The sequence below is a fragment of the Accipiter gentilis genome, chromosome Z, assembly GCF_929443795.1.
Source record: "Accipiter gentilis chromosome Z, bAccGen1.1, whole genome shotgun sequence".
Taxonomy (NCBI): Eukaryota; Metazoa; Chordata; class Aves; order Accipitriformes; family Accipitridae; genus Astur; species Astur gentilis.
In genome coordinates, this window is record NC_064919.1 from 22,147,635 (window position 1) to 22,219,650 (window position 72,016).

General features: G+C 38.6%; 1 protein-coding gene across 3 annotated transcripts; it reads right to left on the reverse strand.

Moving 5' to 3' along the window:
* Positions 1 to 15,414: 15,414 nt before the first annotated feature.
* Positions 15,415 to 56,824, reverse strand: CEP120 (centrosomal protein 120). 3 transcript variants are annotated; one of them, XM_049794824.1, is made up of 21 exons: positions 56,608 to 56,824; positions 54,321 to 54,477; positions 53,281 to 53,395; positions 52,248 to 52,389; positions 50,498 to 50,622; positions 49,076 to 49,273; positions 46,726 to 46,953; positions 46,263 to 46,470; positions 45,099 to 45,212; positions 43,658 to 43,835; positions 41,267 to 41,416; positions 40,216 to 40,398; positions 37,825 to 37,921; positions 37,583 to 37,735; positions 36,828 to 36,917; positions 36,261 to 36,353; positions 34,447 to 34,608; positions 30,743 to 30,865; positions 29,174 to 29,272; positions 18,207 to 18,352; positions 15,415 to 17,551 (listed from the first exon to the last, which is right to left on the reverse strand). In XM_049794824.1, the coding sequence occupies exons 1-21, from the start codon at positions 56,657 to 56,659 to the stop codon at positions 17,311 to 17,313; spliced, it is 3,054 nt and encodes a 1,017-aa protein (XP_049650781.1). In that variant the 5' UTR covers positions 56,660 to 56,824; the 3' UTR covers positions 15,415 to 17,310. The 3 variants fall into 3 exon arrangements, with proteins under 3 accessions (XP_049650781.1, XP_049650783.1, XP_049650780.1); XM_049794826.1 differs by having other exon boundaries at positions 46,263 to 46,431; positions 50,498 to 50,646; XM_049794823.1 differs by having other exon boundaries at positions 50,498 to 50,646.
* Positions 56,825 to 72,016: the final 15,192 nt, after the last annotated feature.

Below are 72,016 nucleotides of genomic sequence, written 5' to 3' on the forward strand. Positions count from 1 at the left end.
ACAGGTGACAAATCTTTCACCATTTGCCTCTTGCCTGGATTTTATTTTAAGGGCACAGGAAACCCCAATTGCTGAATTTGGTGCTAGTACACTCAGCAGCTTTGAAGGCTGGGAGCAAAGTGGTGGCCTCTTCATTGAAAGAAGGACAAAATGAAAAGTGAATGTCACTGTATAGTATGTCACTGTATGACAGAACACATGGAGGCACCTGAGGGAGGTGTCACATGGCGTCCAGAGATGATAAAATTATGTGACGATTCCTGTGTATTAAAACCAAAACTAAACTAAACTAAAACCCCATCTCACCAGGTTCTCTTGCTCCTGACAAGTACATCACAAGTTTTAAAAGAAAAACTGTCATGCCTCTTCGCTGCATTGATTAGGAGGAGTAGCTTCCTACGCTCCTTACTCTTTCCATCATTATCTGATTTAGGAGAATCTTAAAGTAGGTATCTACTGCTTTTTTTGTATGTAATCCTATTTCTTCATAACCATTGCACACTCTCAGTTTTTTCCATCACCTTTTACTCTATTTATATGAAATACTGATTTGCCATGAGACTGAGTGGGGGAGGTGGGTAGGGAATTACCTAAAAGCTCTGGAAATGTCAGTCTTAACAACAGTCAGAGCCACGTATGTCCATAATGACTCCAGAATTCAAAAGAAAGCAAAGCAGTTTAAAGGAACTGATTTTATTTCTTCTTCTGACAGAAAAAGAAGAAAAACTGCAAAGAGCCATTGAAAGACTGTTTTCACTGTAAATCAGTACAAACAGATTCAAGAACTGCTGTACTTGGATCAAGAGAGTATCTAACCCATAGTCAACCCAACAGTTTAATTTTCAAAACTTGGCTTCCAGTATTGGAAGCATGAGATCAAGCCAAGATACATCGCCAGTAAAAGGCTGGAGCTTAAAGCCAGTGTTGAATTACAGAGCCCAGAAGGTTTACGGAAGTGTTTAGAGAAAATTGTTTGCAAATGGGTTTAGAAAAATTCTCTGCCTCTTGCTGGCTGCTTCAGGATCTGACCCTGTCAGAAGAGCTGAAGCGCTCTCCTCCCGTCATCCTGGCAGAGATACAGAGGATCCGCATGTGGGCAGGCAGGATGCTTAGTGCCCAAACCTACATCCTCAAATTAAGCTTGAGAGTCTTTCTGGAAGATGTGCTTTAGCCAAGGCAAGTGTTCTCCAGCCAAAGAGGCTACTGGGCCCCATCCAGGCATAGCTGGATGAAATGTAAAGCCCTCTGATACACAAAAATGAGGTTGCATGATCTAATGGTCCCTTCTGGACTCAAATATTCCACCCAAACTGGCTTATTAAGTGCCCTTTTTTTTCCCCCTGTTTATCTGATGCACTGTTAAGTGGAATAGTTCTACAAGGAATAGGAGTAAACTATGAACAGAGGATTTTGTCCTGAGCAAGGCAGATTTGTATTTGATTTCTCAGCTTTGTTCTTGTATCTGATATCCATTTAAAAGAATTTCATGGGGCCTGCAGGAATTGTGCTAATCAATGGGCAGTAAATTTATGCTTTTAAACAGCTTTGTTGTCCCCATACCCAGTGCAGTCATCACTTACGTCAGGACTTGCAGAGGAGTGGTTTTGGCACTACCTCTGTTTCAGGAAAACCCTGGAAGTAGGTTGCTATTGTTAAATTGTCCCAGTTTATTTCAGAGCAGAACAGAAATACAGATACCCAGCAGCATAAGCAGCTCCTAGAGGTCACAGGGAAACATATTTGCATCTCGTTGAGACGCACTTATTTCTAGTCCCTCACTCAGGAATACAGGCAAGTGCTTTCTAGTGAAACTAATTATGTTTGGCTTGTAACAGTATCTGCTGGTTCGTGATTGTTGCTTTCTGTGTTTTTTGTCATTTGGAATCTTTTTGAGATTTCCTGCTCCTCTTTATACTCACTGAGCTCATGCATTTAGTTTAAATGGGGGAAACCGTACGTTTTCAAAACCTACTCCTCCCCTCTAATGAACGCCTCGAGTTTGGTGCTGTATCTAACATTCGTACAAGCACATTCACTGTGCTGTGAAGATAGAGACCTTATTAGCTGTGGATGAGGTATCTTCTGCCAAAAGTCCCTAGGCAGTCTCTCAGAAGTGCTGACATAGCTCAGATCAAGGGTTTTCTATGAGAATTTCTTAAAATAACTCTGGGGACTCTGTGAAATCATTCAGCTGGGTCCCTTTGTCCAAGACACTTACTGTATCAGGAGGTATTAATATGAATGGCTTATTTCTCTCCTCTGCATTTGTTCTGCTAGGCCTGTTTAGCACCCATTTGTTTCCCAATGTGGTATCCCTAGGCCCCAAATTAATAGAGGAGGACCTTGCTGTACTGACAAAAATGCAACAGGATTTCAATTTTTTTTTCTACTGAAAGACTGAATATTGCAGCTATGAAAGGCAGCTGCTGGTCCCAGCCATGCAAAATGAGGTCCTGTTTGTATCCTTAGATGTGTATAGGAACATGTGTCGCAAGCACCCTGCCAGTATGAGTTAACAGGGTCTTCCTCATTTTTTTTTCTTCCTGGAATTCTCTGCATGGCACCAAAACAGCAAGGAGAGTCTAAGGTGCAGATATTTGTACTTCTTAAACCAAGGCTACCTAGGCTGGTAGTGCTGAGCAAACAGCCTGGCATCTGTCATCAGCCTGGCCTGCATCACTTTGAGGGATGTAAACCACTGAACATTTTGTTTCATGCTCAGCTTGGTGTGCAAAACAGGTTCTGAATATGATACTGTATTCACCCAGGGTCTTACCAAAGTATCTTGGGCTTTTCCCACCGACCACAGTATAAAGGGACCTCCTAGGAACTCAGACAAGCATCTGGGAGGATAAGACATCAGCACTTGAGCTATAGACTTCTGCTGCACTCCGAGAAAAAGTCATTTAACCACTCTACCTCCACTTCTCTGTCATAAAAAGCTTACCCTCCTCTGGCCCTGGGCAAGATGCAAAAATACAGCGGAGAGGAACTTTGCACTATCAGCACAAAGCAACAGTAGTGGGCTTTGAAAACCAAACATCAGCTGGAGCCACGCTGCTGAATGCATCCCAGTGATTGCCATGTGGCAGCACCGGTGTCACAGCATCCCTCAGCTTGCCTGTGCAAAGCTCAGCTTCACTTTGGCAGGGGGGTCAGCCCCTGCTCTGAGTTTTTAAGAAGAAGATGCCAAGAAGTCAAAACTAATCACTTGCTCCCCAGCAAACTGTTCCTCACTGAAGAGGAAAACCCCAAGGCAAGAGCACCTTTCCACGTGAGTAATCAATGCTGAGCTGTGCCGGGCAATCTCTTAAAGCTGAAACCTTTTAGCATAACAAAGAATAAGTGAGACTATCTCAGCAGCACTCCATATGTTTAAAGCCAGCTGTGCACTGAAGTGCTTTCCTAAATAATGGTTTTAAGGAGGCTGGTAGTGGTTGCAGGATCTCGCTGATCACAAGCATGTTCTGCTAATGCAGTATTTCTTCTGTCCTTGAAAAGGCATGTCTAATATTACGTGAGAATTAGGTTTAAACTTCAATGATGGGCTGATCAGCTGCCTGCCTTTTTATACTGAAAAGCACATTGCATGCTTACCTGCAGTACTGTTCTCTCTAATTGATTCTTTCCTGAAGGTATTTCCCACTCCTCCACCTCCTTCCTTCGCTCTGATTAACAATCGTAGCATGATCTCATCAGACCTCGACAAGTATTGATGGGCCGCAGTATCATGAGGCTAATAAAGTGTGTTACCCAGTATTTTCTGGTGACACATAAAAACTCCCTTATGAAAGATGCAGGAGACAGAATATAATATAAATGCCTTTCTAGTAACAGCAGAGTACCGCGGCCCCCGTGGTGCCCGGTGTGAGTGCATTATTTAATGGAGTTCTGTGGGGCAGCAGTGCATGGTGAGGGAAGGCAGGGGAGGGGGGGGCAACGTGGGCTCTGGGGCTGGGTACCCTGCTGTGCTGCTGGCTGTGACAGAGGGGACAGGGTCAGGCAGGACCTGGAGCACTTTGTGGGAAAGCAAACCCTTAGGCATCCTCCCTGGGTGCTGTCCTAGCACCTAAGCAAAGCCCTCCGAGATGAGGAGACTTCTGCCACTCTGTGTGCGCTGCCTCCACTTGCTGTTGTCGTCTTTTTTTCCTTATTACCTCCACATTGCCCTGTTAATATGAGACATTATTAGAGTACGATATCAAACATTCACTAACTCCATTCCTTTAAAAAGGATGGGTGGAAACATACGCCAGGTGTTTTGCTCAATTAATCTTCCTCCTATTTACAATTATTCCCTGAGTGTGTGTCAAACTTTAAATGATAAGGGTAAAAAGGCCAAATCTTTTTCCCCTCTCTGCCATGTCGCAACACAAGTGTGAAGCCCAGCAAACCCACATGCTATGAGGGCAGCAGCATCAGGTCAAGGCCATGAGCGAAGCCATGGTCCCAGCTCTGCAATACTCTGCTGAGCCCTCTGGACCCTCAGCTGCACCAGGGCTGGTGGATGCTGGTCACCACCCCAGGGCAAGGTGATGGGGCAGCCCCTCCAGACTGGGCAAGCAGCCGGCACCTCCGCAGGTGCCTTGTTTGCACCAGCCTCCCTAGGGTGACGTGCTTCGGGGTTATGGGCTCATGGAGCCCTGAGGGAAGCGGGGCTGAGCCGCTCTCTCTGAACCCCCCTTTCAGGAGAAGCCTTGCAGCTCCGTCTTGAAGGTAACCCTGTCTCCCCTTCTTTCCTGTCCCCTCCCCACCCCTCCCCACCACTACCTTCATTCACCAGTGAACTGACAGCTCCTTATTTTAAAAAAAGTACAGATCCTGTTGCTGAGTGAAAGACAGAGGAGAGTCACAAGGTTAACATGCTGGGGGCTCACTGGGGCCACTCTTGTAAAGGAAGGAAAGAGAAAAAAAAAAAATCCAACAAGAGGTACAGTAACAAAGAAAATCCCTTTTCTATCTATCAAGTCCTCCTTCCCCAGCCTCTGTGAATGCGTCACCTCCTGCACAGTCTCCGAATATAAACTTTGCTCAGCACACTCAGGGTAATCTTTTCACATCATAAAACTTATAATCCTCCTAAAGTGGTTTCCTAGGGTTTGAGGTATGATGCACTTATCAAATAACTGAAACAAATAAATCAGCTTATTTAGGCTGTGGTCAGTGTGCGTGTAGCTCTGTGTACGCAGGGAGGAAGCCAGCGCCATACCAGCATTTGTATACATTAGCAACAAAGCTGTCTGTGACAAGCTGTCCTCTGCACAACTAAATATTTAGTTGCGTATCATAAGTAACTTCTTAAGCGATTAAAGCGAGAGGGTGCTTTTGGTGTGCTCTGGCGCAGCGAGCTGGGGCGTTGGGGCGAGCAGCATGGCAGGCTGGGGAGGAGAGCCCTTGGCACGGTGGTGTGGATGCACTGCCTGGGACTCGGTGGTGCAGCTATGCTGCTCAGGGACAACCCTGGCTCCAGCCAGGGGTGCGCGGTCTCGGGCACGCTATGCTGTCACCCATCTCTGCCTAGAAACTGGCTCCAACCATGGTCCACGTGGCTTTCTTGCATATTTGTACAGAGTTCAAGTTTTCAAATATTTGTTGCTAGCTTTTATTGGTGTTAGAGCAAGGTTTATTTTTAACCGGGCCTGTATTTATGGATTCCCGCGGTTGCATATTTTTTGCATGTGCAAAATTAAACAAATAAAGCAATTTCATGTTTAAGAATTATAGACTATATGCTTCCCATTCAATATAAACACATTGTTAATAAACTCAGAACCTATTAGCTTGTAAAAATTAACTTTAACAACAACAAGCTAGAAAAGCCATCCTAAACTTGCTCCCTGTATGTTTTTCTGCATGTACAATAAGTGCTTTCTTCAGTGTTCAAGCACCATCACAGCGGTGCTCATTTAAAATGTTGGGGTTGTTGGGATATAGATATGTGCAAGAACATCTTGAATTTGATATTTTACCTAGGGAAAAAGGGAAGGAAACCAGCCTGCCTTAGGGACGTGGGACCAGGTTTTGGATGTGGGGGTCCTGCCTCCTCCTGCTGCCTCCTGCCCCTTCCCTCAGGCTCTTGCTGCCTGGCTTTTGCTCTCCAGGAGGTATTTCAGCTTTTCCTTACTCTGAGGGGAAAACTCCAGAGGAAATTGACATATTTTAAAGAATATTGACATCATTTCTGTTTTAGTATGTGCCACGCGCAGGCAAAGGACAGAGCAGGATCGGGCCATTGCCCTCCATGGATGAACCACATGTGGGAAGAAGGTTGGAAGCGTCTGATGGCAGCGGCACCCAGGGAGCAGGGACGGGGCTCGCCTGCACCCTCCAGTGCCTGGCACATCGTTCTGTCTCCCAACTGCCCCTGGAGGGGAGCCCCTTCCCATCACAGCCCTCCCTCTGGTGCCTTGGATGCCAAGGATGCTCCAGCTGTTCCAGGGCTGTCCTGGGCACCCTGGGTTGCATTTTGCATTTTGCAAGGGCCAGTGCAGGGTTTGGGCAGCAGCTCCCACTGGGAGGGCAGAAACCTGGCCCTCCCTATTCCTTGTAGAGGTGTTTGATTACACCCAGATGCCAGACCGACAAAATGGCTTCAGCTACCAAAAAAAAAAAAAAAAAAAAAGCTAAGAGTTTGCTCTGGTGTTGATGGTGTGGAGAAATGATTAAGACCTTGCTTCCACAAAATGTTTCTCAGCAATTTTGTTATTTGCACCTGGGAGAATAGCGTAAGGAAGACAGTAGCACTGTCACCTTCTTTTCTAGAACATACTGGGTTAATAAGAAAATTAAAGCTCAAACAAATATTCACCAGAAAGTAATTTCAGTCTGTCATGGAAATAATCTACATTTATAAGTTATCTAAAGTAAAGTGAGCCATACTAGCCTCCAGCAGGTCTGAAACCATTATGAATTATTGAATAAGTCATCTTTTTTTTATCGTTATTGACATAATACATATATTTGCTTGAAAACATCCGGAGCTGCATAGCCATAGAAGTATTTATGAGCCTGTGCTCTTTACAGCACTGTTTTACAGGGTGCTGTCAACTGCAGAGAGGAAACAGAGAAGAAGGTTTCACCTCTGATGTTCTTTTCAGCAGATACAGTGCTTCAGTCAGCCCCATCTCTACAGTCCCTTGTCTTCATGGGCCACAAAGAAAAAATTTAAAAAAAAAAAAAAAAAAAAAAAGGGTGCAAACGGTGTGGCTGGATTTACTGTTTTTTTAATGGTTAATTCTTACACTACTAACAAATCTGCAGTCCTGCCAACTGAAACAATACTGCTTTTGGTAACACAGAGCAGTTTAGGCTTTAAGTTGCCACCAGATGAGCTCTGGAAGTCATAAAATATTAGAGAGCTTGGGACCTAAATACACTCTCAAAGTGATGGGAGATTTGTCAGGCAGCGTTGAAAATCTTTGCGTGCAGCAGCTGGGGAGAGGGGCAGCGCCTGCAGCCACAGCAGAAGCTGCCACTGCCAAAGACACCTTCCCAAGCGTTGGGTGGGATCTCCTGTGTCACAGTGCACACTTCCACAGGGGAAGATCTGCCTGAATGACACCAAAAAGCTAGGTAAAAAATATCCGGTGGGAACTGCTGTGTGCAAGAGTGTGCCCACACACAGCGAAAGTTGAATCAGTCCTACCACACTGGGCACATTTGTAATTGGGATGTCGTCACTAAACCCTGTCCTGGATGCTTGGGCACCCCTGGGGCCAAACACTGACATCTTCTGGAAGACTTCAGGCTCCCCTCTGGACACTCCAGGGTGCAAAGTACTTCTGCAGTAAAAGCTGCATTATGTTTTTTGCCTGTCTTGTTAGGCAGTAAATGTATCATCAGTGGCTCTTCAATTTCCCTAAGAGAAAAAATTAGCAATTACTAGCTATGAATTAACAGGAGTGCTTGCTATAAGTGTGAAAAAACAGCAGCATATTTTGAAGAGTTCTTCTCCCTGGAATGCAAGCCCAGATGAAGATTTAGCCTGTTTTTTTTTAATTTAAGTCTGGTGGAGCAACAGACATTGAGAACAAATCAGCCTTTATTCAAGTGTGAAAATTAAGGCATAAATTGCTGGCTGCTTAGCTCTCAAAACAATGTCACGTTACAAGAAATTCGATATTTTGAAGAGAAACAGGAAAAAATTTATCAAAGTTTTTGTTATTATTGCATTATCCTCCTGCTTGGTCTACTAGCTATAGATACTTGGTGTCTGCTTAAGTACTTTCCATTCTTCCCATAAGCAAATTCTGGTTGAAGACTATATATCATTTTACTCTTGATCACTGCTAGTATCAGTACCTCATTATGGCAGAGCACTTTTTGAAACTGAGCTATAGCCCAGATAAATGATTGTATAAAGTTTTAAATAAACATACAACATTTATGTTATGTTGTTTCACAGGGTTGATTTATAGTCATTTTCTTCTTCCAGTCCTGAGCTCTGGACATAAAAGACACTGAGCTCTCTGCTGTTTATCCAAGCTAAATCCTCTGTTTGTTCTGCATAAGCGTTCTTGATTCTTTAATATATTGCAGGCTTTAGCTTCAGGTTTATTCCCTCTGGGATGGTGGAATTAGATACATTAACTGACAAAGATAAGGTACGGACATTGTAGCTTAATAGCCATTAAAATAGATACTGAGATAACAAAAATGGAGCTAGAAAGGGGAGTCGAGGTTGTGATATTTTAAAAATACGTATTTATGAGACTCAGATGAATAAATGCAAGATTTCAGAAGTCTCCATAAGGAAACCCCCAAATGATGGTGGGATTTTGTTTGCTTGGGGTTTTTTTTGTAAGGATATGAGAATCAGAAATGGAAGATATGGTGAGACAGGTTACATATTGCCTCTGGTGTCCCCAAAGACAACGTTTCTTCTTACTAAAATGACATTATGTAATCTGGATGCTGAGCCACTGAAATACTGCTCTGTGCTACAGAAGAAAATCAAGAAAGTGCTCTGAGATAAAGCAAGTCTCTTTGCCTCAAGAAAACCCGGGTGGATTTTGTTTACCATGTTCCTTCTTTCATCAGTGTATTTAAATAAACACACACACATATATATGTTCAAACCACGTAGGGGTAGTCTATTTCCTTCATACTGCTATTCTTCATCATAGCGCTTGTTCTGCTATGAAAAAAGCAGACAACACTAAATGCCTGTTTTCTCTTCTTTTGTGAGCTTAAATAAAACAAATTTTGAGCAAAGCCCACTAGTTGCTCTGTAGTTTGACTCTGTATTCATTCTTAAATTTTTGTGTAAAAACAGTGCTGGCATTTAAAGACCTAATGGTTGACACAGAAAAAAGATTTTAAGAATCATAGTCCTTAATGTGACATACCCTAAATCATCTCTTAACCACAGTATAAAAGTTAAGCTACGATTTTAGAGGCCCTAAATGGACTTTCATTTTTTTCTAAGTCAGGATTAACTTAGTGTATAAGTAACAGACTAGGCGCTTTCACTGCCAAAAATTATCTAACTAAAAGTTTGAATCTGGCAGTATAAACAGCAGCCCTTGCCTGTACTCATACAAGCTTGTTATTTTGTGGTACACAAGTTGGTATGTTGTCCGTGCTCTGTAACAGATTGCATTCCGTAAAGCATGAAACACGTTTTTATCTGAAACTTGAGTGGTAAAATAAGCAGCAAGCAAAATAAAGACATGGGCAGCCTTTTTTTTTTTTTTTTTTTTTTTTTTTAATTCTACAAGCATTTATTTTAGCTAAGATACTTTCCTTTTATAGTGATGGGATATTTCCAGGAGTAATGGCACAGATGTTGTGAATGACTTACTCAATGAGCATGAAAGGAAGGGCAAAAAAGAAAACTCAAAACCCCCTCAGATCTTTGTGAAAGACTGCTTGAGTATGCACAACAACTATCTTTAAAAAAAAAACCAAACCAAAACCAAAACTTACTTTTCTGTAGTTGCTGCTTTTTTTAAAAAGAATTATCTGATCAAGAGTGCTTTCAATATAAAGTATAAAAAGTAACATGTGATTCTCTGCATATTTAATTACCAAAATTTTTATTATTTGTTGTAAACAAACTACTCCAATTTGTTTGCTGGTGAAATCTGCTGTTGTCTTCATCATGTGTACATGTGGTAACAGGAAAAAGAAAAAAAAAAAAAAGGGGTGGGGGCAAGAAACCACTCTGGCAAAAAACTGGGAATTTGTTGCTATACAGGGAGAGGTTTAGGTTTAGGTTTTGTGGGCAGCAGCAATAGCGTCTTTTCCCTGTGATGGCAAGTGCAGTGGAGCAAAGCCTCTGCTTCTCCTCCCACTGCCCTCTGTGGCCCAGCAGCCCCTGAGTTTTTGTGCTGAGCTCCAGACCTGGATGGAGAATTTGTGTCCATCTGGTGGGCACAGCCACATTTTGGCATGGGGCTGCGGCCTCCCACTACCTGCAACATTCATTTCCAACAGTATCTGTTGTGTTTGTTAGGATAATAGGGATTTGCTTTTATTAGTATTTCAATACTAATAAGTCATGAAATGATTTTCCTATAAAAGTTTCCACTAAAACCCTTGCAATTACTTATTTGCTCAATAGATGGGATATGGCAAACAATGCTTGACCTTTTCTTTTCCAAACAGCTGTAACAACCAAGCATTAACTAGCTATTCATCAAAGCATCAGTATAATGAGAAATCACCTTCATCTTACAAAGAGAGAGACATAAGTAAACAGTACTGCCCCATACTACACACCATGGGTCTTGTTCAGGGCAGGCCCAAAACTTCAGATACTTTGCAGATACTTTGCCTTTTTCCTGCTCTCACCAAGTAATTTTATTTAATTCATCTCTTAACAAGAAGATTAACCTAGCCTTTCTTGGAAGACTGCAGCCTTGGGCTCGCTTAATTTCCCTAGAAATTAGAGAGTTATACGTAAGGATTGAACTATTTTTGCTTTTTTCTAAAGCTTTTGGATGAATTGGTAATTAGCCAGAAGAATGAAAGAAGATACTGATTTATCTACTAAAAAAAGAGCTTGTAAAAAAGAGTAAATAGCTTGTACTCATTTGCTGAAGAAGCATCCCAGTAGAAGCTAGTAAGTACCCCTTTTAGGGCATTAAGATGACTGTATCCAGCACAGACTGAGTTTAAAGCATTTTGTGAATCACTTACACAGAAAAGCTTTTCCCACATTATTCTCATTTTGCTGATAGGAAGTGGAGGCCCAGAGCCCTGTTCAAGATCACTCAACACTCCTATAACCAAGATGGGCAAAGAAACCACAGACTTTGTGCCCAACCCTCAGCCTACCTGTGGGACCCCCTTCACCAGCAATTCAGGAGAAATTTGGCCATGTTGCACCAAGTACTGCAACACAAGCTTTTGGTCAGGACAGCAAAGCATTACTTTTCCCTTGCATGGTGTTAGAGAGAGAATGCCTCCCAAGATGTCCTCTTGCTAAGCCTACCTATTTCTACTTAGCCTGTTACAAGCCACTTGCATTGGTGACAATATATGTAAATTAAATAGGAACCAATAGCACAAAAATATTTATTCTCAGGTAAAACTTTAAGACCATTTTAATGATTTGCTGTATATATATAATAAGAAAATACAGTCATGGGGTGAATAAAAAAAAAAATCCATCTGTTCTGCAAGATGTAGTAGGATGGGACAGGTAAAACTTGCTGTAGAGGCACATAAGGATGTTGCTGAGGTACGCAAGTTTTTCCGCAAATAGCAGTGCCTTCTCATGGAGATATCCCTATGGAGATACACTTACCAATTCCTTGTGGTAGTCATATGGTCTTGCTTTTTTCACACTCTACTTAATTTTTTCATTTATTTTGGGTTATTAGCCCCATTTCTTCAGTGCAATAATCGGATTATTATCAGAAAAGCCAGGATAAATCAATAAGCTACAGTATTTATAACATCATATGCATCCACATCCAGGAAAATTGCAGTAAAAAACATTATTGCTATACAAGCATCAAAAATGTTATATACTCCAAACAACATTTCCTCTACATCACCTGAACCATTCCTGTAGAAGCAGGTAGGCTCTGTGGTTTACAGCAAACATGCACTGATATTCATGAAAACATACCCACAGTATTGGCTTAAAGTGCTGGCTATAATAAGAAACTAATAAGCTGTCTTATTTATTTGGATGAAAGGCATCACATCAGCTTCATGCCTGGTATGAATGGGACTCAATCTTCACATGTGCATGTCTGATTATAAAGCAACTAATAGCTTATGGTGACTTTCAGCCATGATCTGGATGACCTACTGTATTACAGTACTAAGCTTGTTGCCAAAACCAGCCTTCTCAGGTGAAAATACTGATGGTCTGGTGTCCTGTACAACCAATGCCTCTTAACACAAGATCAATAAAGTTATTTTCTGTACCTCCAGAGGTGAAAACCAAAACAAAAAATCCCCCTCACTTATGCCAAGCTATTAAGCAAATACAAAAATGTTCAAGACTTACCATTGCCACTTAAACCTAAATTCTACAAAACATTTATTAGCTTGATTGCCTGCTCAAGTCAAAATCCAATGATTTAATTTTGCTGCCCCATTTACATTTGTATTTGTAAACAAAACTTATAATAGTCATAGTAAATCATAGTTCTCTGACAACAATTTTTACAGGTTTTGTCATAGTACAGTTAAAGCTATGAGTGACATACAATAACTGTTGAAACAGTATTAGGATGTGGACTGTTCTATTAGACTCAATCTGTCCCAGTAAACCCAGTCTAAATTTTGATGCCATATTACTTTCTCAATGCAGTTATGTCTCGGTAACTGCATCAAAACCCGTTGGTCAAACATTCAGTAAAACTACACTTCCATAATCATCTACTCTGTGTATATTGTTAGAATGAGACTTTTTGTAGTAATACATAAATTGTTTAAAATGCTGTCAAGCTACTACAAGTATTTCACTCAGGGAAAAAAAAAAAAAGAGTACTGGACTACAAAGTAGTGGGTGTCACTTTTCCAGAAGCATTATTAATGGGGACTATTTTAGTCTTCAGTGATGGGGAACGACAGGCTGCAGCATTTCTTCAAGTTAAGAATAGAAAATAACTGTACTTGCAAGAATTCAATTACTCTGCATTAAAGCCGCCATGGGGTTACTGTACATTTATACATCAGAAAGTCAGTAAATTATTTTTCTATAAATTAGTCTCTCAAAGTTGACATTTTTTTCTTTCTGTTCTGAATGCCAAACTCCTGACTGCTTCTCCACTACAGAGACTTCATATCTGGATAGCCGACATCTGTAAAAACACGTCTAATGAAAACACTACTAATACAACCCCCTGGAGAAACAAATGAAATGAGATCTAAGTATGCAGCCGCCTTTCTACAGTTCTGTCTTTAACAATAGTGGGGCTAGTGCTTCCTATCCAAGCCTTGACACAGGTCATGATCATTTAGGCACAGTAGTAGCAAAATAAATAATTGTGTAAATACGTAATAACTGGTATAAATACTTCAGTAGCACTTAGAAGACATGATAAAGGACTTCCGTCTTCAGTTGTGCATTAAGGTTTATCTCAGTGGATGGAAGGGAGAAGCATTTAAACAGCAGTGAAGGAGAACTATGGATTGAATACTTGAAAGCTCAGTGCCAGATAAAACATTGCTGCTTTTCTGCAACAGCAGTTTTGAAAATGTATTAGTGTTAAAAGTGTTGGATAACTGCTAAAATATTATAGAAACAGTGGTTATAGCTTCACCCCAACAAAACAATGTTTTGGAAAGATCAATAATGTAACTATGTATTTTAAATAATCCAGATTCAAAGCAAAACAGTGCCATCTTATTTTTAAAATAATTTCTCATTTTTTTCCAGAATGCGTTCCACTGCTTAAGTAAAGAATTTAGAGACAATTTTTCTGATAAACAATCTAACACCATGGAAAAAACATTTCTTTGTAACAGTTCTCAAAATCTTAGCTAATGCTCCATATCAAGGTGTATAAAGATATTGCATCCAGATTTGCTGCCTCACTTTTAAACCTGTACTAAATTATTTGAGGTAACTCTTTGGTAGCAAGTACCCACCATTGTAAGAATAATTAGCACATACACAGACAGGAGGGGATCCTCTGCCTGAAGATTATCAGAAAAAAGAACAAGTGTTTCTAAATGCCCTCATTTTTATATGGGCTAATGCTTTTCCTCTAAAAGACCAATTGAACAAATACACAATATAGTCAAAGTTTCCTTATCCAAAGCCAACTGCAAAAGTTCTGGGCCTGAATCGTAAGGCAGATGAAAGCTGGAACTGATTTGGCATAGAACTGATATAGAACAGCCCCCCCCAACCCCCATGCCTCCCATTTCCTAATTTTTATGGGCATTTGGGTTCGTGGAAACATATTGGTAAGAGTACTTGTTTTGAAATAATTCCATCAACTTCCCTAGTGAAATCTGGGTGCACTAAAACGAATAGCAGCAGTTTGCCAGAATGCCAGGAAGGCCTAGCTGTTGTTTCTCTTCTCACCCCCTTTTCTAAGATGTACGGAATCAGGACTGAATCTGTAAACACAGGTTTCATTTTCAGCAGTTTTTATGCTGGGTAAATGAAAATAAGCTTGTTACCTCATGCATCTGTTTCAAATGGCATTTCTTTTGCCATGAAGAGAGATTAAGATAAAAATTTTAAGAGATTTTTTGATTGAAAACCAGTATTTGGTCTTTCCAATGAATAGCTATGAACTTTAAAATGGTATTGAGAGAATAAAAAGGCAAATGGAACCCAACAAAAATCTTTTTTTTAACAAAAGAGTAATATTGAGCTTATCTCTGCTATAGATATCTACTACACGTAGAGATTTTGTTTCTAGAGTACTTCAGACTGAAGCACATAGACAAATTGTGCTGGAAAAAAACAAAACTGAAATATCAAGCTTAAAGTACTATTCATTTTCTCATTCTAACACAAACAATGAACACTAAGACTAATGAGTATATAACAAAAAAATGCTAAATAAATTCTTCAATAATCACAAAATTAATGCTTCTCTCCTTGTAAGTAGCGATCTTTCAAGTGACAAAATGGAACCAAATAGCTTAAATTATCAGGCTTACAAATGTTTTGTTTAAAACATAAGTGTTTTGTTTAAAAAAATAAGTGTCCTACCTTTTATTTTACTCAATACTTTTATTTACTAGAAAGTTCATCCTAGTAGTTTCTTTTTAAACCCCGCAGCAACATCACTGCCATTTGCTTTACAACCCATGGAAGAGACTCAGTTAGAAATTAAAATGTGAAATTAACTTTGAAAGTGAACTTGCCAATTCTATGGATTCAAACACTAAAGACTGTCATATTACCACAAATAGGAAACAAAAATTTTTGTTCAAATACATAGTCAAAAAATAAACACAAAATCCTTAATACTTACTTAAAATTTGAATTTTATTTAATAAAGTAACACACCTGAAAAGTCACAGAATACCACTTCAAAAAATTCACCAGTTACGAAAATTTAGTCAACACAATCTTTGTGATCTTTAAGTGTAAGGCACCCTCCAGCGTTTGAAGAAGAAACTACACTTCTAGCAAGTGAGCAAGCATTTGAAGAAAAACAGCGTAAGTCTTCCTGTCAAGATAGAAGCTCCCTGATTAACTTACAATAATTGCATATGATCATGCACCAGTGGTATGACAAAGCCATGATGTAAAAAAAAATGTAATTACAATTACTTTTCATGGATTTGTATTGGATTTATGAAGGTGTCACTTGCATTGTTAGTAGAGAGGGATCTCTCAAAGCACACCAATTTGAGAAATACCATAGAGTCTGCAAATTATTACAAAAGCATTTCTTACAAAGTCTGGTATTGATAAGTGATAATTCCTCACAGAATATGATCTCTTTGTATATACAGTTTGTTTAAAACTTTTCTAAGGAGCCTAAACAAATAGTTTATTTAACAGGAGATACACCCATGGTAGAGAGGAAGAAAAACAATGTACCTAGAGGCAAAGCCAGATACAATATAGAAAAAAATTTATAATTAATACCATATAAAAACAGGAAGATCATATGTATACAGCCATGTCCATGGAAGTTCACAGACTTTATGTAAAGCAAAAAATAAAGGGAATTTTCGCATTGGTATCTTTGTTCATTCCAGAAGTAACAAATCCTAAGATGTTTTCAGTACTTGTCATTCAAATAGAGAAACATTTGTGCCTACAGGACAGACAAAAATGCCTGTTGAAAGGACAGCGTTGTAAGTTAATTGGCTAGATCCACACAAATTATTTTAAAAATACTGAAATAGAATGAAGACTGGAAACCAAAACTTTTTCAACTGTGATTACGCACAAACTAACATTTCTTGTAGATTTCTCTTCTGGCGTTTAATACCTTGAAACTGCACCCTGTTCATACTGCCACAAATAAATAAAACCTTACCTACAATTTAAGTGGAATGAGATAACATGCTTTAAAATACATGTTAAGTAACTGCAAAATGGTTAGATCTTGATTAAGGAAAACATCTTTAATTAAAAAAGCTCATGTTTTATGTATATGTTCAGAATTTAAAGTGTATAAGTTCACTGAGTTAGTGCTTCAAGCACCTTTCCTCATTAGGGATGGATGTAAGAATTGTGTATTTCTGAACTACGTCTTTAACCTCCTGTGTTCATCCTTAGAGGCCTAATGTGCAAAACTGCTAGGGCAACAAAGGGATTTTCATCCTGTACAATCAGGCTAGTTACTTAATTGATTCAGTTTCAGTTTCACAGGGTTTGAGAGTTTTGCCCCTCACCAAAACCCCCCTTAATTTACTACAGAACTTAGTTAACTACAGTTGGAGAAGCAAGAATTGATTACTTTGTAATTTAGTAAAAAAGTGCCATTTGGTTGGTGCTGCACAGAATTAAGAGTTCTGCCGGGGAAAACAGCTGAAGCCGCTTCTCCCACATATAGCTGAAGAGATCCTTTTAAAAACTGAAAGAAATGATAACAACATTGACCAAAAATATTAGAATAATAAAAATATTGCAAGTAAACCTAGCCAGGGTGATGCAAAAAGAGGTAGAAAACATTTCAGAAGAAAGTACACAAGATAAATATATTTACAAATATATCTACATATGAGTATAAAAACATTTAAAAACAGCCATTGCCTCCAGAAAACTTACAACTGTGCTTAACTTCACATGTTGCAAATATTTACATTGACTTCAAAAAGAGCTAACTATAGTGTGCAAAATTAAGCATGACCTACATATTTTGCAAAGTAGTATAGGTTTATAAAAATCACTTTTGGCTCTTTTTAACAACTTTTTGTATGCTTTTATTTAGCGATGTTCCTTTTTGCAATAGCTTCTCTGATTTGACGATCAAGTTCACTTACGATATGGTCTTCATGATTATATACTCCTGTTCTCAACAGGGTATCCCTCTCTTCTATCAGACGAGAGAGATAATCATCCGTGTTTTCATTTAATTTTCGAGAATGAAGACTATCCACTCTACCAGCAGAATTATCTCTAACATCTTGCAATTGCTTTCTCTCTTCTTCTTGTTGTTTTAGCCTGATGTTGATAAAAAGGAAAGAATCAGAGCATGAGCCATATTAAAAACTGCTCTGATTATTTTCATATTAAGTCCTTAGGTTATTTATCTACTGAAGTACTTAGTAAAATAAAGAAATCTATAAAAGGTAACAAATCCTCTCTCTAGGCAAAACCAACTGTAAGTAAAAGACATGTTAATATCATACTTAAATTCTGACAATACCTTTTCGACATGCATGTGTAACTATAATACTTCCTACAAAGGCCCCTATTTTAAATTAAAAGTGTTCAACACACAGAACTACTGCAGACAATTTTTGGAGGACAACATTAGGTAGATTCAAAATTTTAATGTATTGAAATATGAATAGTAGATGCCCCTTTCTTTTTTTAATGCAGCAGTTACCCTTAGAACTGAAAGTCTAAAATAGAAAAAAGCCTGGTACTGTACAACTATGACAAAAAAAACAGGGTACAGTGGCCTTAAACATAGATTTTCTGTACTGCAGTACTGTTGCATTTTATAAATGTGCAGTCTTTACCTAAGGGACACTAAACTGTGTTCTTTCACTGGAGTGACAGCCAATTATAATCTTGATTTAACTGAACCTTCTACTATTTTGAGACAGACAGCAAGAAAAGGGGGGGGGGAATCTTACAAATGCTTTTATACCTGTTCAGCTCATTTCTGATATCCTCCAGCTCTTGTCGGTCTGTTTTCCCCAGCTCTTTTTCTTCTGCTGCCAAATAGCGCAACCTCATGTGCTCCAGCTCTTGTTGCTGCTTTTTAAGGTGAGCCATTGCATTTTCTTGTTCACGCTAATGTGGAATGGGGTGAAGACAAAACTCAGTTGACTACATGATTACATGTAAAAGTGCTAATTATAGTGACATGACTAAAACTTCAGGAATGAAGTCATGACAATTAAGTCTCCAGCAGTATTAGAAATGCAGGAGTTAAGCAGAATAGCTTAGCTGTTGATAGTGATAATGCAGTAAGACCAGTGACTATCACAATTGCAGTAAACCTGTCCAGGCTGGATCAGCTGAAGCCCAGTCACAGGTATCTTCCCATTAACAAAATAGCAAAAACATTACTAACCCTTTTACAAACTCTGGCTTCAGCTGGTAAACATAAAACTTAGGCTTGTGGAACTGCTCAAAATACTGAGATTTATTCCTTTGCTACGTGGTATGTTACATTATAACCCTTTTTGAGAAATAAAGCCCAGAAAAATGCTAAATAGCTGCAAGAAACTTCCATCATCAGCCCCATAGGGCCTAGCGTCAAAGCTTCAAGAACTACTTTCTGAAATTGCAATTTGTGTTTTAAAAAATAAGCCTTGAAAACAAAACTCTGGTGACATTTCCTTTTACATTTGTCTGGCTCTATGCGAAACCTTAGAGAACTGATTCTGTGGATTTAATCCAATTAATCTATCCATTCTGTAAAGTTTACTTCGTTCTATTTTTTTTTAAAACTCTACACAGACCCTGTAACAAAACTATGGTTTGAGTCCACTACTACTTTGTGACATTAAAGTGTCTTTATGAGAAGTGTGGTCCTCTCTCCACTTGTTTTCCTCCCAGTCGTTTTCTGTATGACCTTGTGCACTAGAACTCAATACAGTCAGTCTTACACACTGAATGAGACAGAAGACTTGAGGTAAAATAGCATTCCTTCCTGTAGCTAAAAAATAAGGCAGGAGGTTACAGAAACAACCTGGATCTAGGCATATTGTGAAGTGCAAGGTTACCTTTGTAATTTTGACATTGCTTTCATCTTAATTATTCAATTGTTAATATAAGCAGTTTAATATTTATTATAGAGGTAAAAAAAGAGATAATTTTGTTTGATATGTGTGAGCTTATTCATTATACGGTCCACCTAATAATATTTGGAAGAGTCTAGTCAGACAGTTTCCTGAATCTCAGTTCCCAGCATCTTAAGCACTCCCTGTTGATAATCAATAAGTGATAAGAAAATCTGAATCTTACAGGGAATTGGTATAAACAAAGACTCTAATTGTTAATGTGAACAGGCAATGCAATAGAGAAGTACTTGACAAGAAATCTCAGCATGTATATAACCCCCAAATAATTTATTTTTATACTAAATCCAATACACCAGTCAGGCAAATTAAATGTTAGAACTGCAGCAAGACAGACCAGAAAGCCTGGAGAGCAACTTACTAAAGGGATACATACTAACAATAAACCCAGAAGCAGGAATCCTGCCAAAGAGTCTACAGCTGATAGGTGACTGAAGCATAAAAAAGGCACTCAGTGAAGATAAGGCCATAGTTCTTCCCTCCCCATCAAAAGTTCGTTGCAGAAGAACATTCCCATGTGAGAGGCACCCTTTATGTGGGACAGGTTTGGAAAACAATCTCAGACTGAAGTAGAATAGGTTTTAGAACAGCAATCTACAAATACATATAGAAAACATTAATAAGTCACTACAGCCAGCTGATATTTATACAAGACTTTTCATGAGTTCTAGAGAAATTAAAACACAAAGTTGCAAGACTAACTGGAGGTGTAATCAGTCACCAAAATTGGTGTTGACACCGCAGGAATAATTATTTCCCCATTTTTTATTTTATTCTTTCTTTAAACAGAGGCCTTAGGAATATCCAGGAACTACCAGCAGGACTTTCTTCCACAGTGTCCAAATTGGTTGAAATCATAACTAAAACCAAAACTAACAGGTTATATGGGTACACCAGGAAGAATTAATTCAGCTTTAGTGGAAAAGTCATAGTTCCAACTAGTCTTAAAAAAATGCCAAAAGCCAACAAAACACCACACCAAAGAAGCCACCTACAACCAAATACAAAACTAAGCTGCCACAGAGAAAGTCCTCTCAGATTACTCAGGGTTCAGAAGACCAGAGAAGGGATAGCAACTGATCATTTCCACAACAGCAAGAAAGTAACAGAGGACTCCAGAAGAATCTATCTACTCTTCGATATATTCATAAATGAGGAAGTAATTCTGGAATAAAGGTTGCTACCAATACAAAATTATTCAGTGGGGAAAAAAGTGGATGTGAAAGAGTGGGATATTATGCGGACACAAATATGAATTTGTCTGAAAAGGAAGCAGATAAATTAAGAATACATTCACTGATGTCTGTTAAACATGACAGCCTAAATGCAACTGCTGGCTTATAATGTACTTAATTAACTGACTCAGGGCAGCTGGAGGATATTCAAAAGATATCCAAGTCAGGTTTCTTGATCTTGTGCACCTACTGCTGGGCCTCTGTATGGGCTAGACTGGTATTTCACATCAGTTGGCTAGTTTGTTTTTTTTCAGCCAGTGCTTTTCATTGGGTGGAAGTCAAAACCAGGTAAATTCCAACTAGACACGATTCAAGTTATTAAAACAGTGGAAGTTAATCACTTACACAATATAACAAACATGTTAGGAGCTTCTTAAATCACAAAATGTTTTGAATTAAGATAGACTTTTTTTTTTTTCCTAAAATCCCAGCAAATATCACAATGGTATGGTCTGATTTCCAAATAACTGGATAGGCAACAGCATCCAGACAGTAAAGCCAAATTTCAAGTATACAATGGGCTATGAGGAGGAATGGAATTATTTTAACTATTTTGATAGTTGTACTTACCTTGGGTTGTTTGCTTTGCTAAATGCAGGTAGTAAGATAAAATGCTGAGCATGACCTAGTTTCAAGTAGGATGGTATAAAACCAGTACAACTTAAGTTATAGTACAAGTAAATAAATGGACAGCAAATCTATTTATCTGAATTATCCAAAATCTAGAAGTATGAGGACAGGCTAATATTTACTTCCACCACTATTCATGGTGATCTCATTTGACCTTTTAAGTTAAGTCCTTTTCAAAATGAAGTTAAGATATTGCTGCGTTTCAGAACAAAAAAAAAAAAAGAAAAAAGCTGAGAGCAATACCTTAAGGCAATCATGAGATCTAAAATTTTGAGTATGTTAAATCACCTTTGTAAGGTTCTATTTAGCCTCAGGAGAGGAGTAGTTGCCCTGTGCACGTAGAACAAGTCTAGAAATTTCTACTTGTCTTACCTGCAGGTAAAGAATCCAGTAATTCAGTGCGGTGACTAGCTACTTTTCCCAATTAGATAAGCCTAAAGAAACTTGGTAGATATATCCCTGTAGTAGTTCCAGTACAGCCTGCATATCCAAGTTCTCGTTTTGCAATTAATTTGCCTAGTACAACCTGGTTTTCCTGTTGACATTATCTAACAGCGGTGAGTCTTGGAAGCCACACAATAAATTATGTAAGAATGCAATTTACAAGCAACATGCCTCATCTGTAGGAAAAAACCCTCATTGTTGTGGAGGATGAGGCTGACATCTTCCTCTTAGGTGATGTCAAAAATCTAAATCTTTTACAGGAGAGGACTTCTAACTGCCATTATCTCCTTTTCTAGCCTTTCTACCTATGCTGATTTGTAGATACGATTAGCTTCAGTCCAATGCATTGTTGCAGATGGTGAGGAACCTTTTGAAAAAAAATCTCCTTGCTCTGCAGTTTGGTTTATTCATATTCTAATCGTCCCATTTCAAACTAGGACTACTGTCATGGGAAGCTGGGCTATTAACGTAAGTCTGTCAAATTTCTGTATCTTAGTAATTCTATAAGACAATTTTTTTGAAGGTATGTTGGGCAAACATCACCTAAAAACTAAGTACTGGAAAACTAATGGAAAACAGGGTAGCATGTAGTACTAGCACAGCAAGACTTTAACGTGCCAGCAGAAAATGACATCCCTGCTTACTAATGAAACGGATCATAATGTGACATGTAATAGACAGAAATCATCAAATAGGTGTGACTACACTGAATAGAAGTCTTCTAATCCAGTCCTTCAGTTTGTGGAGTGTATTACTGAGATCTATAAGGATTCTTACAGTTGCAGCTTCAGAGGAAAGACATAACTGTGTGCTGGCCATAAGCAACACGTGGGACTACAAATTTCATGACAAATTGATATGTTACTATTTGAGGCAGGAAAGTTCAATGATCCAGAGGTTTCTGCTGTTCAGCAACATGCTCACAATGGCAATCCAATGGCAAAAAAAGGCATTTTAAACAAACTCAGAGCAAAAGTATACATTAGAAGTACATACAGTGACGGTTAATAGAACAAAGTCTGAAGTTCAATCAGACCAGGAAGAACAATATTCCTAATGCTTTCCTATTGATCAGGATGGATCTCATTTAATACCTTAATTCCTTATGCCCTCACTAAACTAGTTAATCTCAGAGCCGTAAATTTGTTTGATTAAGAAACATCATTAGTGATGTTTAATAAAACCAAGAAAAGGACAAAAGAGAGAATGATGCAAAAGCCAAGGAGAAATGTAGGAAAAGCAAGGCTTTCCTGAAGAATCCTTTGTTCAGTTCCTGTTCCTTTTGATGTTTTTCTCTGGAAAAACATCCAAGAAAAGAAAAATAATCAGTGTCACTAATGAGCTTGCCTACTGCTCAGGATAATATCCCTAGATTTGTAGGGAAGTGAGTTTGAATAGAGAGTGCTAAATCCTTCTTTTCTCCACAGAAAAGAAAAACTCTTACCAGTAAATTTTTCCTCCAAGTTAACTTTGGGTAGGACTTCCTTTCAGAAAAATGTGATTAGAAATTTAATTTGATTACCAATACCATTGTGATGTAAACATGACAAATATTTTGCATTTCCTTGTTTGGGAGGGGTGAGGGAAAAGATGAATTTTAGTCCTATAACAGTTAAAGTCAATAATGTCTGTAGTGTGCCATGCCATGACCCCAAACAACGACATTTAAGCCCAATAATATTAAATTAAAAAAAATAAAAATCAACATTTTCCGAGGCAAGATTTCCCTAGCATTCAATTTAAGACAGTCCAACTTGAAAAAAAAAACCAAAAAGAAAAACATGAAAGCAAGTGAGAAGTGATTTTGCAGATTCATTTGTGATGGATCCCCTGTGTAATTTAAGTTACGAATTACATACTTCGTACTCTGTGATTTTCAAATGTCCTTCCCAACGTTAGTCTCTGACAATCTGTAGGGTGCAGAACAGCAAGCTTGCTCTATGTATACCATCCATAGCAGAGCAACAGAAACCCATTTCCTAATAATCCATCAATACAAGAAGATGGCAAAGAATTTACAACTGTTGTTTGATAAGAAGTGAGGTATGCTGATTTTGAATTCATTTATATACAGTTCTGTTATGATTTGTTGAGGGACCATAAAAAGACTGTCTTTTGTTACCGTTAGAGAAGGAAGGATTTCTTATTCATCACATTGATGAAACTGGTGCCACTTTATCAGAGACATTCAAGTATTAAATCCACTTTTTACTTCACAGTTTAGCAATGAGCACTATTTTTTAAATCAGAGAAGGAACCAAACTCTACTGCATAGTAGTACTTGAAATGTAGCAGAATTTACTGTAAGATCTTCCAAAATGAAAAAAAAATACTAATAAAACACTTCTGCACATTTAGGGTACTAATAAAGCAAAGTCCAGCATTTTAAAACCCACTTGTAACATCTTCATTTTATTCTGTGTATACTGAAAAACTAAGTTATAATTGAATACAGACGTTTTTTAAAGCGTACCTCAGTGCACACAGGTTTATACATACATACTTACATACTTAAAATTCTCAGTCAAGACTTTCTGACATACTTTACATTTCCAGAGAGAATATGCTCCTGTAATATATCTTGAAATAAGGAACATTTCAGATTTATCCCCAACTGCTTACTGTAGCCAGCCAGGCTGTTTTAAGACTCAGTAAGAACTATTAGAATTTTAAATTTTAAACTTATAGTATTTTGCATTTTAAAATTTCAGGTAAGGAAACACTCTGAAACCATCAGCTGCTGGACTAAAGGCAACTTTGTGGATAGAAAATAAGACCCACTAGAAACTCAGAACACTTGGAAACTTCACTTTTGCATCACCACCTAATTATCATCAGCCACTATCCCACAGTGAGGCAGCCACAGATGAACCAAGAGTATCATGTGCAATTACTCTGACAATTATTTTTGCAATATAGTCTCAGTTCGCCCAGGTACCTTTTCTCCACTGCTTTCTCAGCACTGCTAGTCATGCTATTCCTTTTGCTCATTTTCTTTCCATTTCCCCCTCAGTAAAACTTATAACCAATATTTCTTTTTCTTAATAATTTGTTATTTTACCATCTTTCTCTTACATCCCCATAAACAAAACAAATCCAATCCAAATAAAGAGACATACTAGTTATCAGATAATTTACTTCAATGATTTACTACTTTTCTTCATTAGTTTGCATCTCTAATGTAGTGCTTGAGACATGGAATACTGTTTTAGGAGCTCACATGGTGGGAACTTCAATCATGTTTTGAAACCTATGATACTACAGGAATACCAACACTAAAAAAATCAACCAGTAAAAAAACCCCTCAAAATTTCAATTATAATCAGATCATAAAAGAATCCCTGTATGACGCCAGGTGCTCTAGTTAAGAGGCTCTTCAATCAAGGAAGCACAATCTTTATTTTGCCATAGCTGCCTATAAATCCAAAAGGGAGATGTAAACATACATACACTAGACTAAACAATGGCTAAATAGCAGCCACTATTCACTCTCCCACTCACACATACCATGCAAGTCTGTGGGAAAAACTTACAATTGAAGCTAAGGAACTCAAGTAAAGTTTTCTGAAAATAACCCAGAGCTGACAAGTCAGTAGGAGGGCCTGGATGGTTTCAAGACACATTTTTTAACCAAGGCTTGGACCTCCAACTGGGTTTTTTGGGTTTTTTTTCCTGTGCCTGTTTTTTTTTTTTTTTTTTTTTTTTTTTTTTTTTTTTAAACAAAGATTTAGATCCCATCCTTGGCTAAATTACTTATAAATTAATCAAATTAATTACTGAGTGGATAAGCAAGACACTGGACATGACAGTGAATGTCAGCCAGCCGACATGGTCTATGTTGTTTTAAAGAAATGCACCATTGTGGGTTTTAATAGATCTGTAGGGCACAAACACATTAAAAGACTAAAAATATATTTCTCCCAGAACACTGAGTAATGTATGCATGTACATTTTGAGATTTTGGTTTTCTAGATTATAACAGATTATCAACTGCTGAAAATTACATTTCTGCCAGCTTTGATTTTTGTTTTGATACATTGTTTCTTGCACTCTGACAGGTAATGAATTTGGCATCTAAGATCTCTGTAAGCATATATGCAATTTTGTGTAAAAGGTTTGATTGCTCTCAAAAATAATGCTCACATACATAAAAACTATGGAAGTCTTATTTGTGTAGTATTGAGATCTTCCAGTCAGCAAACTTTGAATGACTGTTTTTGAAACCTCTGGAAATAAAATCTACCTGGGTGCATAGATACATAGCTAACTTGCTAACATTTTTGTCTTCCTAAAGCTGAACAGCGGTATTAATATAGACTTGCACTGAGTAACAAAGAGGGAAGAAAAGTAAGCTGGGTAAAGCCTATTTTCATGCTGCTTTACAAACTGTGTTTAAATTCATCTAACTTCTATATTTTGTTAAGCACAGGTAAGCATGATGTATACGTGTCCTCATGTACTTTTTTTGGTTACCACTGGCACTAAGTTTAGCATCCTAAATCCTAGACACTGAGAAGGTTAGAGCATTTTCTATTAACAGTCCCATACTTTTCTAAATTATATACTGCATATCTCATATTCTGCAAAATATAAAACCATCATAGATGTGTGCTAAGAACTAGTTCCAAAGTAAAAGGAAACTTTTTAATTAAGGAAACATTGACTTTTATGGTTGCAAATCAGAAGAGCATTTTACTAAATGCTTAGCCTGTAGATTATGCTTCTTTAATTCACAAATTGACTGTACTAGGTCACCTTTGAGTAATGGAAATCCCTGTTTAAACATTTTTTTGGCAATGGGCACAAAGCATTAGATCTCATTTCCAAGACTTACCAGCTGCGTTTTGTCATTAACATTTATTAACAATCTAAGATATGGCTTTCAGCGTCTAATCCTCACTACACAAATGTTTTGTATAGTTCTCTAGAGAGCACTGGTGTGACAAATTACTGGCACAGATTACAGCCCTGTGGCTATTCACCAGAGGCAATGCAAAATTAACATGGTACTAATCCAATTTAAACAAGAAATTGGTCAAACTATGCACAATTGCACAAATCATCTGAACTAAAGCAAATCTAGAATTCCTGAAGCAACAGTTTCCAAATTCATATTTAAACCACAGTAAATGGTTTTTGATCAGCTCTGCCTTAACTTTTATTTAGCTCTTTAAAGTCACTTAAATCCTTTATCAATAGACGAAGTATAAAATGAAGCACAGGAGTATAAAAACCACAAGAAACTAGTTTGATAGTGTTCTGTAGTAGAAAAGTTTTAGGTAGCATAGTTCACTGTACATGCCAACTTATTTTATGTTTCAGACTTTCAGCAAGAGGCTTAGCTGAAACCATCTACATATGTTACTAAATTCAGATAGTCAGGTCTATGGTGATGAAATCTATAATAAAAATCTGGTAGTGATATGAACCAGTGTTAATCTGGCAGGCAACAATCTTCTCTTTTATTCTACAGGAATTTTTAAATACAGCAATAAAGGAAAAAATGGCCTGGACATTTCATGGCTGCTGAAGAAAACTTAATCAGAGAGATAAGATTTATATTCCTCCTTCTATCATCTTGTCAAGCATAGATGTTTCAGAAATTGGGATGACAATTCTTGACTCCTTTTATCACTAGGCAAAAAAGGACCAATTTGAAGACAGCAAATAAAGATGAGTTTTTAATTATTAATAGTGATTATACAGCACATTCACTCTCTTCAAGGAGAAACACAGATTAAAAAAAGTAATTATCAGTTAGGAGAGGGTGGGCTTAGGTTCTTACTCTCCAAAGACTAAATGCTCTAGCAGTAAGAATGAAGTAGGAAATATAATCCTTAAAAAAAACCCCAAACCAAAACAAAGCCACTTTTTCCTCAGTCAGGAAGTAGGTGTAACTACAGATAATATTGAATTCTGAAGCTTTATATCTGTGTCAAGGTTTGTTCGGCAACAGGGATTAATGATTTACTAATTTGTTTGTCAAGGCCAATGGAAATGCTCGCCATTCTTAAGTACACTGTTTAGCTAATATTTACAGTAATTCATGAAAGACAGGCAATGACAGAAATCATAGAGGCATATGGATTCAGCGAGGGTGAAGCTGCTACTCCTGCAAGTTTGAACAGAGTATTTTCAAGTCATATGTTGTCTAAGACTGGGCCTGATTCTATCTCAAACCACTCAAGCAGAAAGCATCACAAGCAAGAAAGCTGTGGGAGGAAGACAGACCAAGCTCTGCAGAGGCAGAATGGTGGACTGTTTTTCAAACTTTGCTTTCCTCAGCGACTGCAACTGCCACTGCAACCACGAGAGGGGCCCCTGATTGACAGCACCCCCTCGAATTTTCTGGAACCCCTGACTGTGCAAACGTGAGGTAGTCGCCACCTCTTGGGTAGTCCCAGACTGACTGGACTCTATAAAAGGTGAGCATGTACGCACACCGTGGTCGACCCACCACCTGAGGACCTGAACTGCTGAACTCCGGGTGAAGACATCAATGTGGGATCCAAAGAGGGGTGAAATCCCCTCCTTTTTCTATCTCCGCTTTTCTTTTCTTTCCTTCTCTTTCCTCTCTCCTTCTTGTTCTAGGTTGTTTAAGATAAGGAATTGATATCGGTACTGCCTATTACTTAATAGCATCTTTACACCTATGTCTTAGCCATTGTCCTTGTTAAGGTAAGGAGTTGCCATTGATACCAAAGCCTCCATGCCTGCAGTGTATGTTCATTGTTGATGAGTGTTGGGTTATGAAGATTTAATAAACAATTTCTGTCTTGAACCATTCCTCTGAGTCACGTGTGCGACTCCACTGCCTTTTTGCAGCTCTGCCAAGCAGAGAGCACCCTCTTGGGGGATTCAAAAGATTCACCTTCCCCACCACCCACCACATGGGACAGGACATATGTGTATGACTATATATACATACCCACACAAGCTCTGTTAAAAAACAGCAGTAAAAAAGCATGCCACATTAGTATGAGATTAGGATTTCCAAAATCAGGAGAAAGTTTCACTTCCAGTTTAAATTTTCTGCAAGTTTACTTCATTTTACAGCATTCAGCAAACCTTAAACCATTGTTTCTAAAAGCTAAGATTTCTCATCTTTAATCTTCATTCATTTTACAATTAAAATACAGAACAGTTAGGACTGAAACTGACCAAGATGGTTGGGACAAGAACAAAATATTTTCTCTGGAAGTGCTGACTGACCATTATAGAGAATTAAATTAATAAAAAAGCTTTCCATTTTTAAATCATGCCTGCTTTTAGCTTTGCCAACCTTCTCTGCAGACCTGATCCTTGGTCTTTTCTGAGGTCAATGTCAAACTCAAATCAGTTTTGCTGTTCCATTTTTGTAAAGACCATAGCTCAGAGCTTTAATTTTGCAAAGACAAACACTAATAAAAAGACAATTGCCAGTAGTTAACAGTAATTATAAATAGATTCCAACACTACGTTAACTTGGTTTTCTCTGTGACAAAAGAAAACCTGCATACCTGTTTTAACCTTGCAAGTTCTTTCAAAGCCCTTGTCCATTGTTGTTTGTAGTGGAGCTTTGACTTGGTAGCTGACTCTAACTTTCTTTCAAGTTCAACCTAAAAGCAATTAAAATCATATCAGCTGAAGCAATAACAGCAGTAACAATCACTGAAAGATGTATATATACAAAGGGTCTGGTTTAAGAAAAGTGTTTATGTAGTGTAACATACAACATCATCTAAAGCTGTTATATAATATAACATAAATATTATGGCACATGAACATTTTCTTGTTTAAAATATAGCCTTATTTTTATTGGACAGCCATCTATACAAAAAGAAAAAGATTAGTTTTTAGCACTAAATCCGCTGACGTAACCTTTAAATTTAAGATTCTCAAATTAGCACACCCCCCCCTTTTTTTCTTCTTCAAAGTAAGATTATAAACACTAATTTAACAGAAACACTGATGGATAAATCTTGCCTTTAAAAAGCGTGTAGATTTTTTTTTTCTTTCCTTTCCTGCTGCTGATGGAAGATATGTGCTACATCCTTTTCTCTGAAATAGATATCTGTTCAAACCATTCCTTAAAATTTATGTATCTAGTATGAATCTTTGATCTTACAGCCTAAATATATCTTTGAAAAAATGTTACATACTAAAAAAATTAATTGTATTCTGTGCAAAAAAATTTAGTATTAAAAGGCAAATGAAAACAGTTATGAAGCACACAGAATACAGTAACCTGAAAAATGAAGCATTTTTAATTAACTGAGGCAGTGGTATTTTCTTTTAATCAGACAAAAATTATTTACCATTAAATTTGTGAAGGTCTTAATGCAATGATTTGTTTTTTAAATCAAACAAAAATAGCCAATCTAAAAATATTTAAGCTAAGAGCTTAAAAAGTCTGTAGAGATAGAAACATATTTTGAATCATTTGCTTGCATTATTAGAAGTCATTCAAACATACAGTAACATGCAAACGGGCCATATAACTGAGTGAATTTTATGCCAAGAAACCTGGTCCAATCCTTTTTCAGCTTATTCAGTCAACAATTTGACTTAAACCTCATAATAATTCTGAGCATAAAATGCCCATATCTGTGGTTTTAATTAAGCAAATATCCTCTACTGAAGGCCTGTATGGTTTCTAAGAAATCAACTTAAGACAGTGATTCCATTCCACTGATAAGTAACACAATCTCTTTTCAGGAATACTTAATAAAAAACAGTGCACATAATGGAATGCCAGTCTAAATTAATCCTCACAAGAAAATCTTCATCCTTATTTAGTTTTATAAACAGAATGCTCAGAGTCCCCAGCATAAATCATGATGGTAGCAATTTAAATATATATGTTAGTTTTTTTCCTGCCTTAGTCTCTAACACCGCTGCTTCCTCTATAGAAATAAGGCCACTCAGCCTTATTTGTGTCTGAGTATTTAAAGTCTGAAGAAATTCTTGGAAAAAGCCAAACAAAATGGACAAATTAACCAGTTTATAATGCAAGTTTATTCTGCACCTCCCTTATCAGTGAATGGACCACTGTGACAGCTTTTAAAGACTAGAAAAATCCAAGATACCTTTTCTAAAGTGAGAAGATTTATTTCTGATTGTAGCTGGATTTCTGGTTTGCTACTTTGCTGTTCTTTGTATTGCTGGAACTCCTTCTCCAAAATTTTATGCTTATTTTCTGCTTCATAAAGCTACATTAAAGATATCAAGATATAATGCAAGTTAGCAGAAAACCCCATTCACAGACAAAGAATTAGGTTACAGAACTTAAGTTACTCCTTAGTCCCTGGAACAAACATCTTACGGTCAATTATCCGACATAAAACAGACACTGAAAGCTACACATTCATAATTAATGTTTTCTTAATGATGGCATACAGTAATGTTTTAATAGGAAGAATTTTAAAGAGGATCTTTGCTCAGTACTAGAAAGAAAAAAACAGTCTGTCCTCATATACGGAAGATCAAGATTTATAAACATTGCTGTTCACATTTCTAAAATGTCTTGCAGAAGAAACACAGGAAACAAAACTATTTGGATTTACACACATCTTTTAAAGAAAGACAACAGTTTTATCTACTATATGAAGTTTTATTACTTACTCAATTTCACCAGCATGACTTGTTTAGGAACGTCTGGAAGAAGAAACAACTAATACTTTGTACAGCCAAATAATGATTTAGAAGAAAGGCTCAATGTGACTAATGACTTAATGTACCTCTGTCCTACTGTGTACTTCCACGGTTTCATGAAGATTTTGTAGAGAGCTTTGCTTTTCATCTTAAAATGGCCAATTTGAAAAATGATACTAATACACAATTACTTTGCTACAAAGAAAATAAGTCAAATGTTTAACAGCATTTTTTCATTACACTATATTAAAAATAAATTTTTTTTATGTTTTCTAAGAGTAGCTTACATACTTACTCTGTTAAATGTTATTCACCTATAAATACCTTAATACACCTGATTGAACTGATGCATTCCATCACACAATATGATCCCAAATGCTGTAGTTGTATTTACGACGAACTACTTAATGCAAGCATTTCCATGAATTGTATCCAACAATTTAAAATACTGGGTGAAAATGCTTCAGAAAATTAATTTCTGTTTCAAAGCCTACAACTTCTTCTATTAGTACATCAATATTTTAATTGTTTGGATCTCCTAATTGGGCTCCTCTATTTTTCTTCCAAAACTTCGCTTTTTGTGTCTATCATTTTTACAGCATTGATGTGAGAAAGTAAAGATGCTTCCTAATGAGCCACACAAAAACATGGTTCATTGCAGTTACTTTTCAGGTATAACTGCAACAGCCAACTTCGACAAAAGATAGTATTGTTCCTCACCTTTCCATTTTTACCAATAGCAGACATACAGACATGACACCTATAACAAAGACAGTAACTAATTTCTTTAGCTATAAAAAATGCCAGGTCTCCCTAGAACTTCTACAACAATGTATAATTTGTTGTTTGATTCTGAAAACACCTTCAAATTGAATTTCTCATGAGACCTCAGGTTGTGGACTGTTAGGGAACTGCACAGATCACACAAAGCACAACTTCCTTATTCAGGAAGTAAGAGTGATGTTCTTTAAGGTGGATGCTTCAAGGATATCCTCTTGCACATAGCGGGCCTTACCTCCAAACGAGTCAGACATTTAGAGAACTCTACAATTCAAGTGTGAAAATTATGTATTGACACATCTCCTTAAATGGTAAGGAATAAGTCAAAGCATACTGTTTAGAACTACTATAATTTACTCCAGAACATTCCTTGTTAAAAAAACCCAAAACACACAAACAAAAAACCCACATTCAAAAACGTAAAAAAAGAGGCCCATCAGAACCAGTACCAACAGGAATTTTCTGCTTGTGCACATTACAAAAGGGAACCATCCTACAGAGAGACTCCAAAGCAAACAAATAAAACCCCACCCCACACCCAGCAAAGCAAAACAAAAAAGATTGTCTTGTGCAAAATACGTGGTAACAACCACCTCATACTGAAGCATGAGGGAGATTCAGAATAGCAGGAACAGCACAAAGAAGGACAGACAGGATTATCAGCTGGAAGGAATGGCCTTCATACAAAGACAAGACATACCTGGGCTCGTGTTTGGAAGAGACAGTATGACAACTAAGCACCCACAAATGGTATGTAGCACAAGCACTAAAGGATTCTTCACAATTATTAAGCAACAAGCTTAATGTGAACAGAAAGAAGTTTTTAAGTATACAACACATAATTAAACTTTAGAACTCACTGCCACAGGATGTTGCAATGCTAAAAATAGAAATACTTTTAAAAAGGGATCAGATGAGTTCATGAAGAATACTTTCACTGATGGCTAGTAAATATGAAATGCTGCCTCTGGCTGAGGGTACCTGTAACTCTTGATGGTATTGCTGGATATACCAAAATTTTATTTTCTCATTGTCCCAGTTCTTATTTTCTTGCCCTCTAAATCCAACCATTGCTGCCACAGAACACTGAGCTAACTGGATCTTTGGTCTGATACAGTATATCTGTTCTGAACAGGAAAAATAAAGTGATAGTGATGGTATTGCAACCTAGCTAAGAAAAAAGTTACCGAGTCAAAAGAATTAATTTGGAAGATGTGGCCTAGGTGGTGGCATTTGGCCACTTGAGCCTGAAGAACTAACTATTGGCTATCTTGTCTGGACTGATACAGCATTGGTAGGTGCCCACAACACATCTACGATGCAGAAGTGATCCACTTACCTCTTTAAAGAGGATTGCATTCTGCATTTTGAAACTGCTCATCTCAATTTAATGATAGTTCAGTAGAACTGCCAAAATTAGCATCTTCTAGATTAGCAGCATTTTTTGTACTCATATTTTAAAAGTTCACTGTACTGTGGTTAACATATGCTGACTTGAAAAGAAGTAGGTTAATATCAGTGTTTAATATTAAACTAAAAATCCCCACAAAAACCCAGCACGACTCTTCCTAATACAAAAATATGCCTTTGGCTGATACAGTTCTTTAACTAGTCAAAGCTATTGTGGGATTACCACTATCACATATCAGAAATGAAAAGCACCAGAGCAAGCAATTCATCTACACATGCACATTACTAAGATTTAATCTACTTAACAACAAATTGTCTAACATTGTGACTGCTCAAAAAACCTAGTACTAACTTGTAAAATTTTACAGTATGCTTTAACAGTCAAGAAAAATAGCTAGACTAGCCTTGTCATTAGTGCAAAAGCTATCTTAAAGGACAGAAGAACGTGGTCTAGATTTTCTCAGTTTAATAAAACTACAACTTTCAGAATAGAAGGTCACAATAATAAGATAATTACCCCCCCCAACTCCCTCCTCAATAAGGATAATAGAAATACTCTTTTGCAATGGAAGAATAAAACGGACAGCATAGTCAAGCTACCTAGATGTTTTGCTAGATGTTAATTGCTAACAATTTATTAAGTTACTGAAATGTATACTACTGTTCAGGTTCCACATGTATGTTTGTAATTGCAGTTTGATCTTCAGTGTTAAAAGAAAAACCAAACAAACCAAAACCAAACCCACTGCATTGCAAACTGGCCCTACTACTGAGCAAGGCTGATGGAGATGGATCCCAGCACTTAGCTCACCAAACAATGAAGATAAAATGTTTATTACAAAGTTGCCAGAATGCACTTGGCTCAAACCCATTGCTCAACTTAGTGTACTTACTTTAAAAAATGCTTAAATAAGTAAATGGTTAAGACAGAACATTTAAGTGTACTTACCTGCTGCTGTGAGCGAAGCTTGTCTTCTTCCAGCTGTTTGATTTTTGACCTTTCTAGCTCAACCTGGTGTGCACATTCTTCTCTGGCTCGCCGCACAGAATCCTGTAGCTCCTGTAGAACTCGTTCATGCTCTGCTTGCAACTCCTTCTTTACTCTCTGAAGCTTAAAAATGAGACATATTTATATTAATCCATAGGTGCAAGACCTTTATTTTAAGAGCCTTTCTTACAACAGTTACTACTACTCATGACAGAAAAAATTGTTACACATTTTAGAAATTAAACAATAGAAATTCCATTGTTATCTCTATGTTTGCTATATACTCTTTTATTGGCTTTCAGTTTAACTAATGACCTGCAAATTACTGTATTTGGGCTACAAACATACTCTGGCTTGACTGTTTTAAAAAACGGTGCTATCTGTATCCCTACTGTACCTTCTATGTGGGATTGCTAAAAGCAAATTTTATATCCACCTTTCTCCTACAAACTAAAAAGCTAAATATACCCCTTAACTGCAGAAACAGTGAAGTCACGGCTACAGCTAAGATGCCTTCAGATCAGTAAGACTGCACTCTTCAAACTGAGCATGTTGAGAGAATTTGTCATTGAGCTAAACAGGAAAACAGTCCTTGACATGTTTGAACTTTCTAGAATGATGTTACTGGCCCAGATAACTGCTAGCTGAATAGAAAGCTCTCCAAATGGCCCATTTATCAAACTGTGTAATTGCTAAAAGAACCCTACATCATTTTGTCTAGACACTTTTGGAATCCACTGATTTTTATTATCTCTAAACCCTCAAGTCAGAATCCCACTAAATTTAGAGCAAGTTTTGAGACAAACACATATGAGATTCAAAATAAATACTTTTACTCAGACTGAAATGCACTCGGCCAAACCTAATCACCAGATTTTTAGCATAGATAGTATCTGACTTTACATTTAACATTTACAGCACAAACTGCATCCTGAGGGGTACAGATAGCCTGAGTACAGACAAGGACACAGGCTCAACGAGCCAGTCTCTGTGTTGGGAGCTTTCTTAACTTTGTTCACAAGCATTGGAGGGATTGCTATGGTAAAAAGATTAATTTGAGCTACAGGACAAAAGAGAGAGTTTGTTGGACTGCTAAATCACCACAGCTGTTTACCTATATAATTGTGAGTTTGTTCTGAAGTACAAAAATAGGCAGTTTATTTTCTTTCTTTCTCTTTTCATGAGTAGCTTCCCTGAGGACTTGCACCCCATTTCCTCATCTTGGGGGTGTTCAGTGGGATCTAGAAACAGTGGTAATTACTGGTTTCTCCCACATCTTCTTTGGCCCTGTCACTATAAAAAGAAAATACGAAATGGGAACTCTTATCACATTGCTGGATAACAATGGACAATTGCAGTTTCTCCCAGCTCTCCTTGTTACCTTCTCCTATTTCAATGGTTAATCTAGCAATTATTGTTTGAAGTAAGGCACTCTTACACACACGCACAATGTTCATGTGACAATACTAAACTTAAAATTGAGATAACGCTCATGTTATATAAATGTCTCCACTGACACTGATTCTGTTAAGAATAGAAAATATACAGTTCTAATTCAAGCAAACCACTTAAAAGTTCATTGTATTCCCATTTCAGTAAAAAAGTGTAGTTGTAATAGAACTTGGCTTAAATTATTAGTGCTTCTCTATATATCAGTAGGAATGCGGGTACTTCAGTTCTTATACACAGGTCACAATTGTCTCTACAGGAAACCTCAAACCTTAGAGAAATAGCTCACGTAATTGCATTGTTTAAAATCACCAAACACTATTTACCTCTGATTCAGCACTAAAAAGCTGTCGTTCTCGCTTATCTAGATCTCTCAGGGTTTTCTGAAGCTGTTCTTCCAAAACAGTATATTCTGCTACCTAAAAGAACAACAACAACGAAAGGCATTTTTTTTTCTTGCAATAATGTTTTAAGCGGGTGAAGAATGTACTCTTGCTATGGTATAAAGTATTGACAATTTTTGTTTGGAAGTTCACATATAAAACAAATCTCTAGCTCAATTAGGAAATCACAATGGAGCGCCTTTCTTTCTAATAAAATAAAATGCACAGCTGGGCTGTAGAAGTGCTTTTTGACCATGCAAGTGAAAGGCAATTAAAGTTAAAGAGCCCCCAGAGAAAGCAAGCTAACCAAAAGGATTTCTAACAAGTATTCTATGATTAAGGGCTGCTTTGAATTTTTTGCACTGTTGTAGACTAGATGCGTGCATACCAGTAGGTGTGAAGACTAACCACAGAACCTTTGTTCTACGTTATACTTACAAAACATCTTGTCAAATTTTATAGCGATGTGAGATTTATAATGAGACTTTCAGCAAGTATGAGTTTCCTTACCTTTTTCTTCACTACTGCTTCTCTCTCTCTATCTCTTTTCTTCCATTCTTCTGCAAGTACTTGCATATGGGCCACTTCCTTCTTTTTAAGCTTTAAGAGGAGAGAAAGAAAGAAAAAAAAAGAGGAACAAAACCATCAAACCAGAAAACCAAATCACAACTGTTGGAAGTGCAATTCCAAAGGAGAGAGTACTAGCAGAACTAAGCCTTGAAGCAAAAGAATTAAAAATTAAGTTTTGTACACTGACTTATATAACTCAAGGTATGATTCTGATAGTGAAAGATATTTCTTACCCTTAAGTATAAAATGCAAACTAAGCCCAAGTTTGAGAAAGTACCCTTAGTGTCTTTTCAAAAGAAGCATGCAACTCTAAGAACACCTAGAATGACTTCAAGAGTAGAAACACAGTGATAGATTTGGACTAACAATAAAGAAATGGAGTGTTAATACTTAACACCAATAATCTGAATCTTGAGTATCTACTGTACCTCATAAACAGTAAGGGGAAATTGTGAAGGGGGTATTGTGCATTTCACTACCTACTTCAGTCACTTAACAGAAAAGAATTAACCTTCTTCCTTAAGATTATGGAAGATATTTGTGTATAACTGAGTTTTAATATTCTATATGAACAAAATTTAGCTCTTATTTGAAACAGTGGCAATGTTTAAGAAAAATGCAGTTAGTATTCCTTTCACCAATTCTGTTAAAGCTTCTCTGGCAGTCATGCAGTTTAGAAAACAAAGAATAAAAACCTGATTTTCAAATATGTCCTCTTGCATTTCCTTCCACATTTCTAACTCCAGTGCTGCTTTGTATTCAAGAGTTTCCCGAGGTTCTGGATGATTTTCTGGGGTACGACGAGGCTGAGTACGAGGGACATGCTGTTGTTGACCAGCACCTACACACTGATACAATAACAGTAGATTTTTGACTGGAAACCCAACTTTTCAAAGACGTACTCAAGGAAATAGGATAAGATTTATGTAAAATTTACTTGAGATGAATCTGACACCAGAACTTCTTGCATTTTGACAAGCCCGTAGTCTTCCAAAGTGATAGCATACGAAAGTTCTGCTATTCTGTTGCCTGACCTATGAATAGCATTAGAATGTTATTTTAACGAAAACTGTCCTAAAAATACAGAAAGTGAATTATAAGACAACACACAAAACACCAAAACTGAAGTGCCAATAGGTTCCCTGTAAGCTCAGAAACTCTAAACAGTTGCCTACGTCAGAGCCCAAACACGCTCCCCCATGTATATTGTTTTAACTTAGGGACTGATTTATACACTTACAGTAAGCTTTCTGAATTTAACAGATAACTTGTCATTGGGAACCTATTTAACTAACAGCTTACTATAATCAACACATACCTGTAACAAGAGAATGATCAAAAATCTAACAAATATACCTGTTGACTACAGGCATTGCTGCTGACTTCATTCTAAGATACTCAATGAACTTCATTAGTCTTGCTTTTTTAAATGTTAACAGTAACTTTCTAGTTATCCACACTGTAGTAAGTCACTTAGCATATAATGTATGGTATGCCATCCTTTGATTACTAAAAAACACATTTCTGGAAGCTTCAGCACAGAGAACTGACAACTTTAAATCCACTTATAGGTTAAATAAACACCTGCTCTTGTACAGTGAAAAAATGTCTAGATAAGAAATATTTTAATTAACTAATTTGAAATTAGTTGCAGTTTCTCCTTAAGTAGAAAAGTTTGTCTCTGGCTGTCTCATCTCTAATCATAGACAAAATGTAGTAAACAACAGTGGTTTTCTACACAGATATTAAGAAATATGCACAAATCACGTAACTGAAAGTCATCACTAGTCTAACATGAAAGTACACTGCAGTGTAGACCTGTACTTGGTCTGGAACAAAACTATCATTTCAGTTATAACTACTCAGTGATGCAAAGGCAATTACACAATCACTTGAAGCCTGGAAGCTACAGAATTAGGTATAAAGCAATTTGCAACAAAAGGCTGTAGGAATTAACCATGGCTGTAGTTTTCACAGAAATTCTCTTCCAGCAAATATAAACAGACAACACTGAGATATTTTTACAAAGGTCCAATCTTCTATGCAGCTATTTGCAAAGGAAAAAAAAACAACCCAAACCCAAACATTTGTACTTCACATAATTTAAAATAAATTACTGCATTAAATTCTTACAACTTTCTATCAGTCACTGATTATAAAACAAAACAAGATTCAAGGTAGCGGACCTCAGAAATCTGAGCAAATGAAGTCAGTTTAACATATAAATGAAAAAAGAAAATTACACAAACAAGAGAAAAGCTAGAAAGGGATCAGCATAGCAAAATGCAGACCTAATTACATTTTGAGAATGCCATCTAGTGGTTATTTTGTGCAAAACCAGGTTTCATTTTAACGAACTTCCTATTCATGAAAATCTGAACATTAACATACATTGAGATCATAAAGTATAAGTCTCTACAGAATCAGGCCATAATGGCTTTCACACAAAAATTCAGAGATCAATTTTCTGTCAATTTGGGAGAAGGGGGGTATCCGTCTTTGTGTCAGTATGCTGACACATAGCTTCCTGTGTGTCAAATATAGCATATTTTAATTATCTGTAGGATTAGAAGTTTAAAACCGACCTCAGTCTTAATAGCAATTATATTTATTTCTAAAGGCATAATCAAGTTCCATTATCACAAATTAAAAGATGAGGGTCCAGACACTGATTGATAGCACAGTTCACATCTTCAGCAAGGACACAGGACAGAAGTAACTATAAATTTAAGTTTCTTCATACACTTAAAAAAGAACATCATTCCTCTGCGTAAATGAACATTTATCTTCAGACACAATATTAACCAATAACCCTGCTCCTTCTGATGTACACAAGGTCAAACACCTGCTACAGAGTACAAACCTGAAACAGGAAACCTCTCTATTCTCTGGATGTGTATGTCCTCCTAACTTTCACTGAAATCAGTTGCATCTAAAAGCACAGGAGGGACAAACAGTCTTAACTACTTCCTGGAATATCAGCAGCTTTTTGTAACTGTTAAGTAACTTACTCAGGAAAGTGAGTCAATAACATTTTTTCCCAATTATTTATTTCTTTAATCTGTCTGTGAAGCTTAGCCAATATCATGATTATATAAAGGTTTATTACTATGACTCTGGTAGTGGTGTCGGGTTGCACAATATGCCTGTGGCAATTTAACTTTTAATCTCTTGGATGCCTATTCCCACCCCATATTGCAGTACTCTGAAGTCTGTTTGCCTATTCAAAAAGGTAAACAGGAACAGCTTGCCCTTTTTCAGGGAAATACTAAACAAACAACTCTACAAAACTTGCTACGAAGTAAGTAACTTTTTAAAATGGTTTTACCCTTGTGCTGCTATGACACTGACTGTTTCATTACAAGTCTGACGCCAGCATTGTTCACCATTACCACCCAAGAAACGGGTTTTTTCCGAAGCCAAAACATTTGAAAGCTGAAGTCTTGCCACTCCTAGAAGTAAGTCTTTAGCTGTTTTATCTTTGTGCCACAATTCCACCAGCAGAGGTAATCTAAAACAAAGAAGTGATTTTAGTGTCAGGCATAACACAAAAGAGGAAGCATTCCTATTCATTTGGGAAAAGGACCTCCTGTTCTAAAAGTAACTTCTCATATCAGTGATGGTCACAATTGTCAAACAATGAGGTGGGTTTACTGTCTGTTTCACAGAGGAATGAGACTGAATGACTTTGTATCTTCTCCATCACTCACTTTGGTCAGATTATCGTTCCTTTCTCCAATTATTAGAAAGAACAATGCTGCAATGGAAGTGATTGACTGAATAATGTTAATGGACCTAGATCATCTTCATTTATAAATACCTATAAATAAATTTTAGTCAATGCCACTCATAGTACATCTCCATCACCTCTTCTTTCAAAACGGCACTACTTTGGTGATTCTTTATTCTACATCTTAATCAGTTATCAAAAGCTGGTGGAAGTGCTAAGAAAATTGTGCCACAGTCCTCAACACTGTACTCAAGTTTCCTAGGTACTTGCTGTATTTTCAAAGTTATCAGACAATCATTGTGTATTAAAAAGAAAAATAAAATACCTATTTCATTTGAAGTAATGCTTTGTTAAAACTATGCTATCGACCTTTAATTTAACAACTTACAGCAACAGCACTTGTTTCTGCAATCAATGATCCCTGCATAAGTACTCAAGAGATAAAAGCAAGAATTTTAGAGTCCCTGACTTTAAATATAAGTAACAAAGAAACTGGAAGAGCAGTGTATTAAATATTCACTGGCATTAGCACTTCGATTCTTTACTAAATTCTCAAACTGATGATCAAGCAAAAAATTTGAACTTGTGACTGCATTTACAAAAAAAATAGAAGAAGTGTAATTAAGATAAAAATAATGCGAGTTATCACCTAAAGAATGTATCTTGAAGCTGATGAGGTATAGTTGCAAAGTCAAATGCACAGTAGGACTGTGGAAGAAAGACTTCCATGTTCTTTCTGACTTCTACAGGTGGGCTGGTCATAATAGGCACTGCACTGCCAAAAAATGGGTAAGAGTACCTAATAAAAACAATTAAAAGAAAATCAAATAATAATTTAATAAGTATACTCTTTTCTTATACCTTCTGCAACAAGGAAGCCAGTTTAGACATCTTTTACTGAAGCATGACTTGTATTAAAGTTAGTAAAATTTGCACAAATACATTCAACTATAGAATTTAGTTCTCAAACATTCCTGTTTTCATTTACTTCAGCACTGATCCAGCTTCATTTATATTTGCTGTTATTTTGACAAAAAAGCTTTAATGACCTGTGTGTTCACAACCATATGAATTAATCTTTTATTAAAATTCTGCAATTATTATATAAAGTGAGGAGAGAAATAGAAAAAAGGAATATTATATTCAGATGTAGATTGCTGCTTGGGAACATTTGTAACTATATTTCAGCCAAGACTGGTCTAACACACAATAACTTATAACTAAGTAGACATATACACAGTGTCAGAACTATTTGAAAAATTCAGTCACATTTGAAGAATTTAGGTTTTAATTCCCACAGTTTTAACACTAAAAGGAAAGTCAAATCATTTTACAAATATGATTTACAATGTGGCCTGAAACTACTCTACTGGAACAATTCAGTGTATGATAAACTACAACAAAGGCGAAACCAATAACCTCTTGAACTTCACTTTGCTTGAATTGATGATGCCAGCTGTCAGCTAAGTAACTAATAAAATAAATGTGCATCAAATGCTGCCACTTATAGATGTTGATACTTCAACTGTTTTTGCAAAAACATTTAAAGAGCTTGATTAGACGTGAATGAAATAATGCTCCCAATATAGAGTGAAAAGGCAATTTTTTTACCCTGCAACTTTTCTTAGCATTTATGTGTTTGGATGTTTCTCCTCTTCAGTTTCTGCCATATTCATCACTGACTGTAAAAACTGAAGTGCCTGAAACAGCAAAACCTATTTGTTGTCACTGTTCTGAAACAAGTTAGTTTTTGGAGCGTTATGTGACAAAGCTTTTTATGTGACAAAATTCCATCCTTTGTACGTTGTTTTCCACATGCTATTTAATAATACAGCCTATACAGAAAAGCATTAATGATGCAATCTGTATTTGTTGTGTTTTAAACTATTCCAACCCTCTACCCCAAGCCCACCTTTTCATCCTAGGTCAGCGAAAGCTTAAACTCTAAGATTCATTAACATGAATAGACTTCCTGATGACTAGTTAAAAACATATTGAACCAAACTGTGTCAGAACAACAAATGCAAAGCAAATACAGATGCGCCTCCACAGCTACAAATATTCAACCCTTTCAAACAGAATCACCATTTAAAGATATGTTTCATCACAAACACCAAAAGGCCCCTAAAAGAAACTAGAAGGCAAACTGTGAAAACTGCTATGAACCAATGCCATCAATAACTAATATTCCATAAGTAAGAATTTTTTTTTTTTTTAAAAACAACAAAATCATCCCTCTCTCTACAAACTCTTGATCCTATACTCTAGGGAAAACCTAAAACAAAACAAACAAGTTGTCAAAAGAAACTTTCTCTCTTCACTGGCAATGTTAAAAAAACAACCAAACTCCTACCTTATACAGATACTGGTTTCCATACCCTTACTTTTAATTGGACCTTCACCTTTTTAGTTCTTATTCCTCCAAATTAGCATTCACCTCCCAGCTAACATCTGCTGATTCTCCAAAAGTGATCCCATACTTTTCTTTCATGTTGACATCAGTAACAAACTAATCTCTAAGCAATTGCTCCAGCCTAGCACTGGTAGTTTTCTACTTTTGCTTCAGACACAAACCTCACGTATCCAAAAAGCTTGTCTTTTTTTTAAGTCCACAAATTAATTTAACAAAAAAATGCTGTCTCTTATTAAAACACTACAAGGAGTTCTTGGTGGTGACATGGAAAGCTACAGAAATCACTCCTTCAATCAGCTGCAAGGGCAGCCAGAAAGTAAGGAGACGAGTAACCCTTTTCCTTTAAGGACTGAATGATGACCTATATTGTCCGAGGTCAGATATTCAAGTGAGATTTAATACAAATTACAGTGCAGGTTAAGTGTTACATACTATCTTTAATGCTGTAATGCTCAGAAGTTTAGTGATGAGCCAGATGAACATTCCGAAGTATTTCGCTACTGAAAGTCAGCTACATAAAAGGCATCAGACAGCATACTGCCAGCAACCATTCATATTATGAAGGCTTTGTATTCAAAAGAAAAATGCTGTTATTACTAAGAATAAGACCAACAAAATAAGCCATACCTTAAAATGCAATTTATTGGAAAACCAACTTTCAGACCACGTAGACTTCGTAAGTCTATTGAGAAGCAAAAATGGTGAGAGGCTGCTGGAATGACAATTTTCTGTGCTGACACTGGCTCAGAAGAACTGGATGCACCCACAGGGTTGGGCTGAGATGCAGCTACTGGACCATTATCAGCTGAAAACACAGAAGAGAATTTGTGCACATTTTTAATAATCTGTTCTGCCCAAATTAACAAAATATATTAAAGATGGGTCTCACATTTTAAATGCAAGTATAGATAGGTTGCTTCCCCAAGAGATTTCAATTCCTTGTAATATAAGCTAATACTATGAAAAATAGTCACTCTATTTGTAAGTTACTGCTTCCAAAGAAAAAACACCAAAACCCCAATAATCTTTAAATCTTCTTAAAAGATTCTGTAATATTTTTTCCTTATTTTATTACTCTTCAAAGGTATGTGTGTTTATCTCACTGAAGAAAAGTTTAGATTAAGATCCAAGATATTAAATTCTTCAGAAGGATGATATAAGACTTCAGTTTCAAGAGTTTACATAATTGTTCCTAGCCAACTTGAGGGCATACAGAAGAGGGGGGCTTACAAAAAAATATCATTTGTAGTAACTTAGCTTGCTTTGAATTAACTAACCTCTTTAGTCGGGGACTGAAAAAGACAGACCATCAGGTCAATTACAGTACTCATGTAAGGCAGCATCAACTATTGGTCCCAAGCTGAGGTTTGATTATTGAAATAAACAAAAAGGCTCTAGCTAGGTCTGTAAAGCACATCTGCTTATGCCCTTTGATCAGAACCCACCTACTGTGACATCCATTTTATAATTTAGAAAGCAGAAGCTACAGTGAGTGCCTGTCCAATTGCATCCAGGCTTCTCAAGTCCTTGCACTGGGACCCAGTACTGCCTTCAAAGAGTAAAAGGTCAAACTACGAGTTTTACAGACAGGGTCTTCAAAAGGTATCCTCCAAAAACGTTTAAGATAGTAAAGCAGAGAAAGAGGCAATGAAACTGTCAGAGAACTCAAATGCCTTTTGTAACTGCTAGTTGTTCTGATCCTCTTCATAATTATCTAAAATATTTCCATTTCTGTCATTTTTGAAGAAATACATCATTGCTAGCATTGACTTTATTTTTTTCCTGCTTGTTTTTGAGTGTTTTATTTGCATTAACAGTAACTGTACAAAAAGAAAAATTCAGTAATACTTCAACATCAGCTAGGTAGCACAACATATGAATGATAGTTTTCAGTGATTCAGGTAAAATGTCACTAGATTGTGTGGTGCAATGAAATGGCTGAATAGAAGCTTAAGGCTGTCACAGACAAGAAAACACAAGTTGCGTGCAGCCTACTGTTAAAATTCATTTAAGTTGTACTATATTCAGATTTCATTGACTATACTAAAGTTGATAAATTTTGCATTACTGGAATGTTGCAGATCTGACAATAAAGGTGACTTTGCTCTGCTCTGCATTTTGAAAACTGGAAGCTCTTCAGTATACTCTTTGTTAACGTCTTGGCAAGATTCAGCCACCAGCCCTGAAAAATGAACATGAAATGACATGTTTTACACCTCAAACCAGAGAGTTATAAAATTGTTATTACTATTAACAAAACCAGCACAACCCTGGATTTCTTAACCACAGATTCAAACTAGCTGCTGGGCTTACAATACTTTTTCTTGACACATTCCATATAAAGGACTTAATCCTTGCTTAGATAAGATCAGTTAGGATTAAAAGAAAATTTGGCTGAACTAGCAGGCAAATCCTGAAAGTATGTTCTAGGACACAGATTTTCCTCTACAGAACTGCATATCTTTAGGACCAATCTCAAAAGAACAGTTACACAAATATCATTCAAGAAATGATTATTTGGCTTTATTCATAAATCATCTTAGGAAGATGCCTGTTCAGTAACATTTAGCAAACTAATATTCTTTCTTCTGAGCTTTACTCTATCATTATAGCATTTCTTCCTCTCTCATCTCTGTTCCTCTTTGAGTTCTCCCCAACCCAGTCCTCAAATCAAAAACAAAACAAAGGAAACCTTAGAAGGTTACATGGGCTACCAAGTCCCTACAAAATGATAATGTAAAAACAAATAAACAAACCCAGTTGCTTGGTTTTGTTCAGGAATCTGCAGTGTGAACATCTGTTTTCTCAATTTATTACCCACAGAGTAAATTCCTTAGAAATCTTAAAAATCCCACATTTCCCCTGCCTTTCTATTTAATAAATGTGAATGTTAGACCATTTCATCTCCTCATTGAGCAAGTCAGTTTCTTCATGGGTATTGTACTGAACATTCCCATTCCCGAATTCAGGGAAATTCCAAACATTTCTGGTATCATTTTTCAAGCTGATGACCATCCACATCATTTGTAATCTACACACCACCAAATCCCCAATCTGGCTCATCACAGCATTTTCAAAAATGACTGTGTTCAAATTAAAACATCTATTCTCCTCCTGTTACTTGTTTTATGTAAAAAATTCTTAATTACCTGAAATTCATCACCACAAATGAGTAGTACGAGATCCAAGACTACACTTGACAACTGGGGAAAAAAAATTATATAGCACATACCCTTTTTCTTTAGTTTCATGCCTTTTTCAAACTTAAGGGTTTCCACTTCACTTTCTGTTGCTTCATCTTCTATTGAAGAAGAATGGTTAGCTTGAGACAGGACTTCCTGGGATCTCTGCTGCAGGCTCTCTGTTTTCCCACTCGTAGGTGAAAGAACTTTCTCCTGTGGCTGTTTAGGTTCAGTTGGAGCATTTAAAGGAATCAAAGGCTAAACGAAGTGATACAGTTTTCTTATTGATCATGGCTTGCACTGAAAAATTCTGTCTACAACATTTCTATAGTTTGAGATGATTTTTCCAATGTAGAAAAAAGAAGCAATGAAAGGTTTATTCATATAAAGCAACTGACTCTTTCAGGTTTTCTTTTACATACTTAACTGTCAAATATGGCTTAGAAATAAAGGGGGTTTTTTAACATGAAACTGCAACAGTGTCTACACCAACAATAAACAAGTATGCTATACCTGGGCATTCAAGCTCTCCCTTTGCAGAATTACAGACACCCCAACAGTAGGAGCCATATCCAAAGGCAACTGCGGCAGTTTCTGTTTAGCTCTGTTTGGTGGAACAAGGACAAATGCTCCTTCTATTGCCACAGGGTGTTGATCAATCTCAGCATTTCCTTTCTTCAGTAGTCCAGATAGGGGTATTTCAGTGCTTCCAAGAGACTGGTCCCCACAGCAAAGATGGATCTGTATATATACAGAAGTGCTAGAAAGTAACCAGCATTGCATTTCCACTTGAACTGTCTGTTCACTTTCTACTAAAGGTAGCATAAATACAACAAATTAAAATGATCATCCCTAGTCCTGTCCCTGTATGCTCAGAACAAGTGTTCTGAGCAGTAGAAGAACAACTACAAAATTTCGGTATTGAGCGGGTTGGATTTGCTAGCACAGTAGCAGATCACTGCACTGCCCTTCTGAGGGCCTGTCATATCATCCCTTCTGGAGGACAAATTCAATAGTCTGTGGCTTCTAAACACAGCACAGATTCTTGTCCTTGATGTATAGCCATATAAAATGCATGACTGCAAGGTAAAGAGAAAAAGTTATTTGAAAGCTCAGCCTTTGTGCCTATACTTAGATACCATTTAAATAGCAAGGATTTTTGGTGTTAAGTAACTGTGTTCTTAATTCCTGGCAAGAATCATTATTTGTTTTGCAAAACTTAACTGAACTCTTTCTTCCTTCCACAGCTTAATATTTATATACCTAAGTAAAAGAGAGATCTTAAAAAACCCCAAAACACACTCTAAGTTAATTTATTTTCCTCAGTGAAATTTACCCTTTCAAACTTACATACCAACTTGCTCTGTCCCAAATAAGAGTCACTTCAGTTCTGTTTTAGCAGATCAGAATACTGTATTCTGATCCTTAGTATTTATTACACTTAATAAAGACTTTAATGCTAAAAGTTGTCAGCTGCCAATATATACACCTGCGTGTGTATATATATGTACAAACACACACACATACATACAAATACAATCATATACAATATATAACCCCCCTCCCCCAGTCTGGCAGCTACTACTTTTTATGACCAAAGTCTTCATTTTCAGAAAAAAAATATATTAAATATTAAGGAACAGAATACAGTGCTCTGATCCTGTATCATAAATTTTAAAAAGCTGAATGAGAAGTCAGAGAAAGAAAACTGTAAATCAAAGTGTAGATCTGACCTCATGACAACTTTTGTTCAAAAAGTCATTCTTTAACATGATGAAAACGTGTAATTATCTGTATGTGTACATATATGTAATATATGCTGTATTAAATACTTTGTTGCAAGACCATAGACTAAGATTAAATGCCAAACACATCAGTGTATAAGTTTCTACAAAAACTGTCATTAGAAAAACACTTGAAGTTGAGAAAAAAAAATTCTGAAACAATTGAAGATTTAAATAGAAACATTCTTAAACTAATCTGGATAACAAAACTAGAATGGTCTGTACAAGTTTAGAAGAACCCCCAAACTTTAAAAGGGTCCAGTTCCAAGACGTCATGTAACAAACACTGTTGTATTTACCAGCTATGTTATTAGAAACCCTATACTATCCTCAACCAAATAGTCTCTTTTTTAATAATGAGTCAAGTGTGAGCCAGACACAGATTGCCATAAACACTTGCAATACTACCCAATATTTAGAATCATAGAATCATTTAGGTTGGAAAAGACCCTTAAGATCATTGACTCCAACTGTAAAGCTAACACTGCAAACTCCACCACTAAGCCACATCCCCATTTAAAGGAATAGCTAAAGATAAGCAATATCCCCTAACAGCCCAAATACGGCTGTAGTATATTTTAAAATCATATTTTGCTAAGGAGTGGGGAAGAAAGCCAGACCTCCCTTATTATTCACAAAGCATGCTGAGGACAGTGATTTTGGAACTTAGGCAACAGTGACCTGAGCAGCTGGTGTGGCTTAGGTTATCACAGGCAGCATGAAGCAAGACTGTGGGCTGCGTATGGTCTGATTGCAGAGCAGGTCCCACAGCTGAGAGCTCTTGAGAATGCCACAAGTTCTTTGGGAATATAATGTTTCAGCAATACCTTTCGTCATGACATGTAATGCAGCTTACTATAGCAACCATACTAAAGAGACTGTGCTCCATCAGAGCTAGGAAACTTACTGCTAAGGTTTCCCTCAAATCAGCAAGAGAATCAACTTATATTTGAGCCAAAATACTGTAATACAATCCAGTTTTGGAAAGAGAAATGCTTTTCAGTTTCAGCTGAAGCCATATTCCATTTATTTTATTTTCATTATTTATTTTCATTCACATTTGAGAAGAAACAGCTTACCTGCAATTTTGACTGAGCACAAAGATAAGCTTGAAGGACATCAGCTGTACTACGTATTTGAACTGAAGCTCTTTCTGGCTCAAAGTTTGGATTAATTAAATCAGTGAAAGGTTCATTTGTGACATCATTTCCCAGTAATGAGTAGTAGAAAAAAAACTCCGGCTGTCGTTCAGGAAGCTTCATAGTACTAGGAACTAACTAAAAGAGATACAGAGAAGAAGAATATATCTCTTTCATTAATGTACAGTTAAAGTAATCCTTAAGCATTAGCTTGGAAATTAAAGAGCTTAAAGTGATCTCAAACTACCGAGCAGCTGACCGAAATCCTAGCTTGCACTACAGACAGAAAATAAAAAGAAAACACTTATATTCTTACTCAAACTGAATCAAAAAAGAAACATCTTACTTCACAAAAGCATACCAGTAACTTGTAAAATGACCCATTTTTAACTACCTTCAAGATTTATCAGCACCAAGGGCTGTAACTGACATCATATATTCAATATCAAGCTCTGCACAAATACTCAGAAATGAGCAGTGCCTCCACAAAATATTTTTAGTGTAAATAAACAATGCAGATTAGATACCAAGTTATTGTATAACTTCTGTGATTGAATAAAAGACTGGAACAGCCAGAAACAGCTACTTCCTCCTGCAGCCACTACAACTGAGAGTTCAATGTCTTACAAGGTACAAGGTACCCCAGAGTGATCACTGTAAATTTACTTCACAAAGCCTTATAATTCTGATGTGGAGAATTATTTTCTCTGAAAAAAGATGAGAAGACTGAGGAGAGTTTGTCATGCACTGTGATAAAATTATATAAGATCAATTAAAATCATGCTGGCTTGGAGTCATGACTTTCACAGTAACTTGGGCATGCCTATATTTTTTAAATCAGGCAATGTGTATCAGTGTGCTACAGTACAGCATAAACACAGCAGTCGAGATCTAAAGCTGAAATAATCATATTAGCATGGCATTTCATCCAAGCTAATAAGTCCTTCCCTTAGGCAACATATAATCTCTACCGTTTCACATATCGTACAGATCTGAAAGGTATTTCATTTGAACTTCACGACATGGGCATCACATTGAAAACTGATATTATCCATACACATACATTTTATACTATATTGGAATATAAATCTGTGCATTTCACAAAAGTGCATAATTTAAAGTAAATGCAGTTTTAGTGCATTCTGATGAATTCTGATCTTTCATCTGTAGTTTGACATGTCAGCATTACATAAAGTTTTAAAATCCAAATTAATGTATATTAATTCAATATGGGACAAGTTTATTTATTGCAAGAAACTTACAAGACAATAAAAAAATCCTAACTAGAAATAAGGCATGGGAAGGAAAAATACAAACATAGGATAGTACTTCTTAAAAAATACACATAGCAAAGAAACAAACCTGTTCCAACTGTGTGGCAAATGCAATGGTTACAGACAGGACAAAGTGGTCTCTGCAATACTCTGCTGGTCCAATTTGATGATAGCCCTCTTCTTCATTCAAGATTGGTACAATACTTTTAGGGTCTAGTCCAGAAAGATGGGCAAATGCTTAGAGAATAGAAAAAATTAAGTAACTTTTGACCTTATTAATTGATGCAGGAATCTTTATATATAGTTATAATTTTACCCTTTATTATGGTACATCTAGGAAGAAAAATTACAATAAAGATCTTGATGCTTGGTTCCAAAGCATTTCAACACAGAGAAATCCTTAAGTATACTTAGGTATAGCTACAGTGGGCACAGGTGTTATTCTGAACACTATGCTAGAGAGAATGCTAGTGCATACTTTTCTTTAATGTTACAGTGAGTAACATTACATTGACTGGAACTTCATTTCATTAGGTTAGAGTCTACCATGCTTTTTCTTTATTGTACTCAAGAAAGGAAATGCAAGACAGTAACTGCACAGGACAACTTGTTCAACTATTGAAAGAAGTGTGATGTCTCACTCCACAGACCTCTGGAATGTTTCATTTAAAGATTTTTCATCTGAAGTCTTCAGTGCATAAAACACTGTTTGTATTCTGGTTTACTAGTTTCTACTCTACACTGCCAGTAATTCAATACATTTCAAAGCACCTCAGGTTACACCAAATAGGAATAATCACACAGCACTTTTAGTTATGAACGAAAAGGCTCCATTTCAAACACTGGAAACTTTAGACCACTTAGGTCAGTGAAACAAACAAAAAAATAAAAATCAAAGCATATGAATCCTAGAAGGAAAACATCTCCTTAACTATTAGACTAGACTAGAACTGGGTAGTCTAGCTTTGTCATACCCAATGCTTGGAACATTAACTTTAAACCTGCAATTATCTACATGTTTTTCTTCCTCCATTGCCTAAATATGGTATTGACTAATCTGGAAATGACAAAAGAAAGGGAAAGCTGGCAAACTTGTTTGTAACAATTATTCCACAGAAAGCATGAAGGGGAAGACAGTGCTAGATGAAGGCAAAAGGGATTTCTTGTATTTTCTGCCAGTGTCATGAGGGGTAGGAGAGCTCGTGGACAGATCACAAGGGGAGTGTAGATTAACAAATCATTGACAGTAGTTCCTTGTCTCCTTCACAAACTTTACAACATGCAAAATTCCCTGTGCTTTGTTGTGAACCTGAAAGGATGGAGTAAGCTAGGCAATTACACTGGAACTTCAATACTGCCTTGACCACTCTTGCAATGCAGCCAATTCATTGAAGTCTGGGCCAGAAATGTAGCGAAACACTTACTGCCACTGACAAATGAAAATATTGCACTACTTTATAATTCCAAGCCCGAAGTACTGAAACTGCATTCTGTAAAGGAGCTCCTTTCTTATTTCTTTCGTTACAGAACTTTCTAAGGCCCTGAAATATGAGTAAAATGCCATAGGAGTAAACTATGAGTCCCTGATTCTGATTTTAAAGATCAGTTCGTTTGCAATTCCACCCACCTGAAAGTCACACAATTACTACAGTAAAGCATCCTTGTAAAGTTATTACCACAAGGTACATTAATCAGCTGTAAAGGATTTGCATTGGAAATGCTATGAAATTAAAATTCTCTTGAGACTTAAACCAACACGTTTGCAACAAGTGATACACTCATCTGGCACAGGAAGGTTTTAAATTCAAAGTGAGTGATATTCTCATTAAGTTACTTACCCTTCCCTTCTCTAGGGGGCGCATCCTTTGCTTTAAAACCATCAACCAGTGCTTTTGAATCAGTCTCCAACACAACACCTACTTGTATTTCAGATTTAAATTTAGTGTACTTGTTACTAAGCAGAGGATACCATTTTGGTGCCTACATAATTAAAAACAAAAATAAAACCAAAAGCATTTAAAAAACCCAAGACAATAACATACTATTGTTACAGAAAAATGAAACTTGCTCTAGCATTTCTACTTCTTCATCTACAGAAATATACCTTGGTTTTTGTTTCCAAAAATTTGGTCTAATTTGAGTAGACTATTATACTAAAAGATTCTATAGAATGATTTCTGGATGACTAGCTGAACATACTCTTTTCCAAGTTAGCAAGAAAAATACGCCATAAATCTTTAATTAGAAGAGAAAAATCTTGAAGTTCACCACTGAAAGTGCACAGTAAGTTATATGGTTCACAAATCCTTAGGAAGTGTGATGTCAAAATAAGACACCAGGGTCCTGTTATGACCCATAAGAGTTATGTTTTGATCAAGAACAAGGAATTTTGATTAATTAAATTCATATAAACTCTTGTATTATGTTTATTCTATGTTGTGTTAAGGGGCTAGAACTTCAGATAACGTAACACCACATCTACTGAAGCCCATAAAAGCCTTAAAACTTGATTTGATGATGGACAGTCAATTCAATTGCTCAGTATCAACTGCTTTGATAATTTTTTCCAGGCAATTAAATCATGGAATTGCTTAAAAGTATTGCTTTACAAGTGTTCCAATTCTCAAATTCAAAAGTGCAAGGTTACTGCAAAAGTATTTTCATTTGCCCATGTTCTTATGTAAAGTCAAGATGTCTCTCCTCTTTAATAAATAAAAAAAAGAAAAAAACAGGAGACAAGTACACGATCAACTAGGAGTCATGCTCCAAAAGAAGACTCCCAAGTTTTGCCTGTGCCTTAGTTAAAATTCTATCTGTAACAGTATTGTTGTCAAAACATAAGTTTTTAAAGCTTTATACCCCATAACATACCTGTTTCTTTTCCTGCACAGCTCTTAAATCAAGTACAATATAGCCTATATTCTCTTTAGCTGAAGATACAGGATCCAATGCAAAACACTGGAGTTTGATAGGTGTACGTTGCAGCCTAAAAGAACAACTCAATTGAAATCCAAAATGTAAAATTTATCTCTGCAATTAGTCACACAAAAAAATTCATAAGTTTCAAGCATACCAATGATACAGTTTGTTACATAACTAGTTTTAGTAGGTCAGAAACTGAGTTTATACTGAACATTTAAAAAATCATCATTAACTGAGCAAACAAGTGGATTAATTTTGTAAGAAAAGTGTATTGCAGTTTCACAGAGCCTCAAGTGCTATTAAAAAGACATTAGTGACAAATAAATTCAATCTCATCCACGTACAAGAAATAAGCACTGCACCTCACAGGAAATGGAAATTTCACTTTTGAGGGTATCTTAAAAATAGGACTTATGCAACAGATTATTGTGCAAAGCACCTAACAATACTTAGAGGCACAAATAAGGTTTCTAGCACAAGGTATAGTTAGGCATTTTTCTTTCGTCAAATGTCAAAGATAATATGGCCTTTTTAACTTCTTTGAAAATACGGAGGTAACGCAATCTGTCAGTCAAAACCAAAGGACAGTTATGAAAGCCTTACTTAATTTCTCAGCTCTTCTATTTGATATTTCAAAAAATATGTTACATAGGCTTTTCAGGATTGAAGTTAAGTTAATTCTGTATCACAGTATACATAAGAAAGGCTGAATCCAATGCTTGAACTATAGCATTATTAATTTGCTGTAAGCTGTTGGTTTTATTTCAGTAGTGTTAAGACATACCCTTTAGAATTTTTAAGCATCACTTATTTTGCCATGTACTACTTTTCTTAGTTGTGGCAACATTATGATAGATCAGCATACAGCTAAAAGAAAGTTTCTAAAAAAAATAATCAGATTACAGTAACACAAAAATTGTATTTCAATAGCTGTAAACACAAGAAAATGAAATTTTAACTCCAAATCAGACTTAACTTTCTGATGTTACCTGTGCTGATGAAGTGCTTTCCTATCAAGTTCCCAAGCCAATTCTGTAGCAAATTCTGGCTGATCGGTATGCTCTACAGGATCAGTAGCCAACTGTTCACCATCAAACTTGGCTTCAACTACAAGCACGTGCTTGGGTCGTTTTGGAAAGCAGCGTCCTGTAAAAGAATGTAATTGCCACACACCATCACTAAAAAAAAAAGAAATGAGAGCTCAAATTCATGCCATAAATCAATTACATAAAAATACATTTCCCATATCATCTTCCCTGCGCTTACTCTAAAGCTATGTTCTTCGTATTTAAAAAATAATGTCATCCCACTCTGCAGAAGAAAGAAAGGAAAACACAACATGAAACAGGCTATTTGTGAAGCATCCAGAAATAGCAAGACATAAAGAACAAAGAACAAGGAGAGAAAGAAACTAGGCAACTAGTATGATTTCATTTTGAGAAATCTATGATTGAGAATAGATCAAGTGAACAGGTGAGAGACAGAGATTGAATGCTTTACCTCTACTGCTGAGTATATGACTGTCCCACATCAAAGCAGCAAAACACGATCTAATGAAAGCAGTGAAAGGTATTTTTCCAATTGTTGAAAAAAAAAATAAAAATCACTCCTTGTCATGGTTTAAGCCCAGCCAGCAACTAAGCAGCACAGAGCCATTGACTCACTTCTCCACCCACCCAGTGGGATGGGGGAAAGAATCAGAAGGAAAAAGGTAAAACTCATGGGTTGAGATAAGAGGAGTTTAATAGAACAGAAAGGAAGAAAAAAATAATTACAACAATAATAAAATTACAATATTAATAAAAGGATCAGAATATACAAAACAAGTGATGCACAATACCACTCACTGACTTGATGCCCAGTTAGTTCCAGAGCAGTGATCCCCCAGGCTAACTCCCCCCAGTTTATATACTGTGCCTGACACCACATGGTATGGAATACCCCTTTGGCCAGTTTGGGTCAGCTGCCCTGGCTGTGTCCTGTGCCAACTTCTTGTGCCCCTCCAGCTTTCTCGCTGGCTGGGCATCACAAGCTGAAAACTCCTTGACTTAGTCCAAACACTACTTAGCAACAACTGAAAACATCTGTGTGTTACCAATGTTCTTCTCATACTGAATCCAAGAAATAACACTATACCAGCTACTAAAAAGAAAATTAACTCTATCCCAGCCAAAACCAGGACAGTCCTAGATTAGGAGAGTGCCTAAAGCTGTACAGAATTTGTCCTGGGTCCAGCATCACCCAGTGTTCTGATTAATAATTTAAACAACAAAATGAACATCTTTAAAATCTACATGTATCACAGCGTGGGGAGGGGCTACATGCATGTCAGAGGACAGGATCTTATTTTAAACCCACCTTGCCAAACTACATGAATGGACAGAGATCATAGGATTTACCTGACAAAGTGAAAGCACTCAGCCAAAAAAATAAAACAACCGAACGACCCAAACCAGAAGAAAACACCCAAACAACCCAAACCCCCACACTCACACACTAATTACACCTCAGTAAGCATAATCTGTAGAAATAGAAGACGAGGAATGATCAGCTAGGTATTCAAGTCAACGCTAAAATGAGGTTTACAGTACGTTGGTAACAGGGGACAGAAACACCAGAACACCTACCTTAAAAAAAAAAAAAAAAAAAAAAAAGGAGGGTGGTGGGCAGACACGTGAAACGATCCTGATCATCGTAAGACGTCGGCTGGACTCCAATGTTTTGGTCCGAAGCTTTCTTAAAGTGTGGCCCAGCTGAAAAGACCCCACAGCCAGCCAGCGAGAACCGGGCCTCCGCAGCCCTAAGGCAGGGCTAGCGATGCTGCTGCCCGTAGCTCGGGGAGGGAGAGAGGACTAATGCCATGCGGGGCGTCTCTGCCTGCATACGGGCTTGGTCCGGCCGGAACGGCGGCGAAGGATTCCCTGCACCCGCGGGGAACGGCAGCGGTACGGGGTTTAAACGGCAACACGGGAGAGGCGAGCTTCGCAACGCAAAAAAGACAGATCCCCCGCCTCCCCCCGGAAAAGAAGGATGCTTTCATCCTTCATTTCAAATAATATTTTGGGAAATACGCCCGGAAACAAAGCGGGGGTGGTCCGCCCCGGCTTTAAGATACGTACGTCCAGAGCTTTATTAATACAAGCAGTTTATTAGATGCAGCTTGCCTTATCCCGCTCCCTCCATCACAGAAAACACACCCGGAGGCAGCGACCACCCCCACTTTCCGCCCAGGACGGAGAGGACGACCAGCAGCCGGGGGGCCGCCACCCCGCTTACCTTCCAGGACGGAGACGACGATCAACAGCCGCTCGCCGGCTCTGGAGACCATCTCCCCGCTCTGCCCGGGGGCTGCCGGGCCGGCGGACGGGAAGCGCAGCCGCTCACAGAGCGGAGGACGGACGGACGGACGGACGGACGGGGGACCGCCCCCGGCCCGGCCGGGCCCTACCGCCACTCGCCACCCTTTTACCGCCTCGGAGCCTTTAAACGCCAACCGCCGCCTGCCGCCTCACTTCCGCCTAGCAACCGCGGCCCCGCCTGCCGCACAGCGCGCCGCTTCCGACGCGAGGAGCGCCGGCCCCGCCCCCGCCCCGCCGCGCCGGCCCCGCCCCCGCCCCCGTCGCGCGGGTCCCCCCCCGTCAGGCGCCATCAGCTGCCGCCGGTGCGGGCGGCGGGGCCGCGCAGCTCTCCCCGAGGATACGTCTGGCTGCATTGCGTCATCCGTCTGTTTTCTGGGGTGGAAGTGGGGCGTTTCCGGAGAGGCCGGGGGTGCTGCCAAGCAGCTGCGGGGCGGCGTGCGGGGCGCCGGTTTTGTCATCGGCAGCGCGCGCTGTGCGCGGTGTCGGCTCCAGGAAAAAGCAGTCGAAGACCTCATAAACAAGAATGCAATTACGGCATTGCAGTTTCCACAAGCACTTTGCATTGCCAGTCGACAAATAACCAGCTACTTTAAAGGCGTCTTGCCTATTGCAGCAGCGAAGTTCCATTATTTTTTCCCCACTGTGATGAGTGGCAGGGCAGGACGATCCGAGTCTAGTTCTAGGAAAACGCAGCGTTGTCGTGCTTGGATAATTTTTAAGGGATTCTATCTTCCATGTGAAGTAATAATCGGTTAAGCAATAATACCAGGAATTAGTGTACCCTGGCATCCTAAATTACTTGTATAACTTGACTGTGGGGCAAAAGAAACCATCTTTATGTTTACAGTCTTAGGGTTATTAGGTAGCCTAGCAAAAACTTTGTGCTGCCATAAAGTCCTTGTGTTTCAGTAATGTGCCTACTCCAGAAAGATACCGAGTCACGACTGGCAAACGTCAGGAGAGGGAGAACCCCTTTGCTTTTGCAGTTTATTCTGTTTCTGAAGCACTGTTCAATGTGTTTTCTTATTTCTGTGTTGAAACTGCCTGAGGTCGGTTCGGGCTGGTGCTTTTTGTTGTGGCATCTTCTATTCTGTAACACTGCATTTGGCACGACAACTCTCTAGGTTTACAGTCTGAGTTCTTAAATTTCTATTACTGTCAGCTTCTGCAAACCCGGTTGTAGATGGTTATTAAAGAAGACCTGAAGGCAGACCTCTGAAAAGTGATTTTGGCTAGGCAGGATACATGATCACAGAAGATGACAAAAAATGTACAATTCACCTGGCAGCTTCTTTTACTTGAAAGTTGATTTCTCTTGGTGTGATTCCTGTAAATAATATCTTCTTCTGGTGACTTACATGAGTTTGTTCCATATCATAGTGCTGCAGTTTGTAACCAGAATAAACTGCTGTATAAGTAAATAAAGATTTTAAAAAATAAGTTGTTTATTCTAGAAATTAAAGCCAGTAGTGCTTTGTGGCTGAAAAAACTAAGTAAAATTATCCCTTAGTGGGCATGTTCTTTTCCTTACAACAGTCACCTATATTTCACCACTTTTTGTTCCCTTCTATTTTTGGCCTTTCTTTACTTCATATTTTCCCATATTTTGTCTTTCTAACCTTTCTAATCCTGTGAAAGATTTTTTCACTTTCATTCTTTCCTTCTCTGCAGGCCAGTGCCCCAGACTGGTATCTTCCTCTAAGGACAGTCTTCACAGTCAGCTTCTTTCCTTTTTAATTCTTTTTGCTTTATTATCTACTGCTTACCTGAATAAAGACTGTTGTCATTTTATCATCAGTCTTTTTTGGAAAAAATAATCTCAAGTCCCAGAGTTCTCTCTGTTAGTCATGTTTTCTGTGATTTTATTAATTTTGGTTGCCCTTCTCTGAACTCTTAATTAGCCCTCACCCTTCTTTATTGACAGTTGTCTGTAGGTGGGTAGACTACATCAGGGCAGGCTGCTTTAGTGTTTTCTACAACCGATTTACTGCGTGTTTTCCTGCATATTCTCTACTTTCTTCTTGTGAACTACTGATGGAAAAACAATCACTTCTTCTAGTAACTGTTCCTGGATTTGCTTTTTGCCCATTTAGCAAGCTTAGCTGGTTCAGCACAGCGTCAGACAAATGCCAGAGCCAGCACAACAGAATGAGAGAATGTGGCTAACAATGCTGGTTTATGGGTGTTTGTGTCTGCACATGGCAAAGCATGTGGGATCTCTGCTTTTGGCAACTGCTAGCCATTAAATCAGGTCACCTATCTCATGAAACTTTATCCTTAGACATTCTCTCCCAGCCCTAGCCTGACTTTTATCTCTATGTTACAGGTATTAACTGTGCCAAGAGCCTCATCACCATTAACCTTTCCCCGTAAAGACTTTTTTTTTTTAAAAAAGGAGAGTGGGAGGAAGAGAAAAAAGACATTAAGAAGACAGTAGGACCCCTTGGTCTTATCAGCTTCATTTGTTTTGCAGTACACCAAGCCTTTCTCTATTCTTCCTATTGTCACCAAAGACTGTTTTCTTTTGACCCTTTCATAGTCTTGCCTAGTTGTGTCTCATCTTACACATTCCGCCTGTCCAGGTGCCAGGCTACAGGCTGTGCCCTACTCTTACGCCCATACGGGACAGCAGCAGTGAGCAGAGCTGTGGGAGGTGTGCTCAGGGAGAGGAACTCCTCCGCTTAGTGACAGAGCTTTGGGAGGATGTGAGTGGGTTGAGGAGTATCAGGGAGTACGAGAGAGAGAGAAAGAGACTACAGGAATCACACCCCACTTTTGCTGGGACAGACCTGTCGGGAAGACAGGACACACGATACAGGGGATTCCCTATCCTCTCTTCACCCAGCAGAACATGGTGACTTAAGGGATGGGGGCAATGGTGGCAAGTTCCTGCCAGGCACAGCAGGCGCGTCACCTCTGTGACCACCCCACCTTCCCAGGTGCCCTTGCACAGTAGGTATGAGGCTCTGCAAGTGGAACCGAACAATGATGAGGATGATGGTTCATCTAGGTCGCAGGTGTCACCAAGGTTAAGGTGGCCTATACCCTGCATCAAAACCACTTCCATAAAGAATAAAAGGCAGGTCATTGTCATAGGAGACTCTCTTCTGACTCGAACAGAAGGCCCAATATGCAGACTGGCCCACTTCCTAAGGAACTCTGCTGCCTCCCTGGGGCCCAGGTTAACGATGTGACGAGGAAACTTCCTACCCTGGTACAGCCCTTGGGTTATTATCCATTGTTGCTTTTTCGTGTAGGTAGTAATGAAGTTGCAATAAGAAGTCCAAGGGCAATCAAACAAGACTTCACCACCTTGGGACGACTGGTTAATGGATCAGGAGCAAAAGAAGCGTTCTCTTCTATCCTTCCAGTTGCAGGAATTGATGAAGAAAGAAACAGGAAGGCCCAGCGGATCAATACCTGACTCTGAGACTGGTGTGACTGGCAAAATTTGGGTTTTTTTCGTCATGGGTCGATCTACACAACACCAGGCCTGCTGGCGACATATAGGGTACACCTGTCTTAAAGGGGGAAAAGGATTTTTGCGAAGGAGTTAGTAGGGCTCGTTGAAAGAGTTTTAAACTAGGTTTAAAGGGGAAAGGGTTAAAACCAGGCTTGCTAGAGATAAGCCTGGGAGCAGCAAGCCTATGTTTGAGGGATGGTATGCTAGCGAGGTCCTTTGGTCTGCTCCACAACGTGTTGATTGGTGGCTTGACCCTGCCTAGACAGCAGGTACCCACCAAAGCTACTCTGTCACTCCCCCCCTCAGCTGGACAGGGGAGAGAAAATACAATGAAAGACTTGTGGGTTGAGATTAGGACAGGGAGAGATCACTCACTAATTACTGTCATGGGCAAAGCAGACTTGACTTGGGGAGAATGAATTTAACTAATTACTAATCAAATCAGAGCAGGATAATGAGAAATAAACCCAAATCTTAAAACACCTTCCCCTCACCCCTCCCTCCTTCCCAGGCTTAACTGTACTCCCAAATTTCTACCTCCTGCCCACCAGCGGCACAGGGGGACAGAGAATGGGGGTTGGTGTCAGTTCATCACACGTTGTTTCTGCTGCTCCTTCCTCCTCAGGGGGAGGACTCCTCACTCTTCCCGTGCTCTGGCGTGGGGTGCCTCCCATGGGAGACAGTTGTCCAGGAACTTCTCCAACATGAGCCCTTCCCATGGGCTGCAGTTCTTCACAAACTGCTCCAGCATGGGTCCCTTCCACGGGGTCTCGAGTCCTGCCAGAAAATCTGCTCCTGCATGGGCTCCTCTCTCCACGGAGCCACAGGTCCTGCCAGGAGCCTGCTCTGGCATGGGGTCCTCCCTGGGCTGCAGGTGGATATCTGCTCCACCGTGGACCTCCCTGGGCTGCAGGGGGACAGCCTGCCTCACCAGGGTCTTCACCACGGGCTGCAGGGGAATCTCTGCTCTGGTGCCTGGAGCATCTCCTCCCTCTCCTTCTTCACTGACCTGGGGGTCTGCAGGGTTGTTTTGCTCACATGTTCTCACTCCTGTCTCGGGCTGCAGTTTTTGTTGCACAGCAGCTTTTCCCCCTTCTTAAATATGTTATCCCAGAGGTGCTACCAATATCACTGATGGGCTCGGCCTTGGCTGGTGGCAGGTCTGACTTGGAGCCAGCTGGCATTGGCTCTGTGGGACACAGGGGAAGCTTCTGGCAGCTTCTCACAGAAGCCACCACTGTAGTCTCCCCCTGGCTACCAAAATCTTGCCACACAAACCCAATACAACAGTTTTCTAGTTTTTATCAATAGTACTATTCATGACTACAGTTTACATGAATTAGGCATTACAATAAACTTTCCAGTGACATCTATACCATTTGGTTACATGTACTACAGGTGTCAGCAGAGAAGAAATAATCTTCCTACCTATTCTGAAGAAATGTATTTCACCATTTGGTTCTCCCTTTTCCAGAATAATGAAGGTTATTGCTCTTCTAATTCAATCTTTCAAATAGCCTTCAGCTGCCCCTCTTCTTAAATTTAAATTTTGTCTGTTTAAATGATGGTTTTGCTCTTCCTGAGCATATCAGTTCATGCATTGAGGATCAGTGATTCCAATTCTAAAGTTTGCCTTAAAGACAGTATTTTATATCCTTTTCTCATTTTCAACCTCCATATAAAGCATGCTTTTACTGAAGTTCTGTTTTATGGTGAAACAAACAAAACATTTAAGAACACTTCCAAAGTATTCCAAAGTGTAACCAAACAACCACAAGAAGAGTAGTTCAAGTTACCCCTTTAGAACACACATTATACTTGCATGCCATTTTAATCCCTGCTACAAAGGGATACAGCTATTTACCAAACTCTGTGCTTGAACAATCTGCAAGTGTTAAAACTGATGCAAGACAAGTTAAAAAAGAATTAAATAAAGGATTCTAAGTCAATTAATAGCTACCCTAAAGTTATTCATTAATTAATTCAGAAACAAATATGATGCATTTTAAGCTGAAAACACTGGAAACAACATTAAGCTAAAAGTACCAGTTATTTTTTTAATTGGGATTATATTTATAGAACACCCTCCAACACAAATAGTGAATGAAACAATAAAAGCTTCCAAGCAGAAGGATCTTCAGGACTAAGCTACCATGAAACAAGATGCCTGAAAGGAGAGGATAATTCATCACTGTTTGAATTGTGTCTGACCTGTTCTCAGCTATGCAAATGATGATGCTATTCTATCTTGTTAGAGGTGACAAGGGGAAATCTCTGAAGCTATCATAGCATGCTGTGGAACCTCAGTAATGCCACAGTACAGCCAATTGACTACTCATCTGATCTGTAATGAGAAATGGAATGTTCCCATTCCATTGGGAAACAGAATGTGTGCCTGATGAGAAAGGACTGATTGCCTTGAGTGGGGTGAACCTGCAAGTGGTATAGATCACTTACCAATCTTATCACCCTCTGACCTTATTTGAAAGCTCACACCCCTAGCATTTTTAGTATAAACATACATTATTTGTTGGAGCGGCGGAGGAATGCACATAAGTCGACCCAATATGAGTGATAGAAGTGATTCAACTTTATTTGCATGGATAGCTCATATTTATACAGTTTGCAATAATTATGCCTACTAGTCCTAATATGATTGGTACATTGCTAATGTTTATTCATTACTAAAACACACCCACTTGTGGTTGGCAGCTACGTGTGTTCAGTAACTTTCTCATGAGAACTTCTTCAAAAGTTACTTGTGAAGTTATGCCAAGGTCACACCGTCCCTGTCTTTCTCCTGATAACAGCGAGACCAGCTGTTGTTTTTCTCCCAATATCAGTAAAGCCAGCTATTTTCAGCCAAGGCCTAGTCTTGTTGCTCAAACTGACATTCTTTCACACAGAACTCTGCTCGCACAACTTTTCCACAGGCCCATGTCCTTTTTCAGCAAGCCACTTCCCAACAATTATTAAAAATAATACCAAAGCAAACATTGTCTCTCTATATTCTTATTAAAGAGAGAGCCAAACATCGAAGACATGCTAGTTGTAATATCCAATGCCTTAATTTGGCTTGGCCACTAGAATGATGAAAGCCATGTAGGAACAGATACGTAACATGTGGATAAACAAAATGTTCAAAGAGGTAATTTTTGCAGGAATAACTCAATCCTCTTAGTTGTAAATTTAGACAGAAATGCAACAAGTACAGATCTTTTGATGTTAACAGAAATAAATTTTAAAATGCTTATTTAAGAAAATGGGTAAAGAAGGCAGAGTAAGTAACCTTGTAAAATGAGGGACAACTTAATATATGGAGACAAAATTAATATGCGATATCAATGGGAAGTGAAGCTGGGATTGAAAAAATAGCCAAGCCAAGGAAAATAGTTAATAATTATGAAGAACTGTTATAAGTCAATAGCCTCTAAAACAAGAATATAAAGAATATATGATTTTGACTAAAGCATTTAATAATGGTAGTCATAATTTATTAATTCAATAATTTGTTTAACCATTGGCTGTATGAAGAAAGTTTCATAACCAATGCTAACTTAAATATTGTACCTAATATTCACTACTTGATTTGCTTTTATGACCCACATTATCATTTGTATTTACATAATTTTAGTTACATTGTTTCTTTAGAGATGTGGGATAAGTGAAGATAGTAATGAAGCACAAGATACTGGATGAACTCTATCTTCCTCATGGAAATTGGATTATAAAATGACAAATGAATCTTGAAAGTGCTACAGTTCTAATTCTATTGCTAGAAGAGAAGCATAATGATGTTAATTTGCCTAACGTGCATTAAACAAACTCAGAAAATGGAAAAACACATTGACCTTCATATAGTGTTAAAGAAACTGACTGCAGTTGAAACACAGTCTGTTCTATGAATAAAACACTTTGATTGTTCTTAGTGATGATTTTTTGACTGTTATATCCTGGGGTTTTTAATTGTATATTTTTCAGATAGATTAAAAACCATCTCACAAATTATTAAAAAGGAGTGCACTGCATGGCAATAACATTTAAGAACTTATTAATGCAATCATTGTCTTTATATGGTTCTGTTTAGATGCCCTTCCAACTCTAATTATTTACTGAAGCCTGACAGTCATTAGGTTGTCCCAGTCTGGGGTCAAAAAATGCCTTTAGAAAAAGGCATAACATATTTCAAGAAAGCAGATTTTACTGAACTGAAAGGATAAATGGGTAACGTTTCTTTGGGAAACATGTTTATTAGAGAAGTGGTTTAGGAGAATTCATAGGTCCTAGAAGAAACTAAGAATGTACAAGCAAAGTATTCCAGTGCAAGGAAAGGGAAGAATAGTTCTAGATAAATTAGCTCTTCAGTGGTCTAGGCTAGTTACTAAGGAGAAGTATGAGAAGCAACCAAAAATAGAAGATGGCATTAGAATCACAGAATCACAGAATCATTTTGGTTGGAAAAGACCCTTAAGATCATCAAGTCCAATCATAAACCTAACACTTCCAAGTCCACCACTAAACCATGTCCCTAAGTGCCACATCTACACATCTTTTAAACACCTCCAGGAATGGTGACTCAACTACTTCCCTGGGCAGCCTGTTTCAATGCTTAACAGCCCTTTCTGTGAAAATTTTTTCCTAATATCCAATTTAAACCTCCCTTGGCGCAACTTGAGGCCATTTCCTCTTGTTCTATCACTAGTTACTTGATAGAAGAGACCAGCACCCACCTCACTACAACCTCCTTTCAGGTAGTTATAGAGAGCAATAAGGTCTCCCCTCAGCCTCCTTTTCTCCAGGTTAAACAGCCCCAGTTCCCTCAGCTGCTCCTCACAGGACTTGTGCTCCAGGCCCTTCACCAGCTTCGTTGCCCTTCTTTGGACATGCTCCAGGACCTCAATGTCTTTCCAGTAGTGAGCGGCCCAAAACTGAACACAGCACTTGAGGTGCGGCCTCACCAGTGCTGAGTACAGGGGGACGATCACCTCCCTGCTCCTGCTGGCCACACTATTTCTGATACAGGCCAGGATGCCATTGGCCTCCTTGGCCACCTGGGCACACTGCTGGCTCATATTCAGCCAGCTGTCAACCAACACAAGCAGGTCCTTTTCCACCGTGCAGCTTTCCAGCCACTCTTCCCCAGGACCCAGCACTCAGCCTTGTTGAAGACCTCATACAGTTGGCTTCAGCCCATCAATCCAGCCTGTCCAGATCCCTCTGTAGAACCTTCCTACCCTTGAGCAGATCAACACTCCTGCCCACCTTGGTGTGGTCCACAAACTTAGTGAGGGTACACTTGATCCCCTCACCCCAATCATTGATACAGATATGAAACAGCCCTGGCTCCAATACTGAGCCCTGGGGAACACCACTCGTGACCAGCCGCCAACTGCATTTAACTCCATTCACCAGAATTCTTTGGGCCCAGCCATCCAGCCAGATTTTTACCCAGCAAAGAGTACACCTGTCCAAGCCATGAGCCTCCAGCTTCTCAAAGAGTATGCTGTGAGAGACAGTGTCGAAGGCTTTACTAAAGTCCAGCTAGACAACATCCACAGCCTTTCCCTCATCCGCTAAGCTGGTCACCTTGTCATAGAAGGGAAGGAAGTTAGTCAAGCAGGACCTGCCTTTCATAAACCCACACTGACCGGGCCTGATCACCTGGTTGTCCTGTATGTGCCATGTGATGGCACTGAAGTTGATCTGCTCCACAACCTTCCCTGGCACCAAGGTTGGACTGACAGGCTTGTCCTTCCCCAGATCCTCCTTCCTGCCCTTCTTGTAGATGGGCATCACATTCGCTAACTGCCACTCAACTGGGACCTCCCCCGTTAGCCAGGACTGCTGACAAATGCTTGAAAGGGGCTCTGTGAGCACTTCCACCAGCTCCCTCAGTACCCTTGGCTGGATCCCATCTGGTCCCATAGGCTTGTGTGGTGACTGAATTAAGCGCTCAAGCTATCTGTACATGATTCCATTTATTTCACTAAAAGGATCAAACCTTTACATGTTTCAACAAAGCTCTAGAAAGAACTACCAGCATACAGCCAATACTACTAACACAGGAGCGCATATCTAGCTCAACTGGGATGTTTGCCAGTCCTTAGAACAGTTAAAGATAATAACATTCCATACACATACGCACGACTGTCTTCAGCCACATCTTCCCAGGCATATGCAAGGCCATCCTCCAACCTGACCTTGTAAAGCTAGTTCTTCAAAGGCTTGGCAAACATGCAGCACAACAAATTCTAACGTTCACTCTTGAAAACAAATGCCAGGTGTTCTGAGCTGCTCCCACAAGTTGTGTGTGTCTAAGTGATATAGCAGGTCGCTATCCAATTCTCTTTGGATTATGGGGGCTTCATTTTGCTTCCTGCCCTGTCTTCCAGCTCAGGTGGCTGGGTACCCTGAGAACAATTGGTGTTAATATTAAAGAATGAGGCAAAGAAGGCATTAAGTACCTCAACCTTTTCCTCATCCTTTGTCACCGTGTTTCCTCCTACATCCAAAACCAGATGGAGATTCTCCGTAGCCCTCCTTGTGTTGCTCATATATTTATAGAAACACTTTTTATTGTCTTTTACAGCAGTAGCCAGATTGAGTTCTAGCTGGGCTTTAGCCTTTCTAATTTTCTCCCTGCATGACCTCATGGCATCCTTGTAGTCCTCCTGAGTGGCCTGCCACTTCTTTCAAAGGTCACACACCTTTTTTTCCTGAGTTCCACCCAAAGCTCTCTGTTCAGCCAGACCAGTCTTATTCCCCGCTGGCTCGTCTTTTGGCACATGGGGATGGTGTGCTCCTGTGCCTTCAAGATTTCCGTCTTGAAGAACATTTAGTCTTCCTGGACTCTTTTGCCCTTCAGGACTGCCTCCCAAGGGACTCTGTCAACCAGGCCCCTAAACAGGCCAAAGTCTGCCCTCCAGAAATCCAAGGTGGCAGTTCTGCTGACCACCCTCCTTACTACTCCCGAGAATTTAAAACTCTATCATTTCATGATTGCTATGCCTGAGATGGCCTCCAGCCATCACATCACCCACAAGCCCTTCTCTGTACACAAACAACACGTCCAGCGGGGTGCCTTCCCTAGTTGGCTCACTCACCAGCTGTGTCAGGAAGTTACCTTCCACACACTCCAGGAACGTCCTAGACTGTCTTCTTTGCTGTATTATATTTCCAGCAGACATCTGTTAAGTTGAAGTCCTCCATGAGAACAAGGGCTAGTAATTGCAAGACTTCTCCCAGCTTCTTATAGAGTATTTTGTATGCCTCTTCATTCTGGTGCGGTAGTCTGTAACAGACTCCCACCATATCTGCCTTATTGGCCTTTCCCCTGACTCCTGCCCATAATCACTCAACACTTTATTTGCCATCGTCAACCTCTAGATAGTCAAAACACTCCCTAACATGTAGGGCTAACTCACTGCCCTTCCTTCCTTGCCTATCACTTTTGAAGAATTTATAGCCATCCATTGAAGCACTCCAGTTGTGCAAGTCATGCCACCATGTTTCCATGATTACAGTTGCATCATAGTTTTCTAGCTGCACAATGGGTTCCAATTCCTCCTGTTTGTTGCCCATGCTGTGTGCATTGGTGTAGATGCACTTCATCGGGGTGTTGATCCTGCCATCTTTTTGGGGGGAGAAGCTCCAATTCCTGTGTGACTGTTTTCCGGTGCTTCCATGGTTTCTAACACTTCAACAATCCATGTGTCTTTGCTGCTGCATGAATCTCCATCCCCTGCCTCCACTGAGATGGCTAGGGTGCTGTGGGCATTAGTACAGGGACATTTCAAACATGCTCCAGTGTACTCAGTTGTATTGGGTTTGCATGGCAAGGTTTTGGTAGCCAGGTGGAGACTACAGTGGTGGCTTCTGTGAGAAGCTGCCAGAAGCTTCCCCTGTGTCCCACAGAGCCAATACCAGCTGGGTCCAAGATGGACCTACCGCTGGCCAAGGCCGAGCCAATCAGTGACGGCAGTAGTGCCTCTGGGATAACATATTTAAGAAGGGGGAAAAGCTGCTGTGCAACAAATACTGCAGCCCAAGACAGGAGTGAGAACATGTGAGCAAAACAACCCTGCAGACCCCCAGGTCAGTGAAGAAGGAGAGGGAGGAGATGCTCCAGGCACCAGAGCAGAGATTCCCCTGCAGCCTGTGGTGAAGACCCTGGTGAGGCAGGCTGTCCCCCTGCAGCCCAGGGAGGACCCCACGCTGGAGCAGGTGGATGCCCAAAGGAGGCTGTGACCCTGTGGGAAGACCGTGCTGGAGCAGGTTCCTGGCAGGACCTGTGGCCCCGTGGAGAGAGGAGCCCATGCAGGAGCAGATTTTCTGGCAGGACTCGTGACCCCGTGGAAAGGACCCACGCTGGAGCAGTTTGTGAAGAACTGCAGCCCATGGGAAGGGCTCATGTTGGAGAAGTTCCTGGACAACTGTCTCCCATGGGAGGCACCCCACGCCAGAGCACGGGAAGAGTGAGGAGTCCTCCCCCTGAGGAGGAAGGAGCAGCAGAAACAACGTGTGATGAACTGACACCAACCCCCATTCTCTGTCCCCCTGTGCCGCTGGTGGGCAGGAGGTAGAAATTTGGGAGTACAGTTAAGCCTGGGAAGGAGGGAGGGGTGAGGGGAAGGTGTTTTAAGATTTGGGTTTATTTCTCATTATCCTGCTCTGATTTGATTAGTAATTAGTTAAATTCATTTTCCCCAAGTCAAGTCTGTTTTGCCCATGACAGTAATTAGTGAGTGATCTCTCCCTGTCCTAATCTCAACCCACAAGTCTTTCATTGTATTTTCTCTCCCCTGTCCAGCTAAGGGGGGGAGTGACAGAGTAGCTTTGGTGGGTACCTGCTGTCTAGGCAGGGTCAACCCACCACAACTGTTAGATGAATTGGATCTGAAAAGGTGATGGACAGTTACATATATGAGAAATGAATGGAAAGTATCCAGTGGATATTCCTAAATTAGGTACAAAAGCAATGGCTTTGTTCCCCTCTCAAGTCTAGGACTATCTGGAACTCTATGATAAAAAGTTAGAGCATCCTGAAGAATATTGGATTATATTCTAGATGTCCCTTAAGCGTGCCTGTGCTGTGATGCTTCCAGGACTGTTCATGTAACTTACAGATTGTTCCTGTTTCTTTCCAGACCTTTTCAGTAAAAAGTATCAGGTCGGATTTTGTGTGAAAATGTCTGTGATGGGAATTCCTAAGACTGAAGATGGCTAACAGCTTTTAAAATCTAAAAATGCCATCATTGGATACATTCCTGATGGTCTTCTGCCACATGGTCTCCTGTTATTTGGCTGCTTACTGCCCACCTAGTAAGTATTGCTAATACGGAAGAATCAAGAATTGCCAAACCCTAATTATTTTCAAGAGGAAAACTTTAAGTCAACATTTCAGGGCGGGGAGAAAAAAGCCTCAGTAAAAGTGAGCATATTTCAGGGGCTCTAGTTTTCGGTGCTCTGGTATTTTTAGAGACTTTTGCATTTTTCGAACATTTAACATACTTGTCTAGAGGTGAGACATCCTAAGTGTTATGCTGTGACTGAAATTTAAACTGAAATAATTTCAGCAAATGGCATTCCCTCGTGATTACTGATGAAGGGACTCTCTTATCTCATCAGGTTCCCCTCATCACTCTCATACGCAGGAAACTCTTTGCATCTTGAAAGAACTAGTAAGTTAAATTTAAACACTAAGTTAAACTGAGGGCCTAATTCAGAATCCATGTGAGTCAGTGAGAAGGTTTCTTTGAAGGGATAACTAATAGTGGATTTTGGATCTTGTCCCAAGTGACCAAGGACATACTCCTACAGATCTGCAAGCAGAAGGGTCATCCGAACAGTTCAGGTCATATTTGAACAGCTAACACAGTGGATTGTTGTTATTTAACCAAAAAGAATGATATCATTTTGGCTTGTGTAACCTGGCAGGTCAGTGAAAAACTGCAAAACTTGATCTCCCAAATCTTAGTTCTTTTATCTATACACTAGGCCTTGCTGGTCTTAATATAAATCAAGACATTATCTTCCTTATTCAAAGAGACCATTTGTAAAGCTGAACATGCTGTGTAATATAAGAAAGGAGAAATTAAGGACAAAACCATCAAAATAATTCTCCAGTCTGTGGTCAGTGACTGCAAAGATGCTAAAATGATATACTTTTTAGAACGTTTTAAGAAAAAGACACTTGGGTCTGGTATTCCAGTTTGGATTGCTACCACATCCACTGCTGATAATGGGACATGGGCAACTAATTAATTTATTTAGACTTGATAGGTTAAGAGTAGGCAGAAACACATCTGATGAAAAACAAGAGAGAATAGGGACTCAGAGATGACTTGGACACTGCACAGGACTTTGGATCAGCTTGTCTGTGCTGAGGTTGCACAGTAAGTAGTCTTCAGACGTTAGTGAAGAAAAGAAAAAGGATAAGAAGTATGTTCAGTACAACAACCTTACTTCCCAATTTCTCTATCACAAGTAGCAATGTAAATTTAATTGTAAGGAGGCAAGTGGAAGAATTCAGAGTAGGTGTTAACAAATTGGTGGGAAAATGTAGTTATGTAGTCTTAATAAACTACTTACAACAAGAAGCACTAGTGCTGTTCTGCCCTGAGGGAATGATATTGATCAAAGACTGCTGGCACTCAGTCACCTTCCCAGCTTGGGGATTATATTCCTTCCCATAAATGCGTGATTTCTAAGATTCTATCTGTGCAGATGCACAACATAATATTCTTGACAAATTCACTAATATTCTGGGGCACTCAGGTACATAGAAAAAAGCCCAAATGAATGTCAAATACATGTTGGTGATTGTGACACTAAAATCAAGTGATGGAAGTCACATGCTAGGATCTGCTTTCAAATATCTGTATACATGTATAATAAGTCCTTACAGAGGATTAAATTAGAAACTAGTCTTTGCTATATGGTATGAAGAACAGAATATGGAGCATCTATTTAACAAAAAATAACAGGTACGAATGTTCTAGCTCCAAAGACCAGAATATTGGAAGTGTGCTAAAGCCAATCCTTAAGGCAGGGATGACGTCATTGTGGTGATCACAGAAAGTGATACATGGAAAAAGAGAGTCCCAGGGAGTTTACAGTCTAGCAAGCAGTAATCTATGCTTGCATTTGTATGCATTTCCTCACAGAAACTATCTCTGTAACTGGTAACTCTGCCAGGGTGAGTTAGAATCTGGTCTTAGATGGACCAGATGAACAGAGAGTTAGAGACAGGATTTTTAATCCCATTATGGAGATGGATGACTGTGTTAATGGAAGGACTAAATGACTTTCCCAGGGATGCATAGGAATGATAAAGCCATGAATTTAATCCTCTTTTCCACATTCCACTATGGTGTCCTATCCAGAACAGTACTGTATCTAAAAAGTTACTTTTTGAGCTAATTGTAATGTGTTGTGAAGTTCATTAGATGCTAGACAGCATATGCTCTGTCATATATTTCTAATTGTTGTGCAGGGTGCAAGGTAACTGCTTTTTAAGTTCCTAAATCACCAAAAAGATGCAAAAAAATTGCAACTATCATACAAATGAATAGACTTATTCCTCCTCTCTCACAAAGTTTGTGTAAGTTACTGTTTGAGTGAAAAGTACTTATGAGACACTTAAATATAGGATATAGAATCACAGAATATTCTGAGTTGGAAGGGACCCATGAGAATCACTGAGTCTAAATCCTGACAGGGCAACCAAAAGATAAACCATCTCCTTCTTGAACACCAACAGGCTTGGAGCTATGACTACTTCCCTGGGGAGCTTGTTCCAGTGCTTGACCACCCTCTCAGTGAAGAACTTTTACCTAATATCCAGTCTGACCTTCACCTGTCA

Bases quoted from the DNA above. Each gene is read 5' to 3' on its own strand.
- CEP120 (XM_049794823.1), bottom strand. From the start codon at position 56,659: ATGGTCTCCAGAGCCGGCGAGCGGCTGTTGATCGTCGTCTCCGTCCTG. The intron at 46,471-46,725 runs GTATAGCATACT...CACTTCGTTTAG, and splicing joins GGGAGAGCTTGAATGCCCAG to CCTTTGATTCCTTTAAATGC. The intron at 30,866-34,446 runs GTAAGTACACTT...TCTTTAATGTAG, and splicing joins AGCTTCGCTCACAGCAGCAG to CTTTATGAAGCAGAAAATAA.